General features: G+C 37.0%; 1 pseudogene; it reads left to right on the top strand.

Moving 5' to 3' along the window:
* Window positions 1-28,426: 28,426 nt before the first annotated feature.
* On the top strand, window positions 28,427-51,658 carry LOC139741321 (prelamin-A/C-like; annotated as a pseudogene).
* Window positions 51,659-72,002: the final 20,344 nt, after the last annotated feature.

Here is a 72,002-nt window from a genome sequence, read left to right as displayed (position 1 = left end):
CCCTCGAAGTTTGATTGCAATTGAAGCCCAGAGTAACGAGTTATATTGAAGTTTTTGTAGCGTTACGGACAGACGACGGACAGACAGATGCTACAGGCGATCCCTTAGTCTCCCCTCACCTCCGGTGGGCTCGACAAAAATGTACAATATACGATGTAACCCCTGACATTTTTCTCCGAGACATTTTGCGATATTTTTCTGTGACATTTTTACCACAGACATTATTACTCAGTACAGCTCTAACAGCTAGCAGTAGGGCCCACTGTAAGCAAGAGAACAAAATATAGCCTGACTCATTATACGAGGAATTCCATGTGGGGTGCCATGGACTTCCATCTCTTACGATCAAGGTCTAGTCTTTACCAGTGGCGTTTAGCTTTGTTATCGAATAAACAAAAGAAAGTAAAGAAACTACTACAGTATTGCAGTATTAAAGGGCGTTTTATGGAGCTGAAACAGATGTTTACAGCCAAAAAATTATCTTAATTTTTTTTTTTCCATACTGCGCACTAAAGCCTTGCGCACTGTACATAGCATTCAGTAATACACAGTCTTGCAGCGTAAACAATAGAATGGAGTTGGGCCATTACACTTACCATTTGTGCTGTGAAAGCAGGTTCTTCACCCAAAGCAAAATACTTCAGAAGATGTATGGTGATAGTAGGCCTACAGATGCCTGTAATTCTGCAAGATAAAAGTCAGATTGACTAATTGATTTAAATCTATTTTCACATTGTGTTCACAAGCATAATTGAGTTACAGTGATTATTACAATTATTACTCTACAATAATATTTTGTCAATTTTTATGTACTGCACAAAAATAATCAAAACAATACTAATAACATCACTTGAAATAAATGGCAGAAGTCATAAGAACCAAAGTGGAGGATCCTAAATCAAATCCACAGTGTGTATTAGTCAGTTCCCCGAAAAACAGGTAAGAAATCAAATCACATCATCATTAGACACATTATAGGGCCTACAAATAAACGGAGTATGATTATACTCACAGTCTGGAATGATATTTTAAAAAATCCACAACAATGATTAAAAATGAAGCTCCTCATAGAGCTGAAACATAATTACAGCCAAAAACTCCTAAACCTTTGATTTGTGTTTGTTTTTGTGTTTGTTTTTTTTTTTCACACTGCACTCCAAAGCCTTGCACACAATTTAATACCGTCTGGCAACCGAAAGGCCGTGTCACACCTTTCTGGGCAAGCTACGCGGGCTTGTTGCGAGTAGGGATATTCCAGCATGCACGAGAATTTTCTGCCAGGTGGACAAGAATGTTTGCGAGTTCCGCACGTGTGTCTTACCTGCTAGTCGCGTACTACTTACCTTCTACTTGCGTGTATTCCGTTTGACTTGTGTGAGTGCTTTGAAACTGATCCGTTTTCTGCAATGAGTGACTTACGGGTCCTGCAAAGTACTTGCGTTGGAGTTGCCTTGTGGAGGGTAAGCACTATTTGGGCACCCGTCCCGCTTCATCAAGGATATTCATCAGGCAGTAAGATACTGTAACGCTGGATACGTGCCATAGAATGTAAAAACGTATCGCCGGGAAATATAAAAATCTCGAAAAATTCCATCAACGGGGAATGTTAAAACATCTCGCCGGGAGATGGAAAAATGTTCAGTTTTGACGGGAAATGTAAAAACGCTGCCGGGAAATGTAAAAATCACGTATTTCCACGATATTACGGATACATGTAGATGATGAATATTCAAGATGAAGCGGGACGGGTGCCCAAATAGTGCTTATAGTCTGGGTGCCAGAGGCTGAACCTTGTTTTACCGTCCACCCAATGTTTTTTTTTTTTTTTTTTTTTTTTTTTTTTTTTTTTTTTTTTTTTTTTTTTTTATGATTTTACACTATTTCGGGGGTGCTGAATCCGAATCTGAATGATGCAACTCTTGCATCCTTGAGGATTTTGAGATATTCAAGATGGCCGCCAAAATGGCCGCCCGAACTGGAAATTCCCACATATTTCCTTCTAAATGGTGAGATATTGAAAACAATTCATGGTTTTACCCTATTTCGAGGGTGCTGAATCCGAATCTGTATGATGCAACTCTTGCATCCTTGAGGGTTTTGAGATATTCAAGATGGCCGCCAAAATGGCCGCCAAAACCGAAAATTCCCACGTATTTCCTTCTAAATGGTGTGAAATTGAAACAGTTGATAATTCTATCCTATTTGGAAGGTGCTGATAATATGGATGATGCTATGCATCCATGAAGTTTTTGAGATATTCAAGATGGCCGCCAGAATGGCTGGAATCCCATGTATTTCCTTCTAAATGGTGTGAAATTGAAAACAGTTGATAATTCTATCGTATTTGGAAGGTGCTGAATCTCATCATGCATCCATGAAGTTTTTGAGATATTCAAGATGGCCGCCAGAATGGCCGTGCCAATTAAAACCGGAAATTCCCATGTATTTCCTTCTAAATGGTGAGAAATTGAAAACAATTGATGGTTTTACCCTATTTCGAGGGTGCTGAATCCGAAACTGGATGATGCAACTCTTGCATCCATGAAGTTTTTGAGATATTCAAGATGGCCGCCAAAATGGCCGCCAATTAAAACCGGAAATTCCCACGTATTTCCTTCTAAATGGTGAGATATGGAAAACAATTGATGGTTTTGCCCTATTTCGAGGGTGCTGAATCCGAATCTGGATGATGCCGCTTGCATCCATGAAGTTTTCGAGATATTCAAGATGGCCGCCAAAATGGCTGCCAATCAAAACCGAATCTATTTCCTTCTAAATGGTGATGGAAAACAATTGATGGTTTTACCCTATTTCGAGGGTGCTGAATCCGAATCTGGATGATGCAACTCTTGCTTCCTTGAGGATTTTGAGATATTCAGTATGGCCGCCAAAATGGCCGCCAAAACCGAAAATTCCCTCGTATTTCCCTCTAAATGGTGAGAAATTGAAAACAATTGATGGTTTTGCCCTATTTCGAGGGTGCTGAATGAGAATCTGGATGATGCAACTCCTGCATTGTTGAAGATTATGAGATATTCAATATGGCCGCCAGAATGGCCACCCAAAACGGAAGTTCCCATATATCGAAAGCCATTGGCGGTTTTTATCTTATTTTGAGTGTGCTGAATCCGAAGCTCAGGATACAACTCTTGCATCCTTAAGGGTTTTGAGATGATAAAGATGGTCGCCAAAAATGACCGCCAAAAACGGAAATTCATATGTAGACCCCCTATTTCCTTCTAAATGGTGTAAAATATAAAACAGTTGGTGGTTTTACACTATTTTGAGTTTGCTGAATTTGAAGCTCCAGGATACAGCTCTTGCTTCCTTGAGGGTTTTGAGATAATAAAGATGGCCGCCAGAATGGCCCCTAAATGGCCGTTAAAAACGAAATTTTCCATGTAAGCCCTCTGTTACCTCTAAATGGTGTAAAATTGAAAACAATTGGCGATTTTACTCTATTTCGAGGGTGCTGAGTCCGAACCTGGTTGATGCAACTTTCGTATTCTTTTTAAGGGTTTTTGAGATGTCCAAGATGACCGCCAATATAACTGTCAAAAATTGGAAACTTTTAGACCCTATTCAGCACCCTCGAAACTTGGTTGTTGAAATTCATCCATTCTTTAGGGTTTTTAGACGACCAAGATGACAGCCAAAGTAAGTGGCAGAATTCCAATGTTAATATATTTTTTCTAAATGGTAAAAGTTTTAAAATAAATTGATGGTCTTACCCTATTACGAGGGTGCTGAAGGTCTTTGAAGGTTTTGGGACATCTAAAATGTCCTGTATGAACGGAGACTCCTTAACATTTTCTTATACTTAAATTATTACCTTCCATGTTGTCGTTTGTTTTTTTACTCAATTTTTTTTTTTGCGTTACCTGTGATATGACCGTCCCCTCGTGTGTGTTTGTAATATATTATATATACGTATACATATTATACATATACACATATATAATGTTACATCATAATTGAAAAAAAAATTGAAGCATAACTATAAAAATGTCCCACTCGTGTCTTCAACAATGTCATCAAGACCATCAATATAAACCAAATAACCAATTTGAGTGTTCATGGATGAAGAGATTAAAACTGCTCATGGATTAAGACAGGTAATATTGGGTAATTTCAGTACACTTCTCTACATCACTATCACAATATGATATGTTTTCCATATCTCACCATTAAGAAGGAAATACGTGGGAAATTCCGGTTTTATTTGGCGGCCATTTTGGCGGCCATCTTGAATATCTCAAAAACTTAATGGATGCAAGAGTTGCATCATCCAGATTCGGATTCAGCACCCTCGAAATAGGGCAAAACCATCAATTGTTTTCCATATCTCACCATTTAGAAGGAAATACGTGGGAATTCCCGTTTTTAATTGGCGGCCATTTTGGCGGCCATCTTGAATATCTCAAAAACTTAATGGATGCAAGAGTTGCATCATCCAGATTCGGATTCAGCACCCTCGAAATAGGGCAAAACCATCAATTGTTTTCCATATCTCACCATTTAGAAGGAAATACGTGGGAATTCCCGTTTTTAATTGGCGGCCATTTTGGCGGCCATCTTGAATATCTCAAAAACTTCATGGATGCAAGAGTTGCATCATCCAGTTTCGGATTCAGCACCCTCGAAATAGGGTAAAACCATCAATTATTTTCGATTTCTCACCATTTAGAAGGAAATACATGGGAATTTCTGGTTTTAATTGGTGCGGCCATTTTGGCGGCCATCTTGAATATCTCAAAAACTTCATGGATGCATGAGTTGCATCATCCATATTCGGATTCAGCACCTTCCAAATAGGATAGAATTATCAATTGTTTTCAATTTCACACCATTTAGAAGGAAATACGTGGGAATTTTCGGTTTTGGCGGCCATTTTGGCGGCCATCTTGAATATCTCAAAACCCTCAAGGATGCAAGAGTTGCATCATCCAGATTCGGATTCAGCACCCTCGAAATAGGGTAAAACTGTTAATTGTTTTCAATCTATCACCATTTAGAAGGAAATACGTGGGAATTTCCAGTTCGGGCGGCCATTTTGGCGGCCATCTTGAATATCTTAAAACCGTCAAGGATGCAAGCGTTGCATCATCCAGATTCGGATTCAGCACCCCCGAAATAGGTTAAAACCATCAAAAAACAATGGGTGGACGGTAAAACAAGGTTAGGCCCAAAAAGTCGCTTTGGCACCCAGACTATTACCGTGAGGTGCTGCCTGTAAGGGCCTCCTACTGGACTAGCCTTAGGCAAGGCCTCGTAGCTGAAAACAGAGACTAACTGCGAGAGAACGGGTGAACGCGAGGCCTATTGAATCCAGGCCCGTAGCCAGGGGGGGGGGGGGGGGGGGGGGGGGTGCGTCGGGTGCGTACGCACCCCCCCCCCCCCCCCCCAATTCTGAAAGGTCCACTTTTTCATAATAACGGTTTTTAGCAATTCTCAAGATAACAATCCAAATAAATATAAAGACACATTATATGCTACGTAAATGTGGAAGAGTACGTTTAACAATGTTAAAAATAATTGTACGAAACCCTTTTGTTGTATGAACCATCGGATCGTCCCCACGCACACAAATACAAATGTTATGTATCAATTTGTGCGAGCTATTACTATATTGGCACTGCATGCCATGGCCCTTGGCGCGTGTGACCGGTGTTTTTTTTTTTTTTTTTTTTCCACTGGCCGCCCGAGTACGTGCGATTCGTGGATGACATTGAGGTTGACACTTGCATTTTTTCACAGGAACAGAGGTAAGTGGATGAAAATCTAATAGCCTCAAGTTTACATATACGATAAAAATTAAAGAAATTTCCTCGAAATTACTATAATCGAAAACCTGAGACATTTTATATCTACGTCTCACAAAGATATAGTAGGAAAAGCCTGAATATTGCAAGAGCTCCGGAGTAAAAACAGTCAGTGAAAAACCTTATGTATGATAGCATTGTGAGAGCGTTAGACTGCATTGTGACGCATCGTTATTTAATTTACATTCTTTATTGATATATTTTCATAAATATCTCAGGTAATGAGTCGGATTGGATTACAATTCTCACTTACAGCTTTGTAGAAGTCTGAGTCAACAGTATCACACAGTACTTCAAGACGTATCATAGTACAAACGATTTCTTGAGCCTGCACCGTTTCAGGCTCTGTTCTCGATACGGCGGTAGAAACTCATTCTTTTTTGTTGTTTATTTTATCATTATTTACTAATCTCTTTTCTAACTTACAGGTAGCGGATTTCTTCGCAGGCCAAATTCGGAAATGTAGTGTTGATTATTACTTATACATTTTCTCATGTTGTGACAGTTCTATTGGTTCTCATTTTAAAGTGAGCCAAAACCTAAGAACATTTTCACTATAATTTCCAAAGAGTATTATGCAGGCACGCAAACTCATTTTAGTTGTATTTCATTTAAATGTAATGGGTAAGAGGGTATGAGAGAGAATGGAAAGTGCTGAGCTATGAAGTAAAATGGTAAAGTAAAAAGTTTTTCAGATAGTATTACAAAAGAAACTCATTCTTTTTTGTTTGTTTATTTTATCATTATTTACTTATCTCTCTTCTAACTTAAAGGTAGGGGATCTCTTTGCAGCCCAAATTCGAAAATGCCTAGAGACAGCTAGTAACTAAATATGCTACTATAATTTAATAAATAAGAAATAACCATTCCAGTATGTATCTTAGTGTGCACAGTAAGACAGATCAAATCAAATAGGAAAACATCTGAGCACTAAGCCTGAGGTCTGAATTTGCACTCAACTTCTTCCGATGGCTAACGGATGTTTAATTTTTGAATTTCACTGACCTCCAAATTTCACAAAGAAAACCTTCTTAGCATGATGGTTAATATGACATTTGACTGATATTGGAGATGTTTGCGAATCGGATCTACTACCTTTAATATTATTAAATCTAAAATGATTATTTGAAAGTTCGGAAATGCTGGAAATATCCTACCAGAAGGAGGCAAAATATAAATGGTTCACATTTACAATTCATTTTGTTTTAAAAATTTTCTTATTTATTTTCGTTTTTGACAAACTCGCATACCAACGGCTGATATACTGTATAGTCATTTTGTTTTAAAAATTTTCTTATTTATTTTCGTTTTTGACAAACTCGCATACCAACGGCTGATATACTGTATAGTAAAGTGAATGTTTCATCTTTCAAACAGCATCCAATGGGATGGAAAACTCCAACTGAAAGGTGGACACCGTGACCATACTCGCTAAAGAAAACGCGTAATAGGGGTCGTTTTTTCTCACGGATTAGATGGAAAGTGTGATGTACGAGCGTATATAATCAAAGGGTATCAAAAAGGCCGAAATTTGGGAAAATGGTATATTGTTCAATCATGATGAAGTACTTCTTTAGGGTGCAGGAAACATTTAAGGAATTCTTGTTTTTAAGGCCCGAAAAAATCATATGATCATTACTCGTTTAGGGGCCATTTTGAAAGTCCATGTATGAGCATGGTGTCCACCTTTTAATTGTCGCTACCCCTCCCGGGACAGTATCAAAGGACCGTTTTGTTAATTAACGCAATCCCCCTTCCTTTAAAAATCCTGGCTTCAGGCCTGCTAACGGGGGTATACAATAGAAAAAAAAGTTAAAACAACACCAGGAAAATCACTATTCTCAATAATTATGCGGCGCGCTACGCGCGCAGAGTCTCGAACACAATTAAACTTTGCAACTTTCTGGCAAAATGAGCTTTTACTATTTCCTAGATGAAATACCGTAACGCGATTGCATGCAACAGACAAAAATACAAATTTCCTCGAGACTTTAAAACGTCATTAAAACAGTCAAAATTCACAATTTGCGGCGTTTCGCGCGCAAATTCTTATACAACTTTTGTAGTTCGGTCGTCCAAAGAATATATATATATATATATAATTGTGTGTGTGTGTGTGTGTGTCATCATTGGTATTGGTACCGAAGGTCCGTTTTTTTAGTGACCGCACCCCCCCCCCCCCCCCCTTGAAAAATCCTGGCTACGGGCCTGGAATCCTGACATAAATTTCTTAACTTGAGCCTTGTTTCTCGCCGATTCTCCGACCAAAAAGGGTAGCAGCCAATCAGCGACCGCATTGCTCACCACGCCGTCGCATCTAATGAATACACATCAGTATGCATGTCGGCGGCTCGCTCATCCGTAGCTGCCTGCATTGCCAGCGCACAGCGTTGACACGTCCTCATTAGCATACTGTAACAGTTGTGATCTGACTCATGAATAAATGAATAATTCATATTCGCCTTCATCGGGAGGCTGTAGGGAACAGTCAGTCCGCAGCACGTATGCTAATGAGCCGATCCGGCAAGATTTATTCAGCACTCTCGTTGACGATCTTTGCGTTCGAAAGGTGTCTCGTCGTGCGAGATTTTGCGAGACTTTTATAGGGCTATGGTTTTCACAGTGTAGCGACTTGTACATACATTCGTCATGGCTACAAGTCACGGTAAATTGTTCTCCAGACTTTGATCTTTATTTTGATACTAAATTTGCGTATAAAATCGGATCTTATCATGACTATATAATCAGTTGAATTTGCGTAAATTTTACCTGCTTTTCACGGAAGATTTTGTCGTCTAAAGTTCTTTTTTGGTTCCTGACCGGATTAAGAAACTGTTGTTTCTGATTTTGGCTTTTTTGTAGAGAGGAAACTTAGATGCTCATCATATATTGGAGTCAATGAGACGCAAGCATGATTTATACTAGTTTTTCCGTTTTGAAATGTCTGTAAAATTCACTCCTAAGCCGGAAGTATGCTCCACACAAAGTGTACAGTGGCGCGAAAGAGCTCTCTCATTGGACAGTGCTTGCATTCAGCGCTTGAACTACACGCGTGCCAAGAAACCGCAAGTGGCATGAAACCGTTATGTAGCAGCGTAATGACGTAATGCAAGCGCTGAATGCAAGCGCTGTCCAATGAGAGAGCTTACTCTTGAGATTGCACGGTTTCAAGCTGATCAGCACTGACATCGATGTATATTTTACTGGTTCCTGACTGGATTAAGCAACAAATTGTCAAGATATTTACATGGATACAAAGATTAGGAGATGGACTACCAAATTAAGCATTTTCATTGAGACGCAAGGTGAATTTGGTATTTTTTTGACGTCTTGAACGTGTACTCCGCGAATTACTTTTTTCATCATTTTTCAAGCTCAAATTACACTATGATATTTTTCATTTACAATAATTTGAGTAACATGTGACGATAGTTTACATATTTTCCTTGAATTTGATACCAAATTTGTGAACATAAGGTGTATTTTTGTTGCCGAAAGCCCAATGACAAAATCCCCTTACGCAGCTCATTACGTATGCAAGCCTAGAGCGGGCTTGCATACGAGTTGAATAAATACGAGCGAATTATCGGGTGCTGCGGACTGACTGGGAGACCAAAAGGCCTCGTGGCTGCGTCACTCGGTCTCGCGTTCACCCGTTTCTCGCTCTATGTGGTGAGTTAGTCTCAATCTACAGCCACGAGGCCTTGTCAAAAGGCTACTACTGGACAGGTGTTCTGCGTGTACCTCAGCCGGCAAACCCCCGCGACTCATTCGGAACAAGCTTTAACCCTATAAAGCCCGGGGGGGGGGGGGGGACACAATGTGCCCCCTACCAGATTTTCATTTGCCACTCCTTCGCCCTTAATCCGATTTCAACCAAATTTGGTGACTTTTCCTAAAATCTTATTGCAAATATTTTGATATATGATTTAGCTATATTTGATGTTGTTTGTTGCCATGGCAACCATAAACTGACAACCATGTCAGTCAGATTTTGCATCTTTTTTCTGTTCCCATTTTATTTAACAGCATTACAGTGTATGAAATGGGTGTTTCTCGGCTGAAGTTTTTTGAAGGAGACAAATTTGAAGTGATTATGGTCCTGGATAGTTTTTCTTATTATTTCCCTTGTTTTTGTATGACAAAGGCATAAAAGAATAGATATAATAGAGATAATTGAAAATAATTATATTTTCTAAAGATTGCCCTTCTATTTTGAGTTATTTTGATCCTTCACCCAAGTTATGCCTCAAATATCATAAGTTTATCATATTATCAATTTGCTATCTCAAAATTCAACTATTATGCAAATATGAAATGTCTTAACTATACATGTACCCATCCCAAACATTTCATCGCAGGTCTCATAATGTATCACTATGTTCATAATAATGGCGCCACCACGTGGTGACCTTGAGAAATTTCAACCATAACAAATAATAAGATTCCACTTGCTTATCATTTGTGGCAAATATGAAAATGATTGGTCTATAATAAGACATATGTAATGGGGATAAAGAAATTATACAGAAAAATCATGTTTTTGGCATATTTCCTATGTATTCCTTTATATTTTGGTAAATAGCGCCCTCCATGGGTGACCTTGAGAAAATTCAAATGTACGGTCATGTAGAGTACGAGTTACTCTACCTATGTGCCAAATATGACGATGATACATCAAATGATTAAAAAAAAAAAAGTTATATAGGGGCACAATGTGGAGGGACATATTGTGAGGATGAAAAGGAGAACATTGGGAAGGGTAAATATGCATTTGATTTTATTACGATCTGTAATAAGCTACATTTAAACAAAATATAGAAATCGCAATCGTGTGTCTTTCTTGTAAAAGATGTTGATCGAGTGAATTACTTATTTTTTGCAGACCTCTAAAGGACAAGTAGCATCCCAACCAAGAGAAGACGAATTAAATACTCTTCCCCCGACCAGGATACTGAGACTGATGGGCATGATGACAGCAGTAAGAATGACCAGACCACCCAAGAAGCTGATGACCCCCAGCAGAGCATGAAGCTGGTTCCTCTTACACCAACTTATCAATTGTTGGCAAGGGCAAGGGCAAAATGAAAGGGAGGTGTACAACCCCCAAGGTGGCCTCTGAAGAAGCCAAGGACAGAGAACTGCTGGAAAAGGTGAATGTGGGGTGAATTGTAGTAAAGGAAAGAGAGTACGGATCGAGTAATACTTGTATTTTATGAACATTTATTTTTTAATACAAGTACATGTACGAATAACAAAAATGACTAATCCACCATATTGTTAGAGGGTAAAACTCCGTTCGTGTGTTTATCATGATAACGCCATGATATAAAACCGGTGAAAAGGATACTCAACACGTATATCCATTAAGGCCACTGCAACATTGTGGTTGGTCGATTTTTAAAAATATTCTTAAAATGAGCTGCATGGCCTGTCTAATTATGTTCAGATTGATTAAAACAACCAAGAATATGAAAATAACGAACGACACACATTCACTACCAAGATGTTTATAATCTTTTTTATTATTATCTGCTACAGTAATAAATCCAGAACAGTGGGGTGAAGTTTTAGGTTTTCACCTTTTGAAGCACTAAATGATTCCTGTGAAGCATAATTTTTTCAAAGGTTAACTTTTACATCCCAACATATATTCTGAAAACATGTAAGGACATGCAGCCCAGATTTTTTTTAATGAAAATTGTAATTATCATCTGCTAGAATAATAATTCCAGTACAGTTGTCCATGAGGTGAAGTTGTAGGTTTTCACTCTGGAAGGACAGAATGCTTACTGTGAAGCATAATTATGTTTAATGTAACTTTTACATCCAAACATATATTCTGAAAGCACTTTGACATGCAGCTCATTTTTTTAACTGAACATAATGTTAAATACATGTATTACCTCTAACATTAAAACAAGAGATTAAACACGTAAATTGCGATTGACCACACAGAAACCTTATTTGTTTGAGTTAACTCCGTCAAAGTAAAATTATATGCATGCTTTCACGATAGGCATTTCTTTAAATTTACATTTTCGTCAACCAGTTGTATCCGAGTAAATGGAAATATTTAATCTCAATGTTATAAAGGAGTTACTTACTTTTAACATGTGAATTTCAAACTGTTCTCAATTTCGCTGATATTGTAGTTTTGTATAAATTCACCTATACGTACGTGCTAGGTACTGTCATGTGTGGGCTATTTGCGGGGACCTCCAGGGGGTAAAAATTATTCTTCGCAAATTGCACGCAGGGCTTGCCCGGAAAGGTGTGACACGGGGCCATCACTCTTACCGTTTAAGCAGTGAAAACTGCAGTGCTTCTGTATATTCAAATCACTTCAGAAGATAGGTTGTGTCAGTGTAGATGGCTGTAATTTTGTAAGATGAAAATAAGATAAGATTTATTGATTGATTTTAATCTATTTCCACTTTGTGGTCACCAAAATATATGACAGCATAAGTTCCAATGAATTTTACAATAGGGTGTATTATTATCCCATAATTTTCTGTCCATTTTAATGTACAAAAATAATCAAAACATACTAACATCACTTCAAACAAATGGTATTAGTTGTAAGAACTAAAGTGGGAGGAGGGGACTAAAGCAAAAGCATAGCTTGTATTACTTGAATACCTCCCCCCCCCCCGAAAAATAAAAAAGAAAAAAAAATCAAATTACATCATAATTAGACATATACATTATTACACTAAACAGAGTATAATCCTGCATGGTATAAAGAACCACTACAACGACTAAAACTGAAGCTCTGCATTAACAACGATTAAGAGAGAGAAAGAAGGATAATAGGAGAGAATTTGAAATAAAGGGAATAGATGAGATGGTTGAGATAAGAGAAGTGTAAGATGAAAAGTAAGGAAGAGAGGATATTAAAGGGTGTGTACAGTTCTGGTCGAGGTGAAGATTTAGCTTTTAACGTTTTGCGAGATATTCAGAAACCACTCTATGAGATATGTCAAAGAGCATGCAGTTCTAAGGGGTATCAAAAGTTTATTCAATGAAAATCGGTTTTGAAATGGCTGAGATAACCAAAAACAAGGTGAAACAAAGAGATCCTAATAAAGTTGTGGCATGTCGCCTTTTATTATTAGCACTTTTTTGGATATCTCAGCCATTTGAAAACCAATTTTCATCAAATAAACGTTGAATCCTTCTTAAATTACATGCTCTTTCATATTTCATAAGAGGCTTTTCATTATCTCACTTTGGAATGTTCAAAACATGAATCCCTACCTTATGTACAGGAGGAGGAATAGTTTTACACAGAACGTCTTTGTGATAATTTATTCTTAGATTGCCTCTTAAAATTACTCAACATAGATGACATATTATTTCTTTCAAACTTGTGTCCAAAGATTTCCAGAATTTAGGCTTGATGAATATAAAACTTTTGTCAACAAATGATGTTCTATTCAAAGGTAAATGCAGTGAAACCATACTGTCTTGGTGTGTAATTATGAACCAAACTATATTTTATAAACATTTTTGATGTTATCTGAGGTTCATTCATAATTAAATTTATGCATAATTAAACTGTCTTGGTAAAATGAAAATCATATCATGAATATATAATCTTATGTTCGTGAAACACAGAATTGCTGTGTAAATAAAATTTGGTATCACCAATAAAACAGAGAACCTTCTTTTGTAATAAATTAATTCAATGAGTCAGACATTTACCTTACTAACCCCAGGCCAAATGTTCATAATATGAATGGGGAAGGATGAAGATTTTATATAAACAGGGAACGAGGGGAAAATAAATATATTACTCCCAAATTTTTAGATGTAATTTCATTGATATGATAAATATCATAAGTTTCTATCAAATCGAAAAATTTAGTAGAGTTCTCTTGAGAAAGCAAATACTTTCATCTCAGTTCAGTTTTATTTACCATTATTTCAGCAGCATACAATAAAAAGACCTCAAAGATACATAATTATATACAGAGTAAAATAAACAATACCAAAACAATTTAACCTGATGGTGGAAACCCATACTGCTGGAGAAGTGGTGCTTATAGATAGGGGCCCCAATAATATACACGTAAATCAAAAAAAAAAAGAAAAAAAAAGAAGAAGAAGAAGAATATGCACTTTGAGTTTGCCTGTATATATAGTTTGGTTGAAAAAAAAAAACATCATACATAATACTCTCTAGAGTAAAAATGTTCACTCTTGAAGGAGTGAATAACAGAAAAGCGTGAGTTTCGACTGAAATTGGAGAGAATTTTTAGTGAAAAATTTTCATTTTCACTAATTTGGGAGTGACTTCAGGGATCACTCCAAAATCTTCGAGTGACCATAGATCATGAAATCAAATTGAAATTAATAAAAATAGCATTTTCTACAATCTCAAGCAGTGATTTAAAAATGTTTCAGTTACCATAATTGATGCATAAGGACCACTGTGATCTTTCTTGTATTTTTGATATCCTATTCCTTTTCCCCCTATTCACAACGATGAGACTGTGTATAGAACCATGTCAAATAACAGCTTCAGTCATGATCTGGTAAAACAGATTGGCTGAGGGTTTGACTAATTCTAACATGAACAGTGTATTAAGATGGAGCATAACAATATGCTGGTTCCCTGTACACTGAATTGTAGTACAGTAGTATGGTAAGGGTACCACCTATCGGCAGGGTACCTTGACATCGGCACCCTGCGTATCATGGCTGTTTGCGTAAAGAACGAAATGTATGCGTGGGATTAAGTGCCATTTGCTATGAAAACAATAAAAACGAAAGAAACGAAAATCAAACTCACAAACAAACTAACAAACCATACTAAACACGTTTCAATTACACATCCGCTCAGTAACGACGCATGGCTGTGAAATTCACGTGTATTACCTATGGAGGAGGTTATGTTTTCGTTACCATTGGTTTGTTCGTTTGTTCGTTTGTTTGTCCATGCGCATAACTCAAAAAGTAGCTAGCGGATTGGGCTGAAACTTGCGGGAGAGGTTTAGAATGATACAAGTAACAGATGATTAAATTTGGGTTGTGATCCGAGAATTTTTGGGGAATTTATGAATGATTTTTGATATTTTGACAGGTAAGGTCAAAGAATGAACTTGGGAGTTCAGGCTGCGCGTATTTGAGGTTTGCATGCGCGCACTAAAGTGCGTGCTCTACTGGTAACTTTCTGCATATTAGCAAAACGACTCTTTCTAGTTCACAGCCATGGTTTGATAAAGAGTGCAAAGAATATAGGAAAAAATTCATGCAAATTAAAAACAAATGTCGAGAAAATAGATCAGATTATATGGATGAAAAGAGAGCAATTGGCAAGACTTATAAAAACTTTGTACGATCAAAGAGAAGAAAATACTTTGCCGACTTACATACTAACATAAGGAGTTTGAAAAGTAAAAATCCCAAAGATTACTGGAATATTGTAAGTAGAAACAAAAAAAGGGACTACAGCGCCTTCGAACATTTCAATAGAAGATTTCTTTGAACACTTTAAAAGCTTAAACAATCAAGCTTCGAATACTGATGTCGTAGAACTTGATTATGGCATTGGTATGAATTATGAATTGAATCGAAGAATTGATGAGTCTGAAGTGATACAGCAGCTTAAACGTCTTAAAAATGACAAGGCTCCTGGGGATGATATGATTCTAAACGAATTGTTAAAGAATAGTTCTAAATATCTTTTGAAACTTGTTACCAAACTGTTTAATGTAGTGCTCGACACAGGTATTATACCCTCAAGCTGGGTGGTAGGCTTGATTAAACCTTTGTTTAAAGGTAAAGGCTCACCTGATGCTGCTGATAACTACAGGGGTATCACCCTCTTAGGTTGTGTTGGTAAGCTATTCACTGCTATTCTAAATGAACGCATTACTTTGTTCATTGACTCTTATGATCTACTTGGTGAAGTTCAAGCCGGTTTCCGGTCAGGTTATTCTACGATGGATCATATTTTTTCATTGCACGCAATTGTTGATTGGCATTTACAAAAAAAAAGAAAAAAATTGTATTGTGCTTTTGTGGATTATAAAAAAGCTTTTGATTTAGTTGATCGAAGTTCGCTTTGGATTAAATTATTGAAGGACTGGATTGATGGAAAATTATTGCGTGTAATAGTCAAAATATACGACAACGCTAAATCTTGCATTTCATATAGTGGTAAGAAATCAGACTTTTTTAAGAGTAACGTAGGAGTAAGGCAAGGTGAAAATTTGTCTCCAATCTTATTTGCACTGTATCTGAATGATTTTGAATCTTTTTTACAAGAGAGATACAATGGTCTGAGCTCTCTATCTACATCAATTCACGATTGCTTTTATGAGAATGAAATGGATGTTTATATAAATTTATCCACTCTTTTGTACGCTGACGATACTATTGTACTTGCTGAAAGTGCGAATGATTTACAAGATGCTCTTAACGCTCTTTCTGATCATTGCCAATTGTGGCATCTTACTGTTAATACCACAAAGACGAAGGTTGTTATTTTTTCTAGAGGAAAAGTTAGAAATATTCCGAAGTTTTATTTTGCCAATGAACCTCTAAGTGTAATTGATGATTATGTGTATTTAGGAACAATTTTCAACTATAACAATAGCTTCAAAAAAGCTATAAATAAACAAGTAACTCAAGCACAAAGGGCTATGTACTCCATGAAGAGTAGAATCGCATCTCTTTGTCTACCTGTTGATATTCAACTTGAGCTGTTTAATCAATTGATATTACCAATTCTGTTATATGGATGTGAGGTTTGGGGTTTTGAAAATGTAATTCAAATTGAAACGTTTTATTTGAAGTTCTGTAAAGAATTGCTTGGTCTGAACAAGAGAACTCCCAATTGTATGACTTACGGTGAACTTGGGCACTACAAATTAGAAAAAAAAACTGTCACTAGTCGAATGCTATTTCTATGTTCTGGTATCGTCTCGTAAATGGGAAATCAGCTAAATTATCAAGCATCATTTATAGCTTTGGATTTTTCTCCTTTTTGAAGGGGAAAAATCAGATGGGTTGGATTCTACTCTTGATATCTTAGGCCTTTCTGACGTGTGGAAGAGTCAAGCAAGTAATCTATCTTTATCTTCATTCAAAAGAATAATAGATACAAAAATTAAAGATACGAGTCAACAGCAGTGGCACAGTGATGTTGAGTTAAACAATCAATGCACTGTTTATAGAATTTTTAAGCAGCAATTATGCTTTGAAAAGTATCTGATTCGTCTTAATGAAAATGATAGGAAATCTTTAACACGTTTTCGTTGCCTTAATCATATGCTTCCAATATTGTCTGGGCGTTACAAAGACATTCCAAGAATTGAACGTTTGTGTACCTATTGTTCTAAAAAAAAAATATTGGTGATGAATTCCATCATTAATTTTGTTTGTATGTCCCTTCTTTAAGACAGAACGTAAAAGATTTCTCGAAAAGTATTATAGGAAGTATCCTAACACATTTGAATATGATCAATTGTTCAACTCCACTAAGAAAAAGACTTTGTCAAACATTTCGAGGTTTTGTAAGGTAATAATGTCCTTTTTTAGTTAGTTACTGCACTTTATTATTTCGTTTGATTCAGTTTATTTTATATACCCTTTTCGTGATTATTTGCATCAGGCAGTGCCTGCATTGTTCGTAATCCATGTGATAGATTTACATTTGTATAGTATATTATTTATAACATACTTTTATGCAAATTTTATTTGAAAAGTATGTTGATATCTTGTATATATTTGTATTATACATGTATATACGTTAATTCTTATTTGAAATTTTTCTATTTTGCGTATTTTCAATTGACATTGTACTCCCTTACCCCAAGAGGGTCGTTGAGTAATAAATCAAACTTCAAACTTCAAAGCTAGGGCGAGGCGCGCCGTGCAGCTGAGGGTTTATGACGTAATAAAGGCTTCTATATTGGGAAATCGGGCGGCTTTCATCACACAATGCTATAAGTACGTATGGGTGGAAATCACTGATATCCCTATGGAAGAACAAGATCAGTGGTGGAAATGAGCTGCATGCTTGGCGGAGGTGTGCGCGCTCTCGGAGTGTTTCTCTAGTTATTTTAGTTACTTAATTATTCTGACATAAGGGTTTACAGAGTGATGGCGATTTTAAAAATTAGACTCAATATTTAAAGAGAGTGTGTGTGTGTGTGTGTGTGTGTGTGTGTGTGGGTATGTATGTATGCCCATGAAGCTCTGACAGAAACATTGTTCAATTGTGACATTTCCAGCTCGTTTTTTATAATTTTCTTTCACACATCAGTGGGAACTGCTCTTTAATTTTCCCTCCTTTGAGCCAAATCATCCATATTTGTCAGAAAGATGAGGGGATCTGTATACATGATTGCATTAAATCGTCTTACTCCTTTGTGAGTGCCTGCCTAAACTTGCAACCACACAATGACCACTGTGTGTTTGTGAGTGTGTTTGTGTCTTTGGATAGGGAAAACCCCTCTTCCATGCTTCTTTGTGTGTGTGAGCAGAGAGTCACATGCATGCCCTTGCACGAGACCCAAATCACAGCCCGCAGTCATTTCTAAAGAATTCTTCTGCAGATATGGAATTCAAAGAATTTCGGTAACGCCTAAATGAACAATAGAGTTCATGGATGTAATGTCATAACACCCTTGGGACTCGTGTGATTGCTTTGATATTTCACAAGTTTTAGAAATCTGCACTGGCTTAATGTGTTGAGATCCATTTTGTTAGTGTGTTCACCTGTGAACCTACTTTTGAAACTGGTTATATCTTATCATGTTTGCCATTGTCAGGACTGTCATCATTACATGTTATTCTGTACCTAGGTTTCAGGTGTCAGTATTTTAGTTTGTGCCATGTTTATATGTGAGAACTGTGGACATAAAGTGCGTTGCAATGAATATACAAATGTGATGCGTGTCAATAAAGCTCCTCATGTGAAAGTTGCATGCATTCTGTAATTATGATTGTTACTGTAAGTTATAATTGGTTGTTTTAAATTCTGGGTGTGCACTTCTCTCGCACAGGGGTTGAAAAAAAAAAGTTTGTTCCTATGTGCACTGTATGATAGTTGGATTTTAAAAATCTGAAAAAAAATGGAGCTTAAAGTCATCAACTTTTCTTTTTATTGCATGAAACATGTCGGTAGTAATAGAAATACATGTATAGCCCTATGACCTCTGATAACATCCTACCACACCCTAACTAAAAATTATAACTTTAGATTTAAAAAAAAAATGAACATACCTTTTGATAATCGAAGGATGCTAAAGTATGAAAAAAGTCATATTTTAAGTTTCAAACACGTTTATTCTAGCAAATGCATGATTTTCATACAAAAATCCCCAAGGCAGTCCCCATGACAGTGAAGAGTTAATGACCCTAAACTCCACCATCAGTTATATCTTATTTGTTGTATTATGTCCCTAACAGGCATATCTAGGGTGCCTTTACAGGCAAAGTTTGAATGTCATTTGATTAATGGTTGCCAAAAAAATTAGTGTTTTAAAAAAAGTCATTTTGAGAGGACATGCAATTTTTCGGAGGATTTATTTTTTGACGTATAAATAACATCATAAAGATCATTATTATTGATTTCAAAAAGAAAATTTTCATTGAAATGTTTCATCGAAATGTAGAGCAATCATGTGTGAACAAGCCATACCAACGCCAAAAAAAGTTACATGACCAAAAAAGAAAAAGAGGGGGGAGATTTGTGCAACCCATAATTTAGACAAGCAGAGACATATTCAAGTTGTTTCATTTTAAAATTTCATTTAATACTGTAAAACTGTAGATAAATACAATGAATAGTCTCCCAACTTTAGAAGTGTGTGTTCAACAAAAATGAGCAAATCTTAAATGCACTATGGCAAATGTGTACTAAAAGCGTAAGAAATGTCATTTTGGAGAGGATACCTTTTCTCAAAGAGGACGTATTATCTTTGCATGAATTCACAAAAATAGCACTCCAGAATCATGTAAATAGAGAATGAGTGCAAGTGAGACATTCGTTGTGATCTACAGTGTAGAAAGTGTCAGTTTAAAAAAGGATACAAGCGACTTTCTTGATCTATATGATATTGTATCACAATACAAATTTAACCCTATCATAATTGTATCAAACATTTTTGACTTCTCTTATACTTTCTGAAATCCAATCAATGTTTGACGTAAACATGCAACCGTTGAAACTCTTAATAAAGTATATTATATATATATATATGCTGAAATGATGGTAAATAAAACTGAACTGAGATGAAAGTATTTGCTTTCTTAAGAGAACTCTACTAAATTTTTGGATTTGATAGTAACTTTATGATATCAATCATATCAATGAAATTACATCTGAAACTTCTGTAGTAACATTTCTATTTTTCCCTTGTTCCCGGCCTGTTTATTAAATATTGAACCTTCCTCATTTATAATATGGACTTTTCACCTGGGGTAACTAATGTAAATGTCTAACTCATTGAAATAATTTATTACAAAAGAAGGTTCTCTGTTTTATTGGTGACACCAAATTTGAGATGCCTTCATGAACAAGAAAAATGTGAAGGTAGATTTTCTTCAGTATCTGTGCATAGCTTTTTGTGATTGAAGATTTTTTTTTTAGATTCTCTGCGTAATCAAACAGGTCCAAAATCAGAAATGTTTTGACCAGTTTCCACAGAAGTAGTAACATTTTCCTTCTTATTGTTTTATGGTTGTAAAGGCAGTTAACTCATTATAGAAACTTTTTATCAGATTTTAGTAGGATTGTAAATTGTATTTAATAAATCATTACAATCTTTTTAGTAGCATTGTGTAAGTTTGTTATCTTTAATTCTCATGTTAATTGATATGTAACTAGACCATTCGGAGTGGACATTTTCTGTTTGTCTGACATCAGTAAAATAGATGAAGAAAAGCATGCTCTCTTGAGATGATATGCATATAATTATGTAAATGATATTTGTTTAGACAACTATAGGATTTCCCATTCATTTTAAAACTTTTTTTTTCATTCGATGTAATAAATTTGTAGTTCAATTTCGTCGTGAGAAATACGGAATTTGCCAATCCTATAGTTTCAAATTTGTCTTTTGTTGATCACTTTCGTCAATTTAGTCATTTGTCACACATTTTCGTCATTTAAAATTCAAACTCGTCCTTCACAATCGCTGCTCTCGCACAACAACAGCAAAGTCAATTCGTCTTTTACCGATCATTTTCGTCAAATTTTCATTCAAAATCATCTCATATCTTTTCTGTTGTAATATCTTAGTTATTTCACTTTTCTTGCAACTGTTTTTCCACAATATGAGTAACCTTCACACACGTGTAACCCATCATCCCCCCACAAAAAAGCACAGAGACACACACACACACACACACACACACATACACACACACTCACACATGCAAACACAGCCTAATCAGAGCACACGGAGACAAACATAATGTACTGCCATGCAAACGAAAACAGTGATCCACCAATTTCAGTGACTGTTCGTCATTCTGATCATGATTACAGTATTAATGGTTATTAAACTTTCAACAACAACAACAAAAAATCAGGTGGGACTGCAAACATCGCCCAAAATGATGCATTTTGACAAATCTTAAAAAATAAGATGGATTCGTCTAAAATTCGTTCATTAATTTAGGTGAGGTGACTGGGCCTAGTAATATGCCACACCAGATTTTGTGTAAATGTTTATGGTTATTTTCTTTATCATTTTTGTCAGGATCGATGTTGATAATTCATGATAGCGTGCAATTTTGAAGTTCGTATGTACCCTGATTGTAAAACAACCCTTTTAGAGATAGACCTTTTTCTAATTCTGCCTCACTACAGGTATTTAACGTTACATGCAAGGATATGAAATTGGCAAATAATTAGCTGATATTAGTCATATAGAGCATTATCATTTGACACATATTGATTAAGGAGAGTAGACGCCAACAATAGATAACTGATCGTGAATATCAACTAATCTATATGTGTTATACAGACTAGATTACTAAAATCATGTTCAAGATCCGGTTTCTCTGAATCAAAAAATCCCAATGCAAATGCCATAACCACATTAACCATCACACAAGCACCTCATAAGAAAAATCGTAGAAAATGAAGAGAAGAAAAAGTGCAATATACATTCGTTGTATATACAGAGAAAGACAAGTCGCATAAAACATAATATACAGCAACCTCAAAAGAAAGCGACATTAAAATTTTGATATACCGAAGTGAGACTGTCGGAACAAATTTCTACCTTATAGCCACGATCAATTGCGGTTCCAAAAATGGTGTAGTCTCTGATCACACAATCAGGATCTTGAAAGAGGCTGGCGTTTCGATGTTTGCGTCTGTACACAATATGGCAAACTGGTCGGTCTCTGATCCACCGTGGTCGCAACTGACGCAGTCTTCCCGAGAAACTTCCGGAAGCCACCATACTACGCATCACGTGAGGGGGAGAATTTTTCACCATTGAAAGGACTTGGTATAATACAGTTATGTACTATTGCTTGCAAACGCGCGCGAGAGAAACTTCATGAAACCACCGCAAATTTGTTCCATTTTTTATATAGGGAGCTTAGCAGATTTGCGTCGCGGAGGTTTGAGACGGAAAGTAGCTTTAGTGCTCACACCTTTGAATGTAATGGAATATCCCGGACGTCGTCACAAAATTGTGCCAAAGATACTGAAATGAACGAAGAAAAAAATAATTAGAAATGAGGAAAAAAAGGCAGTTTGGCAAAAAAAAAAAAAAGAAATAAGAACTGGAATTTGGATTTTGACTGTGTGCCAGTACGGAAAATATGTGAATTTTTTTTTTTTTTTTTTAGTAAAAAGAACTCGTAGTTACACTTTGGGAACCCTTGGACAGAATTTGAGCTGAAGTACCACCTGAGGTGGCAAAACCTTTTTGGTGTCATTTTGTTTGTCGGGCATAGATATACTTAACAAGCTATGATAGCATTTCCAAATGAGTAGCTTAGAGATAATCAATGAATTTTTAACCAATTTGGTCTCGTTGTTATATCCCTATACTTCTGAATCGAAACTAACCGCTATACAAAGAAGAGCACTGTCTTCTGTATGTTCACAGGTGTTCTGTTGTAGTGGTGCGCTTAGTCTTTATTCAAGGCAGCGAAGGGAATATCCAAAGGTTATGATGTCCACAGCGCTTAGTCTAATATTCAAGACGGCGAAGGGAATATCCAAAGCTTATAATACAGTGTATATCCCTTTTTCTGATAACAACAACAATAACAAAGCAATTCCTCGTGAATTTTACCGTATTTTTCAATTATTTATCATTTTCCGGTGAAAACGCTACGGTAAAAATGCTAATACCACGCCAATGTCGCTTTATTTCCATCCAACAATGAAAGATAATGCAAAAACAATGTACCGGTACACTACAATACATTATAATATATAATGTTGTAAATGAACAGAGTGATTTTCGTTTAAAACTGATGTATTTGTTGAGAGGGTAGTATAAAAACAGTATAGATAATCCCTTTTATTAGGAACTTTAGATAACATTATGATAACGGTACATTGCTCTAGATAAGACTAAGCGCACCGCGTGACAGCTGTTGACATCAGTAACCCTTTGGATATTCCCTTCGCTGCCTTGAATAAAGACTAAGCGCACCGCGTTTACAACAGAACACCTGTGGACATACAGAAGACAGTGCTCTTCTTTGTATAGCGGTTAGTTTCGATTCAGAAGTATAGGGATATAAAAACGAGATCAAATTGGTTAAAAATGCATTTATTATGACTAAGCCACTCATTTGGAAATGCTATCATAGCTTAATAAGCATATCTATGTCCGACAAACAAAATGACGCCAAAAAGGTTTTGCCACCTCAGGTGGTACCAATAACCCATTTTTCTGGTCTTGGCCCATGGACTAATACCTCACTTTTTCAGATTACCGCAGATGAAACACCTCATTTCTCTCAGCTATTATTTACAGAAATGTTTGAATTTGGAATTTCAACACACGTCTCTATGATTATGGGGAAATATTTATGCATGTACACGCAAGTCAATGGAAAATACTTGAACAAGCTCTGCTGGTTTATGTTGATCTACCAGTATTCTGTCAACTCCCTCCCTCAGAGTCCCCCCCCCCCCCCCCCATTCTCTCTCTCTCTCTCTCTCTCTCACTCTGCTTGACTACACTGTATTTTCTTTTTATATTCTTGTGGTACTAGATCTTAGTAGTTAAATTCAGAAATCATAAAGTAGTCATTATCACACAAGTTTGAACCATTGTGATATTTTAATGTATTTCTTTGTTTTACCTACCACTGAAAGATACAAATAAAGTTAATCTGTTTGATAAATCAAAGTCTTTTGATAGGGCTCACAGGTCATATATTACTGGAATATCCCTGACCGCGTCACAAAATCGTGCCAAAGATACTGAAATAAATTAAGGAAAATGAATCAAGAATTAGGCCTGTAAACGACAGTTGGCCCAAAGAAAAAAAAAAACGTATAACTGCGGGTGTTGAGTATGAATTTCTCTATACAAAATGAAATTTGAATGAAAGATGGAAGCTTTCTCATGGAATTTGAATTTCACGAGGGAATATGTTTGATTGGGTGCAGTTACGGAAAATATGTGATTTCTTGGGTGCACGTCACGAGACCGACACCCTTTGGTCATTCAGCCCATGAGTCATACAGCTCACAAGTCATAGGGGAGACCGGGTCTAGTTGTTACACGGGCAAGTTGTTACACTGTCATTTTCTCTAGGTATGATCAAAAAGAGGGCGTTACAAGTAATATCAAATCAAAACGTATAGCCAACGATCTCTGCATGCGAAATCTGGCGTTGCCTGGACGTCACATGTAGAAGATAGGTCCAAAAAACACTTTTTTACCTCTCCGAGTAAAATTTTGAAAAATTCGATTTTTCTTTATTACACCAAATCCATTCTTCTCCAGTAAGTGATGAGTATGTGCTTGAAAGAAGCGTGTTTTGGCTGTCTTTTGGTGAAAGTAGCAACACGTGATGTTTGATTGTTTATTGGCCACACGTGTGAAAAGTTTTTGCAAACGCACTGGGTCAAGTTGTTACAACAACTTGACCCGTCTGGAGAATCGAGTGGTGTAACAATTTACCCCAATGCACTTTCAATTGAATTTATGGTTATACACACACACACACACACACAAACAAACAAACAAACAAACAAACACACACACACACACACAGTCAGACACACACACACACACCCACACACACCCAACACACTCATACACCCCAGCATAGGCTAACATGCACACCCAGACAGGTTATTATTAAGAATTATTTAACACGTCAGATCTGCATTACCCGATTTGAGTTGACTTTCTACGGTGTAACAAAGTACCCCATGTGCTGTAACAACTTACCCCAACATCGGGGAAAGTTGTTACAAAATTTTGTGTTTATTGATTACGTGTTATCTTGTTTATATTATCTGGACTTCCAAAGTTTGTACTGTTTTTGATTAAAGGAGGAAATAAGGTATCCTCAAAGCAAAAATGAAGCCGATTCCTCTATTCGTTTTTTGTACAGACCTAAAAATGTGAAAATTGTAACAACTAGACCCGGTCTCCCCTACAGCCCACGAGTCATAATCATTAAAGCCCACTTTGAGTTCGACACTAAAGCTAATAAGGCCCACGAGACCGACACGTTTAAACCCCGTGTTGTATATATCTGTCGAACTCGTGGCCTGTTTTTACGTAGTGTCGGTCTATCTCATGGGCTTAATTTGCCTGGTGTCGAACTCGTGGGCTGTATGACTTATGGGTGTCGGTCTTGTGGGATGACCCCGATCGTTTTAGTACAAAGAACTCGTAATCTGGCTTAGCAGACCCTTGAACAGAGTTTGAGCTGAAGAACCTGCCTTGAAAATTTGATGGATGAAAGGGTTCATCTCTTTTCCAGGTTACCGATAAAATGAAACAATTCATTTCTCCAAGCTACTTTACAGATTTTTTTAAATTATTTTAACACACGTCTCTATGGGGAAATATTGATAACAGCTGGTAGAATTAAGGTTTTTCATCTTTGGTAATCTGAAAGAGTGAAGTATACCCTTTCAACTAAATTTCCAAGGAGGGTTATTAATCCAGCTCAAACTCTATCCAAAAACTCAAACTTATTTAGTCGGCATGTCTATACCTGCGGCAGATCTGAGGCGATTGTTTTTGTTTTGTTTCGGGTTTTTTATCCTTTTCCTTCTTGTTATAATGGAGTTGCAATATTGAAAAAAAAAAAAATTAAACTGTTATAAAGGATATTGTCGGGGCGTTCAAGACACGCTACCAGGCTTTATTTGTTTGTTTGGTTATTTGTTTGTTACCAACATTTCCACCTGAGAAGATGGCTTGACATGCTTAATGAAGTTCCAGAATTACCGATTAATGGAGGGAATTCAGTGTACATGTCGACAAGAACGGACATAATTATGCACTATAAGAAAAAGAAAAGTCTCGCTAATCCCTTTTTTAAGAATATGATATCTTCAACAAGTACATCTGTATTTCGAAATTGTCATACTAACCATCTTACTGTATGAAACGCCTTTATTTATTTATTTATTTATTTATTTATTTATTTATTTATCTATCTATCTATCTATTTATTTAATTATTCATGTTTTCTCCAAAAGCAGGCTTGTCCCGTTCAGAGCCCCAATGGCCTGCTTTGCAAGGGAGCCCTGCTTCACATACAAAGGTTACAAAATCAAATACGAATTACATATAATATCGGGTAACATATATACAAATAGAAAATAACAATGAAAACATAATGCGACATAATACAAGTGGTGGTCATAATAACTAAATCAAAAGATAGACTGGTGAAGCCGGAGGCGTTTTTTTGAAAACTGATGGTAATGAAGGGGGTGATTGAACGGAAATTGGTAGTGAGTTGAACATTATACAAGCGGAGTATGAGAAGGAACGTTTCTTATTGTCTGTTTTTGGCTTAGGTAGATATAACTGATTTGTTAGGACATGTCTGGTAGGATATATAACGTTACCTCGGGATAGAAGTCTACAAAGATAAGATGGGGCTGCGTCATTTACTATTTTATAGGCCAATATACAATACTGATATTCTAGTCTCTTTTCAATGGATTGCAATTTAAGTGTATCTAGTAAGCTAACTGTTGGTGTTTGATGGTCTGCATTTAATACCATACGAGAATATTTATTTTGACATATTTTAAGTCTATGGATGTTCTTCTTAGTTAAGGATCCCCATACAGTGCAACAATGATCAATGTGAGGGAGAATCAAAGAATAATATAATTGAATTAACATATCATTTGTTAAGAAATGCTTGATTCTACGTATACACATAGTAACATACGATACTTTTCTTAAAATCTCATTTACCTGAGGAGACCAGTCGAGGTTTTGGTTAACCGTCACACCGAGGTATTTAAACTTTGTAACATTCTCAAGTCTTGTCTCGTTCATGGTAATTTCTAACTCAGAGAAACTCTTTTTCTTTCGGGATTTAAATAACATTACTTTTGTTTTGTTTGTATTAACCACCATTCTATTTTCCATAAACCATTGACTTAACACATGTATATCTGTTTGAAGCTGTTTTTGCACTGATTTCACGCCAAACCCTGAGGAAAAGACGGCAGTATCATCTGCATAAAGGGATATATTTGTATTTTATAAAGAGCCGCAGCCAATGCAACAACCACCTTATACCTTCACCGTCTTGTCCCTTGAAGTATCGTGACTCCTGGCAATCCTAACTTCTTCGGCGGTGTCAATTTGAAACAGCTCCACCATCGTTGGGATTCTTTAATGCCTTGCATCGACATTTCCCTATAGCCTGTTCCCATGCAGTGGACGGAGTGGAAGCTGAATACTGTCTTTTGGCATTCATTTTTGTAGATTTGAATGCAATCGCTCTTTCTAGTTAGTTCCAATTTGAAAAAAAAAATCAATGCAGGAGGTTTAATTGTTCATAATGTCAATAATGTCAAATGTGCTGCAGGTTAATAAGTAATGAATGTATTGTTTCATTTTCTTTAACAGGTCGCGAGAAGTTATCAGAAAGTATTTTACTTTTTATCAGGACAAATTTATTTCTCCTCTAAGATGTAATATCTATTTGTTTGTTTTTTGTGTGTGTGTGTTTGTTTGGTTGGTTGGTTTGTTTGTTTGTTTTGTTTTGTTTTTGTTTGTTTTGTTTTGTTTTTGTTTGTTTGTTGTTGTTTTTTTTAAGGGGAGTGGGTGCTGATCAATCGTGTTCTTGGTAAACTTTGAATGAAGTAATATGAATGATTCCCGAGCGAGCGGGGAGGGGGAGCGCTGCTCAGCGAGCGCAGGGAGGTGAGAGGAAATTTTGTCTCACCTCCCTGGCGAGCGCCAGCCGCTCCATTCATGATGTACAGTTTCCTCGCGAGTTGTACTTCCGGGTCATGCACCTGCTTGCCTGACGAGAGGTCAATCAATTATGTTTACGTTCGCCGATCGCCTTCCTTGGAAACCCGACAATAGGAGCCTTAGCTACGGGACACGATCCGTCTAATCCAGCGTGCGGTGCAGCCGAGAGTGAAATACACACGGACTACGGACTGTGTATGGAGCGATAAGTCGACTGAATGGTAAGAAGGGATTTACTCGATTATTTGCAATATTTCACGTTGAGACAGACTCTTATTTTACTGATACTGCTGGATTTCTGTGCTTATTATGCAGCGGAACCAATCTAAAATCTAAATAGCTTGAAAGTGAGATACACTCGGTACGTATAGTTTCTATCGTTGTTAACAATTATGTGTGAATGTGTAGCTAGTGTTTGTGTTCAGTCGCTAGTCGCCGACTCGAAGAATATGCTTATAGTATACTCACAGCATACGCATAAACGTATTACCGTCAATATAGGCTCTTGATATATATACCAATATCCTCAGCTTTAGTCCCAATAAATGCCAATAAATGTGTCGACCCCACATGGACAACCATACAAGTGTTTGTGTTCATTTCCAAATTTTGATAATTTAGACTGAGCTGACTGCGACTGCCTATACTATTACTACACGTAGCTACTGCGTACAAGCCCTTGCATTACATGTGTACATGTAGACAATCTGACAATAAGCGGTCATATCAAGTAGACCTGAATAACATACAATACATTGGTAGTTCTGCTGAGTATTGTAAACTGCTGAAGGCACCCAAACTTTATGTGTTTAAGTCGCTTTAATTATAAAAGAGTTAGGCTTAAACATCACAGACACATCATGTCATGACACATGTCTGGTATTCTGAATATACACGTAAGGGTATATAATCCAATTGATATGTTGTATATATTGGGTATATATGGACATGTATACACTTGTATGTCATGTAATATCAATAAATACCGATCCATAATGGTATACAGTGTAAGAGTTGTATTCTTTTTACTCTAGATTTTCATAATGAATGTAAATTATTTTTCTTTCTCATACAATGTATAATTTTTTTAAAACCTTTTCAGTTGCATGTGTGTATGCCTTCATCTATTTAAATGTACAAAAATAAGCATTCCGCTGTATTCTCTTAGAATCTGTATTTTTCTTTCTTTTAAAGAGGGGCGGGGTTAAATGGGCAATAGCAGACTGATCTTTATTTGGAGAGTTTGTTTGCAAAAACCTATAAGTCCATATTTGTCAAATGGAGATATTTGCGATTAAAGGACAAGAAAAATAAGAGAATAATAAGAAAATTTTTGCTTCTTTTGAACATAACTTCAAAAATGTGCCTTTATATGTCGTGACCAATATATCATTTAAAAGGTATTATTTTGTGCTTTCTGACAGAGACGTCCCGTACTTCAAAATCTTCAAAAATGGACTTATCGGTCTTTGCAAACAAGCTCTTCATTTGTACGTGATCTGTTGAATATATCATTATGTACTGTACGTGTAAAAAGTGGTAAGGTATGCACTTGAGAGTGTGATAACCAGCAATGCTTTCTTTCATTGAAATATTTTGACAGGAAACAAGATTTTCAAAGAGAGACAGTGGGAGTTTGGAACAATCAACATGAGTGCAGTTATATACCCTCCTGTGCCGATGTCTCGGCAACAGGAGAAGGCGGAGCTAGCGGAGCTCAACGACCGGATGCAGAACTACCTCGGAAAAGTTAAGAAGATCAGAGAACAGGCAAATAAGGTAACTCTCTCTAAAACTTTTGCACAGAAAAAAAGGGGTCTACCGGAGGGCAATAATTACCCCGTACCCTTCCCCTGGCCCTAATCCTAATCCTAATCCTAAACATAATCCTAACCCTAACCCAAACTCCTAACCCTAAACCTAACCCTAACCCTAATCTTTACTCAAACCTACCACTAACCAGTAATTAGCCGGGGGGTAATTGCCCTCTGGGGGTAATTGCCCGGATACGAGAAAAAAGATAATGTGGTAGTACCATTTGCTCTATTGTATACACACATTCAGAAACTTAAAAACAAAGCTTGTTCTTTTGGTTTACAAATATATTTGTAGATTGACTATTTGTGAGCTGACTTGAAATCTTAGACTTGTGATGTACAATGATGTATTTCATTCTAAATTGCTGAACTTTCTACACATATTATATAAGAAATCATGGGCAATATTCATTTGCATTTGTTTTGTTTAAATAAATGTGAAGTTCACAACTCATGCACTGACAAGAAGAGTAAAAAAAAAAATCGCTTAGAGTGAAATAAAACCTTTTCCATAATTCACATAACAAGGAATATTCTTGAAGTAATCACAAAAATTATCCATACTCAGTATTTTCTTATAAATCATCTTAGTCATTTCTAGCAGCTGTATCACAATCATCTTACCGTACAAAAATAGAGTTAGCACATTTTGTGGTGAAATTTTAAGTCATGATCATGAAATTCATGATATGGAATTTGCAGTCTTTTGAGAAACTGTATCATTGATTATAGTGCGTAGGAGGGTAGACAGGAATATGTCTTCTCATACTGTGATAGTTTGATATAATGAGCATCTTACATTGACTATTTTTCCGTGACCAGGTGGATTCGTCAGCCTTATTCAACTCCATCCGATGTTTGGAAGATGAGGTGGCCTCTCTCAAGAGCCTTTATGACATGGAACTAAACAGCCTACGCAGACAGCTGGAAGACACTACCACACTTAAAAATAATTCGGAGACGCTGTCACAGCGCAACGCTCTCCTGGCATCAGATCTGCAAGACAGGTATGCGTGTCTGCCTTTGAATTCTGTCTGGCCTCTTGTTTCTACAGGTGACTTGGTTATGATAAAATCCTCAGGGCTGGCAGTTTTCTGTTGGTGTTTTGACATTTCATTTTGATCAAACGGAATACTTACCCCAACAGACTTTTTTGGGACCTTGATTTTTACTTTATTGTATATATATGAATATACATGTATGTGTGTATATAACCATGTTTCCTATGACCCGAGTGCCCTGTGCATTCCAAAATGCTTTTACATGCATTTATATTTATGAATAATCTGTTTAAAATTTTGCATTTATTTGTGTTTGACTGCAAACAATTTTGTTATGTTAGTTTCAAATATGCAAAACCCACCTATGTGTCCCCTCTCTCCACCCCACCACCCCCCCCCCAGAAAAAAAAGAACAATAGAATCAATATCTTATGCCTAGTGTACTGTTTTCTTCTGTGTCTCATGTGGAAATTTAACTTCGGAGTAGGTAAATACAATGTAATTGTTAGAAGAAAAAACAGGTGAAGACCTGGATTTTGACTATGTCTATAATTGACATGAATACATTAGGGAGTGCCGTTATTTTCCCACATTTGTATGTGAAGTTGCACATGTATATTATATCATGTACAGTATTGCCAACTAATTCCACATCGGACATGTGTGTTGTTTTGATACATCTTTTTTTTTCACTTTTTTAAGCATTGAACATTCCATAATGGGGGAAAATTTGCAGGTTTAAACAGACACTTGAATCTACTTGTGTTACCAACATGGTATCAGAAACTTTTATGATGAATCTCACACCACACGATGTAGCATACCAAGGGTGTGTACATGTAGGCTGGAGTGGGTTGTTGAGAGCTGTGTATAAGCAGAACTTAAAAGTAGTGTTAACACACAGGACAGAATATAGATATTTCATTTATTAAATACATCCTGTTTTTCTAAAGACACATTAACAGAGATCCTAAAGATGAACATTATTTTTAACAGACCCCATCATACAAGTCTCAGATTATAATATAATCATATTTGCAAAATATGCAACATAGACAGTATTTTAGCAAACTCTGTTGGCACTAAAATTTTACATGTTGTCCCGTTTAGGCCATTGGAAATTGTAAATCTGACATTTTGGTGGCCCAAATCAGATGTGTAGTGGCCAGAAAACGTTAACATATTTTTGAATCTTTGAATGGACCACCAATAGATATCGTTCGGGAAGTTTCGTGGCGCGACATCAATTTTTAGTTGCCCTGGGCCACCTCTAATTTTGAGCCCTGAGTTTACACAGAAGGTAGGAGACTGAACTATGAGTTCTCATGCTGCTTTGTACCCGATCAGGTTGAGCATCAAGAATCATCGAAACAAAGCTTTGGAAGGCGAGATGGATACCCTGCAGAGGTTGTGTGCCCAGAAGGACATGGACTTCCAGCAGGCCAAGGCGAAGGGGGAAGAGCTCGCCCGCAGGGTCAGGGACTTGGAGGATGATGTCGGAGTGCTGCAGCGGAAATGCGATGACTCGCAGAGGGGGTGAGTTTCGATCTCCTACCAAATGGAACACATTTTTGCTCATAATACTGGGGCACTGAGGCATAGTCGATAAGATGCTTTACCTTCAACTGGAAGTTGAGTCCCATGGGAAATTCATGTTTTAGCAATATCAGCTCATCCTCAATGGGTTAAAATCTACAGATTCACAGCACGATTTGCTGTTAATCCACTTGAAAGCTCTATTGTACTAGTTGTACTTCACATATATTATTTTGATTACTATTGGCAGCTTCCAACAGCTCAGCATTCTTAATTTGCATAATAACTGAACACTGAAGAAGTGGAAAAAATTGATAAATGGTTATTTTATATCATTCAATATGTGAGTTGAAATATTCTGTACCCTCACTGTAGAGGGATATGAGATGCTGATTGCTCTCGCCTATCCTTGAATTTTTTTTTTTTTTTTGGTCTGGGCTCATGCAATGTTTTTTGTTGTTGTTGTTGTTGTTGTTTTGTTTTTCATTCATTGGAGTCCAATATGACATACACTTGTAAAAGATGTAATTATTATGGATGGTTTATACATTCATAACTCAGCAGAAACTGGTGAAACTTTGTACATGATATCAATCAAACAAATCTTCTGGTAGACCCATCTAGCAGTTATACTACCAGATGGATTTTTCTGCCAATGATATACCTGTACTGTAGTTCAGCTTTAAAGGGTGTGTACAGTTCTGGTCGAGGTGAGGATTTAGCTTTTAACGTTTTGCGAGATATTCAGAAACCACTCTATGGGATGGCAAAGAGCATGCAATTCTAAGGGGTATCAAAAGTTTATTTGATGAAAATCGGTTTTGAAATGGCTGAGATATCCAAAAACAATGTGAAACAAAGAGATGCTAATAAAGTTGTGGCCTGTCGCCTTTTATTATTATCACTTTTTTGATATTTCAGCCATTTGAAAACCATTTTCATCACATAAACGTTGAATCCTTCTTAAAATTACATGCTCTTTCATATTTCATAAGAGGTTTCTCATTATCTCACTTAAGAATGTTCAAAACATGAATCCCCACCTCATCCAGTACTGTACAGTCCCTTTAACTTTTTTGACTCTTTGTGTATGACTATGACCTTGCTTACCTCAAAGTAATGGGCTAGCCAAAGTGTAGTCTGCAAACTTATGTCAAAGATACCAGAATCTTATTATAGTGATTTCTGACATTTTTTCCTCAGGCTTGACCGAGAAATGGTGGCAAGGCAAGAAGCACAGGATGCTCGTAATGGAATGCAGAAGAAATTGGACTTTCAGGAGCAAATGCACAGAGAGGTATGTAAATCCAATTGCTCGAAACTATTTTTGTCCCCCTTCATCACAAGATTATAGGCCTACTGTTTCTATATGTAATCAACCTGAAACAGCACAGAGCATATGTTTAAAAGTTGTGAGTCATGGCTTTATTTACACTTTGCGGCAAATTCGCCTTTAAAGGAAAATTGTGAAGTTTTGCTAATTTTCACAAAGCAGTTCTTGAACAGTCAATGTGAGTTTGGAAATAAGTGTGCTGATGATGTTCTTGTACACAAAATCTTTAAATTCATAATGTTTGTTTGCTGTTTGTTTGTTTGATTGATTGTTTGAAAGACAGACATGTCCAGTCTTCAAAAATTTATATATATCTGATTTATCATTATTTTGAAGATATTCAGCCAGTAATAGCATTATGCTTAACACTTTTATACCGTGGCAGAAGTATTAAAGGTTTGTATGCTTTTGTCTTTTCTAAAAACAAATGCATTGGATGTTTTCTTATCATATTTGGGTTTCTTTCCTTCCATGTCTGCATTCGCTGTTGTCTTATCAGCAAACCATTGAATGGAGGAACAGGCTGGAGGACGAGGCTAATCGAATCCTCCAACTGGAGTCAAAGGTCAGGGAACTAAGCAAGCCTGACAACACACTGCAAGAAGTCTTGGCCAATGTCCGGGCGGCTGCTGCGGCGGAACTTCAGCGATTCAAGGAGGAGTCTGAAGCTACATACCATCAGAATGTAAGTTCTTGTAGAGTATAATGGATAGACTCAGTTTTTCATTAACCCACTGAGAACGGACTGATTTTGCCACAACAAGCATTTCCCATAGACACCTGCCTGAGTATACCCGGGACTCGTCCTCAATAGGTTAATATAAAACCTGTTATCTTCACTTACAGATATTTTCATGAATGTTTTTGCTACTTGACACAGAGGCTAACATAAGTGCACTGAGGCCTGTCCATCTGTAAACTTAATGTGATCAAGGTCAGGCGGCAGTATTTTTACTCATTATTGAACTTGCATCTTAACAGTTATTTGCATGAAAATATCAGCTTTATGGTAGAGCCATGTTTTTGTGTTGTGGTGTGTTACTTTTGGGGAAATATGATTATGATGTAAATAGAACAAAAAAATTTCCTTTCCCACACCATATGTCAAACAGACCAAAGCAAAATATTGATAATATCAGTGAGGATTACAGACATAATTAACTTCGTTGTGTTTTATTTAAAAAAAAATTATATCCAAATAGTCCTGCGATATCAAAGCCTTCTGAAACCATCCTACTAAAGTAGATACAATAAGAAGAGACAATCTTTCATATAAATCATTACAATCTGTTTTGCCCTTTTTCATAGAAAATGGGAAGGTTTGAAACTTGGCATGTCACTTTTATGATATTTTAGGTTTGCACCACTCCTTATAGCGTCGCGCCGATTTTTTTTTTTTTTTTTTTTTTTAGCTGTTTGAACCCCGTAAGTGATGTTTTCCTGGCATCTACTAACGTAATGGAGAACATAAAAAGCAGTCCATGATATTACGTCTTATTAGAATAAGATCAAATAACAGTTTAAAACAGGCGCGCCGGAAGCAGTTTTGGATTGGGGGGGGGGGCAAACATTGGAGGGGGCTCAAGATTAGACCATGCATATGTTACACAATATACACATACACACACACACACACGCACACGCACACACATCTATTATATATATATATATATATATATATATATATATATATATATATATATATATGTAAAGTGGCGTACGGTGGGTCGAAACATGGGGGGAACCATAAAGTAATTTTGACGGTCTGTATGCTTGGGCGTGTGTGCGTGAGCAATAATGGGACTACAATACATTACGGAATGTGATACATTCAACAACGCAGTCATTGAGGAACATTGTAAGTTTTCCTTACATGGATTATGGAATGACGGTGTGAAACGATCGACAAATTATATACTGTCAGCAACGTGAATGGCATAACAATAAAATGCGAGCGAGTGAAGCGAGCGAGCTTGAAATTTTTGATATTCTGCAGTTCCAAAACTGGAGTTTTGTAGCTATATATTTTGTTTTGGAAATAAATGGGAGCGCATCGGGCGCAACTGCTGGCAATTATTGGCAGCAACATTAGGAGAATGGCATAACGATTCAATGCGAGCGAGCGAAGCGAGCAAGCTTGAAAATTTTGACATTCTACAGTCCCAAAAAGGGGTTTGTAGCTACAGTATATCTTTCACTTTGGAAATTAATGGGGCGGCGCATCGGGCGCAAATGCTGGCAATTACTGGCAGGAACATTAGGAGAATGGCATAACGATTCAATGCGAGCGAGCAAAGCGAGCGAGCTTGAGAATTTTGACATTTTACAGTCCAAAAACTCCCGTTTGTAGCTATATCTTTCGCTTTGGAAATTAAGGGGGGGGGGCATCGGGCGTAACTGCTGGCAATTACTGGCAGTAATGTTAGGAGAGTGGCATAACGATTCAATGCGAGCGAGCGAAGCGAGCGAGCTTGAAAATTTTGACATGTTACAGTCCAAAAACTCCCGTTTGCAGCTATATTTATCTTTCGCTTTGGAAATTAAGGGGTGGGGGCATCGGGCGCAACTACTGGCAATTACTGTCAGCAACATTAGGAGAATGGCATAACGATTCAATGCGAGCGAGCTTGAAAATTTTGACATTCTAGAGTCCAACAACTGCCGTCGTAGCTATGTTTTTCGCTTTAGAAATTAAGGGGGAGGCGCATCGGGCTCAACTGCTGGATGCGAGCGAGCGAAGCGAGCGAGCTTGAAAATTTTGACATTTTACAGTCCAAAAGCTGCCGTTTGTAGCTATATTTTTTCCCTTTTATTCATATATATACATATTTATTTTATTTTCTTTGTTTATTCATTTATTTTTGGCAGCCCAAGGTAAGGTAAACATAAAAGAGTTAAAACCATTCCAGGCATCAACAATATGAAACCAACTTCAAGTTGGCTGAGGTTGTGGGAGAGAAAAATGAAAAAGAAAATGTTTGCGTTAGGCAACTTTTCTGGAGTCCTCATGTCAAATATGAAGTAACACATAACATCCCATCTCTAGTAATGCATCTGTTGTTTGATGTTGTATGTGTTATCATAACTTATTGTATTCTTTATATTCATAAGGTAGATTTAAAATAATATTTCTTAACTGGGTAATTTGCTATTCATATGTAACTGATGTATCTTTGCTAGATTAAAAAAAACCCAAAAAATATGTAATTGCTAGATTTATAATGGAGCCTTCAATTGCCACCATATTTTAGAAGAATAAAGGTTATGTTCCTCTTTCAACTTGGCAAGTATTTATATTTTCTTGTTTAATTTGTCCAGATTCAATGAATATAACTCTCCATCTATCTTGTATTTTCAATGTCAGCTACACGTGTATGCAGTGAAATTCAGAGTTGCCAATTTGATGGTGACAGATGATCAATTCTGCAGCAAAACTCTTCTTGGACTTGATGGGTCAAACCATAGAAGTTAAAGAAATGAAATTTGACGTGAAAAATGCAATGGTTGAAAGCAATGGAAATGAGCAAATTAATATATTAAGCTGTTGATGTTTTAAAGGCAGAGAGGAAAGATATTGTCTTTGCGACTATCAAACACAGTTCAGCCTGAATTATAGAAATAATGAGTCCTTCATTTTTATACAATAGGACGTTCATGGTCTGATTTGACTAGACTTATTCCCATTTTTATCTCGCTCATAATTCACATAACCAGACTCGCAAAAAGAAGGTAAAATTTTGTATGTTGCTCTTCCATAGACTTTCAAATAAAAACTAACACTCTGCCAGTGGTTTGTGAAGCTCATAAAGTGTCCACCAGTAACTCAGCCTGTGATTGTAGATGAATTTATTGACAACAATAACAAAGTCTATATTAATGAGATGATGATAATAATAATAGTGAGTATTTGTAATGCCTTTTGTAACCACTCTGAGTGCTCAAAAGGCATGAAAGTGCAGATAGTGAGAGGGTATTCGATTTTCTCTGAAATCATGTTTCAATCATCTTTTTCAGAAATGTTGTTCAATGAATTTTGCAAATGATAAGTTGTTTAACATTTTCACATAGATATAACAATACTGTTTGTTCAATATATGTGAAGACATATGAAATTGATAATAGTAAATCAAAACTTTGATGAAGTATAACACTCTGATAACAGTATTAGCAAGACTGCTACCACTAATAATAATGATAATGATAAGAATTTAGGTGCAAGGGTGTTATGAAAAATAAGATATAGAAAAAAAACCCTCTAATAATGTCTGTCATGCATGTATTTCAATATAACAATGATAACAAAATAACAGCATGAGCATCCATAACTTTGATGTTCTTTTGTGACTTAATTTGAGTGTCCCTGACATTTCTTAAATCAAACCATCAAGCCCTTGAGAAATATGCTGCAGAAGCCTCAGTCTACTTCATCTTACTTTTAGTTTAGCAATTCTTTGTAAATATCTGTAAATAAATTATATTATAATGTGAATAATGCAGCCTGCAAGAATCTTCAGCTTATTGAAGGAAGCAGGCTTAACCAGAAGAAGCAGGAGAAGAAGAAGAATTTAATTAATTTGACAAGAGGAGAAGGATTGGTTGTATGTGCAATAAATCTGAAAGAAATTTGCAAACATTACAGGGATTGTACAGTTTTGGTTGAGACCTAACTTCAGCTTTCTAAAATTTTTGGGTGAGATAATGAGAAATTTTTTATGAAATATGAAAGAGCATGTAATTTTAAGATTAATTCAGCATTTATTTGATGAAAATTGGTTTTGAAATGGCTGAGATATCAAAAAAAGAGTGATCCTAATAAAAGGTGAGACCCAGCTATTACGATTGCTTTGTTTACTTTGTTTTTGAGTGCCTTAGCCATACTAAAACCGATTTTCACCAAATAAACTTTGAATTCCTCCAAGCGTGGTATCCTCTGTACTATTTCATAAGTGGTTTCGTGGTATTTAAAAAAGGTTAAATGCCAAATTCTCATCTCCACCAATACTAACTATCCCTTTAAACAATTTGAGACAGAAAGAGAACCATATTAAAGTCGTTCAAATTCTGTACCCAAGGCAAGGATCAGCATAGGCCCACTTTGTGATTGAATGGTGCAATCTCTACACCACCCCCCCCCCCCAAAAAAAAAAAAAAAAAGAGGAAAAATATCAATAAGGCTCCAATGAAAATTAGATTATTTCTGGTGCTCTTCCTTATGAATCACTTGCATTAAATGGTAATATTCATGATTGGAAGACACAACAATTAAACGAGGGATATACCATATCTATGTGAATTGTCTCTTAAACTTGTGTCAGATTCTTTTTTTTAATACAAAATGTATGATTGATCTTAAATTTTATAAATCAAGCCAAAATATGAGAAATTTATGATTATCACATGAAGAGAAACTGCTAAACAATAGATTATGGGACAGAAAGTGAGAAGAAAGTGTAGGGATGTCTGAAACCGAGTAATGTTGCAATCAAGAATTCGATTTGATCCTTCTTGCCTTAAATATGGACATTAAAAATGCATTGTCACTCAGGTATCAAAATTGCGGTGTTTTATCCTTTTTGTATTCATTGCAAGTCAAGGAAACTTTTTTGTAACCCTTTCAATGTGCTCTTACCCATTTTCTTCCTATAGATCCAGCAGCTAAAGAACAAAATTGACGCTGATGGCTCAGAGATGGAGCGTATGAATAATGAGAACAAGAGACTCTGTGCTCGTGTGGAAGAACTACAACACGATGTGGACAGTCTGAATAATAAGGTATGCTTCATTCATTGTCTGCCTGAAGGAGTGAATTTGTTGTTTTTGTGTTTGTTTGCTTGTTTGTTGATTGGTTGATTGGTTGGTTCAGGGCCGGTGGAGCATTTTCAAAAGTGGGGTGCCCACTTCCCGGTTTCATGAGCACAGAAAAAGGTCTTCAGCTCATCTCTCCCCTTCCACTTCCAGGTTTCTTCAGCTGACAAGCATAAAAATAAGGTCTTCAGTGCAAAAACATAACCACGCTCATATTTCAAGATGTTTATCTACTTCATTTTAGTGCCTCTTACGTACTTCTGGGTTAAAAAAAGTTGGGGGGCCCAAAGTGATGACACCTGATGTATTCCTTTGTATGTTCCACAAAAAGTGTGTGTCTGTGTGTGTGTGTGTGGGGGGGGGGGGGGGGGGGGAGAGCTCTGCCGGCCATGTGGTCGCTTGGCTGGTTTGTGCATCTTGAGCCCCTATTCTCACACCTATCCTCTCACTGGGGCATAATTTCCCTGGTTCTGGGAAAAGCTGGCAAGGAATGCAGATGTAAAGTTGGTGAATGTCGCCACCTCACATCACATTCCACCCTGCTTTCTTTTTCCACCGCAGCTCACAGCAGCTGACCAGGCCAACCGAAACCTGCGGGACACGCTTGGCGCGGAGCGCGACCGCACGGGAGCGCACATCCGCAACCTGGAGGACAAGCTGCGTGACATGCAGGACTGCCTGGTGGAGAAGATGCGGGAGATCACCAAGGCAACGGATGCCAAGCAACCAGTGAGGGCAGAGCTAGAGGCATTGAAGGGCATGCTGCTAGAAGAGGAGAGAAAGTGAGTGATGCGAGTCATTCATTTGTCATTTTTATTATTCTGTATTTCTTGTTAAGATAGCTGGATATTTTGAAAGAGAGATAAGGTAGATAGAGAGATGCATGTATAGATATAGATAGATGAAAAAATAGATTAGATAGAAAGATAATAAGATAGATATATGAATATATAGACAGATAGAGAGATAGAAAGAGATGTAAGATAGGAAGATAGGATGCTTGAATAGATTGCTTACTTGACTGATCAATGCATTAATGTATATGGGTAAATACATGTAGAGGGATAGAAGGGCTATGGATAGGGCAATGTAGCTGTACAAACTGTCTATGGTAACTACAGTTAGCCATTTTCAAGCATCGCTCTATGAAATCTTCACAAAATGAGAGTTGCAGGTAATCCTCGTATCCACCATAAAGATGTGTACGCAGCACTCTTTCTTCATTACCTGATGACGGCTAGCAGTTGCAGTGAAATACTTTTCGTTTGCTACATTGTATGACAATAGAGCAAGTGTACTCTCTTCAAACAATTTCTTTATGTGTGTGTGTCTGTACTTTTACCTTTGAATGTCAGAGTATTGGACATCCCAGGCCCTGTGCTTCTCCCATCAAGAACAATCCGGCTTCCGAGTCCTCCTCACATCACACGCCCGGCGACGGTCATCCCCTCCCCGTACTACGGCAGAAACACCAGTCCAAGAAGTGAGTTGCTCTCACACATAACTAGATCAACTGCCTCTAGTTTTGTTTGTAGGGTTTAGAAATTAACTCATGTTCATTTTATCAGTTGTATTGGTCATGCATTAAGCTATCCAGGAAGAAGTGAGTTTCTTTCGTACCTGGCCAGATCAAATGACTCCAGTTTTGCTGTTAGGATAAAAAATCCTTCTTTTTCTTTATTGTATCAGACTTGAAATTAAGGCTATTTGTGCAAAGTGATTACAGGTGTAGAGTACACATACTATGATGGGGCTGTTCTTTTCATAATGCTGACATATTGCAGTATTTTGAATTTGGAAGATATGAAAGTGGAAGGGGTAGAAAAAGGTGGTAAAAAAGTGATTAACCCTAACTTACCTGGGGGGGGGGCCATAATGGCCCCCCCCCCCTCGACGAATTCCGCGACCATTCTGCCGCGCAAAATTTTTTGACCGCGCCGCTCGCTGACTTTTTACTTTCAAGTCTCGCGCAACTTTTGAGACCAAATTTGTCGCGCCCGGGCATACCGTTCCGAAGCCACGCCCCTTCAAAAAATTTTTGTCAACCCCAAAATTGCTCAAAAACGTGATTTTGTGTACAAAGTCAATACAAATTGTGTTTTTTCAATTAATTCATATAAAAATTCATATTTTTAATTTTAATGGCTGAAATAAATTTATTTTAGTATAATTATGCTTCTAAAGATGTGTATGACAAATTCTGCTGAAAAAAACAACAAAAACAAAAGTTCGAAAAAACAGAAATAAATTAAAAAATGATAAAACAATAAAAAACGTAAGAAATTAATTTTGATACTGAATTTCTTTTTATGCACAAATGTTCGGAATGTCACTAGGAATATTTACACCAAAAATCAGCATTCCATAAGCTTTTATAAGCCAATTACAGACGAAAATGAGGTTTTTTGCATATATTTGCATAATTGATTAATTTAAAATAGAAAATGCAAATTTTTTGAAAATTTAACTGAACAGTCTTGTAGATTACATCCGGCTTTATGTTCATGCAAAATTTTGCGGCGATCGCGCGATCAACGGCCGAGATCTGAAGGGGGGGCCATAATGCCCCCCAGGAATTCAAGCTTGCTAAATAGTCCAGGTAAGTTAGGGTTAAAAGATGAAAGGAAGAATTACTTGATGATGAAAAATTGAACAATGGAGTCATGAATAGATACAAACATAGAAAGGTAGATATGATAAAGGGATAGATAGATCAGACAGATAGATAGGTAGATAGATAGATCGGTAGATAGATTGACAAATAAAAGAGATATACGCATGCACATGTGCATGCATTTGTACATTAAAATATACTTGCATACAAATATGCCAGTAATCTGACAGGATGATAAAGATGAATGTGTAGATTTAAAAAAATGAATAGATACAATTGTCTTTGACAAGTGAAAGCTGATGAAAAGAAACATAAATACATAGGCAAAGAGAGAGATGGACTGAAAGATAGATAGATAGATAGATACATACATACATACATACATACATACATACATACATAGCCTATTATAGATAGATAGATACATACATTCATAGATACGTACATACATACATACATACATACATACTGTAGATACATACATACATACATACATACCTACATACATACATACATGCAAAGCTGGGTCGAAATAGAAAGATTTCAAGCTGTGTAGATTGTCAGTGACTTATCACCTTCTTTTTTTTCTCTGTAGACACAAGACCCGCCTCTGTCCCTGCTCCATCCACCATGGGCCAAGGAAGGGATTACTTTGATGCCATGTTTGGGGACCTGACTCACAGGAAGACCATTGGGCCCATTCTGCGGGCCCGCACAGGTCCACCCAGCCCAACCCCAATCTCCCATGACTACACCACAGCAACATCCAGGTAACCCAACCTTTTGGGGTTTTTTTTTTTTTTTCTAACTTTGTCTGTTATCACCAACTTTGCTTTGGTCTCCAAGCAGCAAATATGCTGTATTCCTTTCTTTGCTTATGAGCACAAATGTCCTGAAACTTCTTGTTGGTAAATTAAAATTTTGTAAACCTCCACTGTACATCTTTGTGGAAATGGCTTTCAAGTAGGTTTGTTGCATTGTAATTTTTCAGTTTCGGGTGTAACTTACTTTATGGTAAAGTTTTGAGAGTCTTTGATATAATGGTCTTGAAATAATCATAGCATGTTAGAGCTCTGTTTATGGGCAAAGAGAGGGTAATATGAAAACAGCGTGGACTGCTGTGTTAAATGATAATTATAAGTCCAAACTGTTATAAATTTAATATAAAAGGCAGAAGCATTCTAACATTTGCTAGGTTGTGGTTTTCAGACAATAGAAGAAAGTAGATCCAACTTAGTCTTATTTCATTTTGTTGTACTCTACTGCATTTTTCCCTTTCAAAGTCAAAGTTATAGATTTTTTTTTTTTTTTAAAGAAAGGTAGAGTTGAATGTATGCTCTATTCATTGTTTTGTGCTTCTCCCAGCGCCACAAGTGCCCTGAAGATCTTGGAGCTCGGGGAATGAGGACATCGAGGTCGGGGGATTCCTCATCCAGCAGAACGTAGGAGGTCACCCTGTGGCAGTTTTCCGCTTCCCGCCCCGTACTAGATTCCGCGCTGGCTCCGTCATCACGGTGAGAACAATCTCATCCTGTCATAGTTCAATGTTTTGTTTCTCTGCACTGTTTGTTTCAAGATTTTTCGACAGCATGTTGTCACCTTTGAACTCATATATATTGAATGTATCATGCTTTGTAAACTTTTTTTTAGTCCATCTTCTTTTGAGGAGTAATATAAATTGACCATTAACTGCAAATTGAGATATTTTGATTTGTTGATGAATTGAGAATATGAGAATTTTGAAATGTCAAAGTATGCATGCCATATTAAAATGATGTCATATTTCCTGAAGGAATATTTGATTTTCTTATTGCATGCACTTACAGTTATTTCTTTTGCTGTGTTTTTTTTTCTTCTCTGCATATGGTCCTCTATATGTTCATGGTTGATACTGGTTTGTGGACTGTTCTTAAAGTCTCAAGGCAGACAGAAAGGGTTGCTATAGAAACAGAGGGGACAGCAAGATAAAATGCAACATAAATCAGTTTACTCTCGAGTCTTGAACCCTAGACCTCCTGAGTACAGGGCAGACACATGGCCAAATGAGCCAGCTTAATTGTCATGTACTGCACAATGCTATGCCATTCCAGATATTTCTTCAATGTGAGTGTTTGTACTGATCCTATCCCTCCGCAGGTCTGGTCCGCGTCCAGTCTGGCCCACCACAACCCTCCAACGGACTTCCTGTGGAAGGAGCAGCACAAGTGGGGGACGGGACCGGAGTGTACCACCATCCTCTGTAAACCAAATGGGCAGGTGAGCAGTGGTAGTATTAGTAGTTTCAGTAGTATTAGTAGTGATGATGAGGATGAGGACAATGATGTTGATGGTCGGCATCTGTTGTTGATGATGATGATGATGATGATGATGATGATGATGGTGATGATGATGATGATGATGATGATGATGGTGATGGTGATGATGATGGTGATGATGAATATGATGGTGATGATGATGATATCAGCAATGTTGATAATGTTGATGATTACGATGATGATGATGATGATGATAGTGATGATGGTAGTGACGTTAACAATGGTGATGATGATGGTAATGATGAATATGATGGTAATAATGATTACATCGACAACATTACTTGATAATGGTGATGATGATGATAGTGATGATGGTAGTGATGATGGTAGTGATGATGATAATGGTGATGTTGATGGTAATTATGATTATAATGATGATCAAGATGGCAGGGATGATGATGATGCTGTTAGTGATGATGGATGATCATGATCATGATGATCTTGACAATAATAGTAATGAGGATAATAAAAGTAACATTAATCGCAATAAAATTGTCCCTTTGAGCAGTACATCATGGTTAAGTTGATGTGACTAAGCATTAGATATTGCTATCATTTCTTCAGGCAATAGCCTGGACCACTGCAGCCCACCGCTTCACAAAGACGGCTCGCTCCTATGACGGCGACACTGACAGCTCCGCTGGCCACGAGATCCTAGATCAGGAGTACGAGGGTGGAGCCTCCAACCCCCATCCCGACTTCGAGGTGGAGATCGATGGAAGGCCAGCCACAGTCTTGAAGAGGTGAGAGTGGCAGAACAAAAACTTATCCTGATTTTTAGGTTACATCTGCTGCAGCGATGTCTCTAGAGGGTCAAAATGTCCCAATGTATATGTAGTCAGATAGAAACAATTCTTTGAATATTCATGAATATAATATCGTCTGTTGAGAATGAGAAGGGCTTTAAGTCTTCTCGAACACTATGGGTTTTGTGGTCACTTAACGCCCTTATCATTCTCAACCGACGATATGTTTACTTATAATTGTTGTTGTTATTTTTTTTAGGGGGGTTGGTAAATAGATAAGTAGATAGATAGATAGATAGATAAATACAGCAATGTAGAATTATTGATAGCCTGATAGATAGAGAGAGAAATGACATAAATTTTTATCCATACTACATTGGACTCCCATTATAATGGAAGTCCTCGGGATCGGCAGTTTTCTTTCATATAGAATTTTGTTTTAGCCGAACAAATAAACAATAAAAAAAATAGAACCGATAATTTTGCGACCAGGATTCTTATTTCATTGTCAGAATGTTGTTATAACTGTGTTCGTTAAAGCGGGAGTGCACTGTATCTACATAGTGTAACTCTTGAATAGTGGCATCACAAGGAACTTCTATGTGGTTGGAAAAATCAATGCATACCTAGCGAATGATGCTTTCATCAATATTTTGCAGTTTCATGAGTAAAAGATCAAATACAGCATCATCCAGTCAGGATGCATCAGCGTACTCTATATAAAATAAGCTCCTACGTTCATATTCATTCATCTCTTATATTTTTCGATTTTTGTCATTCTCGCAACAGAGAGAAGCAAGATCCACCCAGCTTGTCTCCGCCCAAACATCCCCATGGCAACACCACGGGGACAGGGACACACCCAGCGGTGGGCCAGCCCAGGGTCCTGGCCACCGGCAACGACAACAGCAGCACCTGCCGCCAGACCAGGTCCCAGAACTCTAAGCCAGTACCAGACCCAGTCCCTGGTAGGTCCACTCTCTAACCATGTCTGTCTGTCTGTCTGTCCGTCCGTCTGTCCGTCCGTCCCTCCATCTTTCCCTTTCCTGTTATTGTCCTGTACATTGCAGACCCTAGCAGCTATCTCTAAGTTCTATGTACAGACAATGAATATCTGATAAGAATGACCAAAAGGATAGTGTCCCAAATTGAGAGTAATCAACTTACCTTTTTGTAGTTCATGTCTGATGGACAATTTAACTGTACTTTTATAGACTACGCCCCTAACATTTTGACAGTGTGATTACTGACATAGGTATTTTCAGGGGAGTTGGAAAAATAGAATGTTGTACATAAGAGTTCATAAATGTTCATCTTTTGTACCAAAATCGCAGTAGTTCACATTGACTTCTGTTACATTTGGAAATTACTATTGATTGTCTTTTCTTGTCTGCATACTCATTTATTTTGCCCACAATTTTGATTTGACAGGAATATTAAAAGAAGTTAGAAGTGAATTTTTGCTTATAAAATCTGACATGAAGTATTGGAGGACTTATAAATTAAATTTCTTGCTTGTGTAAGGTGTAGGTAAAGTGAGTTCTGTGAATTTAATTTCTTTGTTTGTGAAAGTGATGTGATTTGAACGTCAGTGATTAAGGAATTAGCAGTCAAATAGGAAGACTATATTCTCTTCTATTATTTCAGGTGAGCTCTATGCAGGTTCAGGGGCACCAGGCAGCAGAATGGGATCAGCCCCGTTAAGGAAGGCAGCCCCATCCTCAGCAGGGAGCTCGAGGGTAAGTGATCCGCACATACATGCACTGTATGTATAGAGAGATATGGCATGTTTTGTAGTGATGTTTTCGTTGCTGGGAGACCTTTGGCCATTCTGTGTTATCTTGAGAGTGATTTCAAAGGAGACTGGTATCACCTTTCATAGATAAGGTAGTGTTTTTGTAGGTGTCATGCATATATAGCCAAAAGAATGAGAAAACATTACATTCTCCATTCATTTCATGCTCGTAGGATGCATTCATTGCAGTTGTAAATATAGGTCAACGAGTATGTGTGTGTGTGTGTAGATGTACGTATGATAAAGTACTTTTCAATATATTCATGTATTCATTTATGTATACTTTAATAAAAAGATGATGCAACAAACATTTGTTGGGTAAAGTTTTTAAACCCTAATTTTTCATCGTACCTTTTTCCATGTTTTGCCATGCCACAAATGTCTGCAATTTTTATTTGGGCAGCTCTTGATCTCTCTTTCTTCCCTTTGTTTTTCTGCAATATGTTCTTTTCGTGCGGATTTTATTCTTGGTTTGTTGTTGCAGCTGTGGAATTGGATCATCAAAGAGTGAAGCAAATGGTTATAACATTCATCTCTTTCTCGGTAATTGGGGAAAAGAGTGATTTGTTTTGGTTTGTTTTTTGCTCTGGTGGAAGTTTGCTGGAAAACTGATCAGCCAGCCTGCTTTGAAGTGCTCTATGTATGGCTGTAAATTTCCCCCCAAATGCAATACTATTTAGTTCCTGTAATTATATACTTGTTTGTTTGTTTATTTTTGCATTGATATGGGCAACAATGATTTGTCCAGGGTGTGCAGAGGTGTGGTGTGATGGTATGTGGTTATGACTTCTCTATCCAAGCAATTTTCATTCTTAAGGTTGGAAAGAAATCGCCAGCTGCATGTTGCTTGGTCTTGATTTTTTTTTTCCTTTTTGCAATATGTGGTGAAAAAAAACCCAGCCCAAAGATTTTCTGCTTCATTAACCTATCAAGTCCAAGACACCACACTTCTGTGTTTTAATGTGGTGTCTCTTTATCACAGTTTTGTTTTTCTTTCATTTAAGCCCAGTTTTTTTGTCAAACAGTAGGCCTTACTTTTTGTTTCATTTGCAGAATTATCAAAATCCTATGCATAATAATGATAGTGATAACAATGACAACAACAATCATAATAATGATATTGATGATAATAATAATGAGAATGATGATGATGATGATAATTATAATAATAATAATGATGATAACAATAATAATATGAAGAATCTATATAGCGCCTATTGCAACCCCCCCCCCCCCCCAAAAAAAAAAAAAAAAAAAAAATCCAAGTGCTCAAATTTTTGCATGGCTAACATCATTACTTTTTATAGGCCTACTTATATTGCCAAACATTATAGAGAATTAAAGTTGATATTATGTCTGCCTAAGGTTGGGCAATTTTTTTGTGAAAATGCTTCTCTGATTTAGGGCAGAATCAAGGAATCCTATCAGTTCATCTAATCTTTCTCCAATGTATTTATGCAGTAAACTTTAGAGTTGCCAATTTGACGAGGACATAAAGATTATCTGTCTTGCAAACCTTCCCAAATGACATGATAGATTAACTCTGTGTTTATGCCTTCCCACAAACCTTGGGAATTTGGCAAAAGTTGTCTAAATGCAAGTAGCGCTTTCCGACTGATTTTTGGCAACAGTGTTGCCATGGACTTCTTTTTTTCAAATGAAATAAAAGTGTGTTGTTTGGAATCTTTATCTGTGGTTTGCCTTTTAAAATCATTTTCCCTTTCTTTTAAAAAGAAAAAGGAAAGAGGATGAGAGCCAATTGTATTTGCTTGAAACTATTATTTAGCCAATGCAATGATGCATGACCAGCAAATGATTACATAATCTTAACCCGTTGCGGACAAGTCCCGAGTACACTCGGGCAGGTGTTTATGGGAAATGCTTGTTGTAGCAAAATCGGCCTATCCTCAATGGGTTAATTTGTGGAGACCTGCTTCACTGTCTGTGGTTAACATGTGGAAATTCAAAATTCTGTCATTTCTTTAATTTGTTTCTGATTTATCATTAATATTGGAAACATTACTTGTTTTGCTTGTTTGATTTTAATCTATTCATCAAGTGGAATGAGGATATTTTCACTTGAAATTCTCCTTTAAAGAATAATTGAATTTCAAAAGGCAATAATATGCTGGTGTCAATTACATAATAAGTGTGATGAGTATACAACCTTGGATTATGTGTGCCTGTGGAAAATATCTGTTTTCATGTATTAACATATTTACATTTGGAAGAACCCATTCACTAATGAATGTATTTTCCTTAGCATGTGTGTTACATTATAATTATCCAAATGGAATTATAGTGTTTCAAAAAGATTCATTTGATAATGAGTGTGATATTATCAGTAAAAGAATAATAAAAATTAGATGACTTTATTGATGATAATAATTCTAACAATGGTAGTTGGAATACTAATAATGGCGATGACAGTTATAATGATTACAAAAATAAAAGTAACAGTAATGAAAATAAAATGACTTCAGGTAATAACTACATTTGTAGCGATATCTATAACCACCAAAATAGTGTTCTTAAATATTATTGATAAGTTATGAAGTGCACAAAATACTGACAGAATAACAAGACTGATGAAAATGCTAGCCATATTATAGTGATTTTATTAAAGTAATGACCATCACATTAAATTGCCCATAAGCATTAGGCCTCCAGATTGTGCCAGCATTCATTTTCCATGCATTTCCAAATTTCTGTTTTATAAAAGTGCAAGTACTTCAATAAGGACATTCACTGTACTTATGAAATTAAATCAACTTGGTTACTGACATTCTTTTATCAGAATCAACTTTGTTTCAATAAATGGTTATGCTATTTGATGAAAAGTCATATTTTTTGGGAGGATTGTTACCAGTATTCTTCCTTTAGGCTCTAGGATTGTACATTCATAACTTTATTAAACTGATCTCTTTTGTTAGATACTGTAAAACATGATATATTCGCGGCATGAAATTTTCGCGAATTGGAGCCGACAGCCTTTTTCGTGGCATGAAATTTTCGCGAATTGCTTCTGGCATTCAATGTATGTAGTGTAGACAAAAGCTTTCGCGTGCATTTTAATTTCGCGAATTTTGGCGCTCGCGAAATTCGCGAAATTAAAATGCACGCAAAAATTCCTCGTTTTACAGTACGTTATTGTAAGTGGAAACCTACACACAAACACGCAAAGCCTTTGAGTTAATGATATTCTTTATTTCAATTTTGTTAGATATCAGCACCTTATTCACAATGAAGCAAATAAAATAAAGAAATTAGCAGCTTGTATTCCATTCTTTTATGCTGCTTAATCACATGAATTCTTACTTGCAGATTCATAAAAAAGAAAACTTATAAAAACCTACAACCCTGTATACTATATTAGTCTTACAATACAGAATTCACACAAACGCACTCATGTACAAAGTTGCCACCTATAGACCCCTTACAACTAATGTAATCTGTACACAGCCTTCGTGACAATAATCAAATGGCTTCATGAAGATGATATGATGAAATAGAGCTTTTCTTTTCTTTTCTTTTCTGAATGGCTTCGTAGATATGGTCACAGACACTAAATCGCCAAGTTCCTCAGTTCAAGCCCTTTAGCAATAGCAGTACTGACCACAGGCAGGGGACATAACAATTACAGTAATGCCCAGTTTTTGAAGGACTTGAAACCATGTGCTTGTTTGCCTGCAAGCATTTTGATTTTTCCTTACAGACTAGGAAAAATGAATCCAAATTCAAACTCATGATATTTGTGTTGAATACGTGAATTGTATTTTATGTGAGTTGTGTTGATTTTGTTATCAAAGATTTTGTTATCGAATATATGATTATATTTTTCAAATTTATCTACAACAGGGAGGAGGGGGAAGCATCCGTTACAGCCCCCAGCCCAGCCCCTTCATGTCCCCGCACCAACGGCACCAAGCCGAGATGAACATGCTGGACAACGGCCAGAAGGTCGGCTTCAAACCCCCCATGCCACGCCCACCTGTCATATCGTCATGGTGATGAGTTAGACCCCGCCCTCCCTCCTTTGTTACTTTCATGATCATTCCCACCCATCTGGCTGAGAAGTAATACAGACAGGCATTGAGCATCATTCTGCAAAGTGTTTTTGGCACTCTGTGAGCCGACAGTACATTTTTAGCAATTACCTTTCAAAGTCAATCCACTTTTGTAGTTACATGTAGTTCTGTGACTTACTGTATACACCATATTTTGCGAGTCTAAATTTTTTGCGAATCGGGACTTCCCGACGATTTCGTGAGTGGTTAAATTCGCGATCATGGAGTATAGCTGTACTGAACGTAGAAAGTATACGTGTGCATCACATTCATATCGGGATCAGAGTCATTATTTTCGCGTTTCTTTAATTTCGCGAATGGCACCTGACTCGCGAAATTCGCGAAAATAAAAACCTCGCGAAATATTCGGCCTATACAGTATATGTATAACGTACCCAAGCTGTAGTTTAATTGAACTCTTAACACAAACCCATATTCCTTCTGTGCTACCATCCCCCTTTTTTTTACCATTGCCCTGACAGCAAAAGAGGGAGAGAAAATGCCCCTGTCCACTTTCCCCCATTGGTTCCTGAGCAGTAAGTTAATCCAGCTCTGTTTGCTTTGAGTGTTGCTAGGCACTGAAAACCCCATAGTGTTGTATATGCTGCCTGAAGTCACTGGCACAGAAATGGTTAAGGTTGCACCTTGGCGTTTGTTAGAGAGAAGCCCGCATTGATTGCATGTGCTTCATCATATTTACCAAACTTTTCTGCAACTGGAGTCAAATTACGTACATGTGGCATTTTACTCCATCTTTTCTTATCACAACATACTGGCTGGAAAGTTTGCACAAATGTAAAGAAATATGAAGTCCCTATTTGAAAGCCTTTTTTTAGCTTATTTACAATGTAGGAGCTGTAACAAACAAATCTCATGCTGTCAGTGTTTTTCTTGATTTTTTTTTATTCTTGTTGGACTGTCCAGTATTCAGGAATTATTGAAGTAGTGTTATTAAATTGAGATTCATGCCTAACTCACTTTTTTATATCATACATGTGTGTACCTTTAACTATGCTACATGAAATATTTAATTGATATATATGCAGTATCCGTCCAATTCTTGTTACATATGATGCAATTATCTGAAAAATAGCTTAAAAGCTCTCTATGTACTTGTAGACTGAACACTATACAAATTATATTCCTTAGGCATTTACATTGAGACTGTCTTTCATGAAGTTTATGCAAGCAACACAGGTAATACTTTTCAGCAAAAGTGTGAGTAATATCCAGTTACCCAATTGATCATGGAATCTACCAGAAAAGGCTTGTTCCACCTGAGTTTTTCACTGCAAGTCAGACATGTGTTAAACTGATAGGACAGTATGTGCTTGTGAATATATTTCACTCATGTACAGCTTGATAACCTGCCTACAAAAGGAATAATGTCTGTAATATTGGATATTGTATTATATACTATCATATTATCCATTTAATCTCTTTTTTTTTTATGTGTGATCCATGAAAACTGCTCCATGATGTTCTTCTTGATTCTCTTTAAATGTATTTTTTATTCTTCAAGTCTATACTGCTTTTTTTATCAAGTATAAGTGATCTAACTTAATAGCTTATAACTGAATATCTAGCTTGTAACAGCATGTTACACCACACCCTAATTTAATGTTCAGTAAAGACCACTATTGAGTATTGACTCCCAAGTTTTATCATCAGTATTCTACTCTGACATGCCTTGAAATTGGATTTAGATATTATTGACCATATGGACAACTGTCTGAAGATCTTTTTGGATAGCCGTGTTTAGAAAGGATGTGTAGCATAGAAAATATGCTCTCAACTGTCACAAGCAATGGAACTACGATTCATAATTATCTTTTCAAGAATACTTGCTGATTCTCAGATGTAATGTTGGTCATATTTAGTTAATTTTCCGTATCAATTTCTATTGTTAACAATTATTGTGATGAAAGATTCATTGAATGAATAGAATAGGCTTGTTATTTGTTATAGAAACCAGATTTCAACACTTAGCTTTTTCTGTGGTGGCCGGTTTGGGCCACTAACAGATTTTAATTTGAAGTTTGGGTCACCCAATAAAGGAATTTATTGGCCTGAAATAAAAGGAGACATAGCAATCTATTTTGAATTTTATAGGTTGCCTGATCGGGCCACCCAAAACATTAAAAGATTGGCAATTTGATAGCTCTCGGGCAATTTTATTGGCTTGGGCCACTGCTAATTTTGACCCTTGTATAAACATTTTTTTTCTTTTCACTCCACGTGTAACTATTCTTGGTTCTCCAGGCAAACGGCCAAACAATGTCAACTGATATTCTCATGGAATGTTTTACACTAGAATGCCCATATAATAGTGCTAAACGAGACTATAGCTGAAAAGCACAATTTCCATTTCAAAGTATACACAATGTTTAGCTGTACAAGGTTCAGAGAAGTGAGTGACCATTACGTTTTTTGATTGCCATCTTCACAGCAAGAAACCATCTTGTACTTGTGAAAACGAAACTGAAGTTGGGACAACAAGGTGATTGATTTGACAGTTAAAGTGTTATCTTGTTTCTGTTTGTCATTTTCTCCTCTTTCTTTTTTTTTTTTATAATGCTGTTACTGATCCCGGATCCTACAACAGCATTAAACATGATCGTTATGAGCATGGACGAGGAAGGCCCACTTAAAGTTTTTTGTTTCAAAGTACTGTCGATTCTTCAGGTTTCAGGTACCATAGTGAATCAACCAAGAAGTGACTGAAATTTATAGTTTAAGTCTTCCTCTGTTCTTATCTATGACTGATCTGGAGCCATCAAATTGTTACATAGCTCACTTTTCTAATGGCAATTCTGAAAGGAAAATGAAGAGGCAGTTAGCAAGCAGGTTGAACGCAACTACGAAGCCAAATCTAACACTCTATACAGTAACCTAATTAGGGCCTACATGATTTTATTATGAGCCATAAATTGCCTTCTTTTTAATGTGAATATAAACAAGTACATTATGAGGTGATTATGTACGTACTTATGTTACCGACTTGATTACGTGTTGCAATATTTTATCCTCAGATCCTTTAGGGTGGGGGAGGGGACAACTTTTTGCGTATCGCTTTGGCTTACAGTAGATGCTGCAAGAGGCTTCTGAAGTAGGAATTGGTCCAAAGTGGACGGCCCATGTATCAACGATGGTTGTTCAAACCAAGAGCTGTGGTTGGCAAAGGTTAAGCTTAGAATCCATCTTTTATTCGTTTATTTGTTTATTCATGTATTTATCTTTTTGAGATAGAGAGAGAGAGAGAGAGAAATACACCTTACTATCGCAATTTACGATGCCACTCAATAGTAATTCCGTTTTATAAGCTCTGTAAATTGCAATGGTGAATTTTTATGGTTCCATGGGCAAATAAGGTTTACCAAGGATACCAGAGAGAGAGAGAGAGAAGCCGTAACTTTTCCTTGGATCATATTTGTCACTGTAGGTGGAAGTAAGCTAATATTAAAGAATTTAAAAAAAATGTCATAACGATTATAAATAATGTTTAAAGGTCTTTCAAAATCTTCTTCCTTATCATGCGAACAGCATTGTATTACATATCTTCTTTCTTTTTCTAGCAACCACGTTTAAATCTATACAAACACTTGAAAAGATTTTATCCATAGCGATTTTCAGTATTAGTGGACAGAATATTATGCAATTTTCCTTCAAATTCAAGGATTCTATGTAAGTGTTAATTACTTGGATCTGTCTTCACTCTCACATTGTACTTTAGCGTGTTGTTGTTGAAGTGAATTAAACTATGTCTTTCTTTTTTACCCTTCCGGTTCATCTTCCGAGAGCAAGACTTTCTGGGAAGATATCCATCAGTGGTCTTTATTATAGTACCTGTGTAGGTTTGATTGTATGTCCTGAAATACATTTTGTATATAATACTTTTTACCTGTATACGATGGATTTATCTGCATTGCTTACGCTCTCTGATTTCATTGTGTATACGCGAACATAGTTCATCTGGTCATGTTTTACAGGTGTGCTTTCCAGAAATATTTAGAAACTTGCAGTCTGAGAAAATATCAAGTGGTTCGAATGCGTTTGTAATGCATGGCAGAGTTAGTTGAATATTAGTGAATAATTCTTTATTACTTCTGACATTCGATTTAAGGTGGGGAGGTAAATTTATGAATGTAAAGCAAACCAAAACAAAATGTATGGTCAGCTCTGCATTAAAGATATGAAATGGCCTGTAGATAGGAAATTTATCTTGTGATGAAATCGTTATATTTTCAATTTGGCTGTACCACAAGTCAGTGTGATGTGTGTCATATCGTTTGTTGCAGTAAAAAAAAAGAATGTTTACTTGTGTTTAAAAAAATTATGTAACCAATTTTTTGACTTGTGTTGCACGAGTGTTCATAGGTGTACGTTAAAATTGTAAAACCACTTTGTCAAATTTTCTTTTTGTAATAGAAATTGTGCTTTTAAGTACATTCATATTTTCATGTACCTCTCGTGCTGAGATATTCATTTTCCTCGTTTGTGGTTTTAGCATATAAAAGCAGCTTTAGTCTCTCGTCTAAAATTTCAACAGCGACACATATACAGTAAATGTTACACTGTCTCGGAGGCTGCTGTGTGGAAGGTCAATTTCATGTATAATAATTATATTGCACATATAAATCAATTTAAGATTAGAAAGGCAGTCAGCTCCTGTCTAGATAATTCATAATATTACATTTCCTGAATGAAATTACTGAATATATTATATATAGTATTTTGTTTGGTGAATTTGCACACCAGTGCAGCCTTCAAAAATCCAGTGGTTATTCTGTTGGTAAGTTTCTTTTTTTTTTTCTTCGTTTTTTTTTTTTTTTTTTTACGTTTACCGTTTTTACCCCATGCTAATTGAGTAATGCTGCAAAGTTTATGTAAATTGATCAGTGTGCTTTTGTTTTGGCAACAATTTGATCGATTTGTCCACTATCATGGAATGTGCTAATATACTATAGGACAAACTTATTTGATACTATGGAAAAACTTTATCTATTTCTTACGATGGTATGTAAATATATGCACAGCCACGATTTATATGATTACAAGATTTCGTCAAGGAAAAAAGTGATGCCTGCAATTCATTATGAATAAGTTCATGTACTTGTCATCTCAAACTATGTCTTAGCATGGTGGTCTTCATGGAAAAATAAATCAAAACCCGTGGATGTATTCTTTAAAATCAACTATTGTACAATACCGAATGATTTAATCAGTGAATGTTTTGTTGTCACAATGATAGAAATGATATTAAGAGAGGTACTACGCAGTGTTTCAGATACTAACCTCCATTGTGTATTCTCGCTATTAAATAAATCTATTAAAATTCGCCACTGGCGTCACGAGAGTTAGAGTATAGTGAACGATTGTAAGGGAAATCCACTTTATGGCCAAGTGGAGAAATACATGTACAGTCAATTAATGTAACGTGGTAGAGACTTCAGTAAAGTTGGACCAAAACAAGAAATGTAATTTCAATATTTAGCGTGTATTCATGAAACAATTTTATTCGTCTCATGTACACCAGAATTGTATAGGGCGGTGAGGTGCATTTTACCTCACAACCGCGTGACAGAACATTCCCTGTTGCCTTATACGTAAACATGTATATATATTTTTTCTATTTCATTTCCATAATTTATTCAACAAAAAGACCCTCTTCTTTGCAAAGTAAACGATGAACACGTAAATTGTCACAACTCCAGATGGTTTTGATGGTAAAAATAGTAGTTTTAACTTATCTTCGTAACTCCATGTCAAGAGAGAACATAAGGGAATGGGAAACTTGGGATAGCCCGATATCTTCGCATCTCATGCGTGTGTGACAGTGAAAATTAGATGTTGAAAAGCGTACGTCCCACGCAAAGTAAACTTCCCCTGTTTAGAGTTTGAATTTATCATAACGTCGTTGAACATGAAATCGATTTCTCTTTCATGCATATCGAATCATACTTAATTGAATGAGCCAATACCTTACAATCATGTGTAATTCAGTTTTAACGACGTTCGCGCGCGTTTTATGCAAAATTATGCTATAAATTATTGGTAAGTCCGTATAGTGAATTTGTGCGCATGAAATTATGTTTGTGATAAAGTTTACAATAATATAATGTTGAGAAAACAGTGCAGGATGGTATAGTGTGGCCATCACTGAATTTGTATTTTGTTTTATTAATTGTATATTTCCTCTGATTTGTGATGGGCTCCCTGCAATGTCATTGTTTGAATGTAATGTAATTTGTAATCTTGCAAAGAGATTCCGTGATTCGAATATTCTATATAACACCCTTTTGTGCACATGTATTGTGTTTATGATTGATTAATAAATCCATTCAGTATAAACTCTTAAACGAGTCTGTGATTGCGTATTCAAATTAATGCTACGTATCCTTCCACCGCCATACAGCTTTCTGCAGGGGGAAAAAATCGCTTTGAGCAAAAAGCCACTTGAATGAGATCAGAATAAACAATTCAGATATAGGGCCTACGATGTACACTGTATTAGCTTATGTAACTTTTAAGACCAGGGCCCCGTCTTATAAAGACTTGTGATTGGTTCAAATCAATCACAACTTTACGATTGAATGCAAATCCACTTTATAAAAAAAAAGAGTCATGATTGAAATGAAGACGGAGAACTGCAATCAATCAATCACAGGTTGCGATTGACTGCAGCTTTCAAGAGATTTGTGATTGATTGATTTCTGTATCACAAGTTTTATAAGACAGGGCCCAGGCTTCGGATATCAGCTGCCCGAGAAAAGAATATAATCTAGCTGCTGACGCCAATGTGTTGAGCCACGTATCGGCGTGTTCGTTATGTATACAATGATCTTTCTATATTCTCAAAATATGTTAGAATAACGCCAGAGATGTATCGTTTCAAGTAATTACAACAGTTGCCATAGTTGTACGATGATAAAATTCGGGTTACTTATAATGCCAGAATGTATCATGCAATCAGTCTCGCTTTGAGTCGACCATGGCATCGCATAAGTCGAAAAGTCGGCTAAGTCAAAGAAAAGATCTACGTGATGGATATGTATATTTTGTGCGTCGAAATTCACGTTAGTTGAAGGGTCCTTTTGGGTCCGACTTATATGCGAGGTTAACTATGTATTAACATCTTACGATAATCTCTGAAATCTCTAGTAATCTCTGAAAGAGCAGGCTATCAATGAAGAATCATGTATTAAAGGACAAGTTCACCTTCATAGACATGTGGGTTGAGTGAATGCAGCAATATTAGTAGAGCACATCAATGAGAGTTTGAGTAAAATCGGACAATCCGTTCAAAAGTTATGAATTTTTGAAGTTTCTACTCAGTCACGGCTGGATGAAAAGACTACTATAGCTTGTGATGTCACATGAGTACAAAGATATAAAGAAAGAATAAAGAAATTTCAACATATTTCCATTTTTCTAGCATAACAAAAGAACACTCGACCTCTCTCTTTCAGAAGGCAGGGGGAATAATATTACCCTTAACATATGTCAATAGCAAGTCGAAGAACTGTGCACTTTATTCAAAAAGTAAAGTTATGTGAAATTCTCTTTTTATTTTCCTTATATAGTTGTACGCATGTGACATCATACACTGTAGTAGTCTTCTCTTCCAGCAGTGAATGCGCAGATACTTAAAATATTCGTAACTTTTGAACGGATTGTCCAATTTTCCTCAAACTTTCACTGATGTGTTCTACTGATATTGCTGCATTCTCTCAATCCTTATGTATGAAATGAAGGTGGACTTGTCCTTTAATGTTTCCTTATCATACATCTAAGGAATGCACTATTAGTCTGTCATTGTTTTCCAACCAAAAACTTCCTTTGTTATCAGTTATTAGGGTCTTGAAAAGCACACTGATGACGGAAAAAAACAACAATATAAACTAGCAGGCAGTCGTGTCAATTGCCATAAACTCACACACACACACACACACACACACACACACACACACACACCACAAAGCGGTTTACAATGTATTAAGCACAAGACAGTAATAAGTCAGCATAACAATCCATGACTTTTACACCACTGATGAAAGCGGTTTATAAGATTTAAAGCAGAAGATAGCATAACATGAATTTTTACACCACCAACCGATAAAATCGGAAGTGGAAAAAAGCGGGAAAATAGAGTTTCTGTCAGTAATGTCCGACGACAGGTGCTTCGTCCAAATCTGCCGAAGACAGTCGAGTTTTCCAGCGTCCGTGGCGACCTCACCGGTGCGTTCACAAGCCCCCCATCAGTCGCTGTCGCACGCACAAGAGTGGTGTGGTTGTTTGAATTCTCTTGTGCCGCGTGACAGCAACCCACGTGGGCAAAACTGGGCCGTCAAACAGCTCCGAGTTCGTCGTTAAAAATGTCTTGTTGCTGGTTCATCAACGAAGATAAGTCGGAAAGACATTACAATCGCATAAAAATGAACAACAGAGGGTTTCTTATTACAAAATGTATTCCACGGTACTGAGAATATTTTACACAATGTACACTGCACACTATAACCGTATATGACTCTATTATATTATATTTGCGAACACATCTCTGAAAAATTACAGACTGATATGGAAATAACACGTAAATGAAATAAATTGAGACATTTTGCTCAGAGGATCGCTGTCTGTGGAAGTTTGGGTGTTAAAAACGAGTTGATAAGATAAGATTTTCAAATAGGCATATGCTAAAAAAAAAAGTGCGTTGTCATTCCTTATACACAGAATAAAATTTCTGAGCAAAAAAAAAAATAGTTTAATCGATTGTCCCATTAAAAATAGAAAGAATACTGCATACCAAGCAGCGTACTCATTCCATTCTTTTCCTGTTTCTCATCGTACGTGCAAAATGTATGGTAATCTGAGCAGTGCTGTCGAAATTGTATAATTGATATAAAGTAATGTCATCATACGTTTTGTAATATTATTGAAGTTAAATGTTTTTTGAATAAAACTTTTTATTTCTACGATATAATCAGAAAATATCCGCAACTTCTTTGGTTGATCAACTGTGGGCACACAAAACCATCATGAGTGTAGAAGCGTCTTCTCAGCAAACGTGACAGACTAAAATTAATTGAGGCCAACATCTTGGGGGCATTTCATGAAGGAACTTGTCGGATAAAATATCTGACAAGTCAATTATATCTGACAAGTTCAGAGAAATTCTGTAGTCTGATTGGCTGATTTCTCTGAACTTGTCGGATATAATTGACTTGTCAGATATTTTATCCGACAAGTTCCTTCATGAAATGCCCCCCTGATCTCAAAGGAACGATCAATCATGTCAAATGCAATCGGTTCCAACAATCGAAGGGGGTCCCGTTATGTACTTCATGAATATTCATAACCGCGGCGGCACCGCCCTCCCCAAAATACCTACTTGGCCACTCCCACCCCTCATGGCGTAACGTTCATAGGCCTATTAAACCAGGGAGGTGGGATTAAACTCAACTGATGCTGAAGTGGAAGTTGAGGGTGGGAAGTGTTTGCTTTCCTGGCGGGACCTATGGCCCACTTTCGCCACACGTTGTACAAACATGAAAGTTTCAGACGATCTGGCCGTCTCTATCCCATGGGAGAGATCACTGCACGCCTTCTCATGTCTTGAATAACGAGAGATATCACACACACACACCTCCTTGGTTTGAACAAGAAATACCTCCTTTGGTTTGAATTACCTCATTGGTTCCACAGTCCCCATCATGACCTTTATTAACCTCTTTCGACATGGGCGCCATGTAGATCCTATGTTCTACAGCGAGGAAGTCCGACAAAGTTACAACGCATTTTATCAATCTTGTTAGAACGTAATTTATCCATCAATAGTTCAGTGTGTAATCATTGATAATGTCTTTTTTTTAATGAACGCATTTATATATATATATATATATATATATATATATATATTGTCATAAAGAGAGAGGAAACGTGTGTGTGTGTGAACACGCGCTTGAGTGTTTAATCCAATAACGGTAGACGCTATAGTCCTACTAATATACGTATACATTTTTGCAGGATTTACTGCTCAAGTACCAAAATTAGCGGCTTTAGCCGATTGTTGGCACCAAGTTGGCTAACTCTCGTGCGAACACAAATGCACAACTCTTTGTAAATAGATGTAGGATCTACATGTTGCGATATTTAACACAATTCTATGTGATTATCATCCCTTTTACCTTTCAATTCATCTGTTTTAATGCACAAAATCTTTTTTCCACGAAAATGAACCAACGTTTACAGACTGATTTAAACATAAGAAATGAAACGTAATTTCCGTTATCCATTATAAACTGTAAAAGTGGATATTTTTGCATGAGCAATTTTTCGCGCTCGGATGGGTAAGGACTGAGGGAAGAGTACAGTTTCGCATGCTTTTAACACTGCGGAATCAAAAATCTACTGGAGCATAATGGCAAGCAAAAATATTAGCGTGCTTTTAGTTTCGCGCTAGTTTCTGGTCGCGCGAAAATGAATGCGCGAAAATTTCAACACCGCGAAAATGTCCACTTTTACATCAATTATGATATTGTATTAACCTTCATTTTCTCATATCAGCTAGACATGACACACACTGATAGCAAAACGAACACACGTCAGCTAAATAGGGCGCACATTTACATTTTGTGAATGATCCCAAGGACATTTATAGCAGGTCTATTTGATTACAATGTGAAATGACATATTTATGACAGCGATCATAATAGATTATTGTATTGCTTTGTAAATCTATACTCGATAATTTCGGGCAAGAATGAACATGTCAGTCTTCCACTCTTCCCTTTTAATCTTCTTGAACTGTATCGTTTTATTCTTTCCATTCTCAACAATAAAATTATACATATTCAAAAGTACAACGTAATGTGAGCATAAGGTGTTTCAAATATTTACATCACTTTGTGAATTGCTACATGATTATGACCAAAACTTATTTCTTTTTCTTTAAAACACAGCATACATGTTTAAAATTTGAATAAACGGCAACCACTCCCCCCCCCCTCCCTACTAAAACAAATATAGTCCGTGGAGCAATTTCTCTTCTTTAATAAAAACATGGATCACATCAGCGTCTATATATATATTCACAGATGAGGATCCCATAAAATGGACTGATCAAAATAATGCTCCTTAGCGAAATTCTGACGGCGTTTGTTTTTAAAGCATCAAAATTTCCTGCATTGAACTTACAAGTTACGCATTAATTTCATAAGACCTCACCTTTGATGACCTAAGACTAAAGGAATGGGCGGTTATTTTTTTTCTCTCTCTCTCTCCGCAAACCACATTATACATCTACTACACAATCGCTGCCGACTAACCTCTTCGACATAAGTTGGTATAGGCCTACATATCACTCTCACCAATTCTTTGTCAGTGTTTGCATATACACACAAAGATGATGGTAAACTGTTCGGACCGAAATTCTAATTTTAAAAAAAAAAATAGTATCGTCGTGTCTTTCATTAATCAATGCACATAATATCGGAATGATTGCGATTACCAAGAAATATCATTTATAATCAGGCTTGATATAAGCGATGGCCCGGGGCCATTAAAACCTGATGTCAGGCCAAACTGTCAAAAAGGTTGTCTTTTGGTGGCTCGGCCAATCGGGCAACTATTGGCGGATTCAAAATGGATTTTAACATGAAAGTTCTTTCGGGCCACCAAAATTTCAGATTTAAAAATTTTGGTAGTCCGAACTGGACAACACAGAAAGAATTTGGCGTCGAGCCTTACGTGTAATATCTATTATAACTTAATGTAAGAATGATCGTTGACGTACCTAATACAGTCGTTATCACCGCAGTACCTTTACCTCAATAGATGGTGACCAGCTTCCCGGTGTCATGTCATGAACTTGGGGTCCATTTCGTGAAGTCATCGCATGCAAGTCTTCACATAAATCTCAGAATGGCCAAAGTCACTCATAATGTGCATAATTATGTGAGACTTTCAAAGAGAATTAAAATTCATTTTATGGAGTCTCTATTATAGCCGTGCCTTATAATAATCGATGAGCGAGAAGTCTCTCATCAGACTTTCATGAAACGGTCCCTGCAGCATGTGCATATCAATTCCCGAAAGTCATGAGCGACGTGATATCCATACGCTCTCTTGACGTTTCGACACCACCCGCTAGCGCACATCTTTACACACGCCACACACACACACACACACACACACACACACACACCCACTCGTGTGACCAACCATTGTGAGTGTGGCGATTTGACACGGAGATAGAGAGCCGTTGGAGCCGTTGAACTTGTAGCACGTAGATTCTTCACTCAGCGCTCCCGACAGTTTATTACGCCGAGAAGCGCACGTAATCCCATTTTTTCCCTTCCAATACTTCATTCACATGAAGAGAGTACACACCTTCGACTCATTGACAGTGCTGAGTGTTTAATAAGAGGGTATAAGTATAAACTTTGTCATTTTCTTTATCGCAGACTCACTACAGAAAATTGAACTTTATCACCTGCATTCAAGATAGCTTTAATTGAGTGAATACATTCCTACGAACCGAAGAGCCCCACCCCAAAATACGTGTACAATATAAATTAAACACAGCATATCTAGGGCTGGTATTGTCTACAATTTAAAAAAAAATATTGCAGATAAAACAAAATGATATACATTTCTCATGCGACTACATTCTAGTTAAATATGGCAACATGGCACATAGGCCATATCAAGTTTACTCAATCAAACATTCAAAAAAATATATATAGACCTATCCACGTCAAACCATTTTATTTTCGACAAGGGAAGAACACATGAAAACATAGTACATGTAGATAGCAACTCTTATACATTGCACACGCATGCTCAAATGAAATATTAATGTACATGTGCATAATGTAGACGTGTTGACGCCTTTCTTTGTTGCGTTTTGAAGATCACGAGGTTTTGGGAAGCTATAATCATAAAAATAAAGCTTTTTGTCATATTCAATATTCATTTACTTTATTCTTGTGCACAGCATTTAATATTATCATTGTACAGATGTGTGTTGATAGAAAAAGGAATTATATAGTAGGCAGTGGTTACAGCTTATTAAGTGCTACTGTTTTGTGTAACTGATTTGTTTTCCCACCGCGTCCAATTTCATTTGTTCTAAATATCGCCCTTATTCAAAACGCTGTTGATACAACGAGCTCTTTGATTCTAATCTTTTCGCGTGTGTGTGTGTGTGTGTGTGTGTGTGTGTGTTTCATTTCAAACATTAATCTGATTGGCTATAAAAGTTGCATAGTCATTACGAGTTTCGTCGAAATAGCTACGGGCGAATGGTGGCGTAGGCGAGGGCGGGGGAGGGGGGGGGGGGGTGCGCACACCTTTGCTTCCATAGTCTAATGATTGCTCTTAGAACTGTTAAGCACTGTGTACGTACGCTGAACGTGCCTCGATAAGGGTCGTATACAGAATGAGAGTTAATTCTTATCGTAATGGTATGATTAGTCATCAAAGTGGCGTACAATGGTTGAGCAAACATATGTACTCACGATTTATCGAATTCAAAGTTTAACATCACGGGGGGGGGGGGGATGGGGTGGGGTTGAGTTAGTTGATGGAAGATGATTAATATAGTTCGCACTACCACATCCTATACACCTATTCCTACTAATATGATTCTGCTTATTCTTGTGTTTTGTGTTGCCTTATTTGATTGTTTATTGACTATACATTGTACTTCTATTGACGACATGTATAAATTAAATACCCGCTAGAACTGCTTTGTTTATAGTGGTGGTGTTTTGGGGGTTTTTTGCTTTCTTTGTGTGTGTTTTTTATGTTTTCTTTTTTTTCTTTAGGGGGGGGGGGGGGCTTTATAAATTTCGGTCTATTGTCTATAAGCTGAGCTTGTCTATCGTTTTGTTGCATGAACAACCAAAATGAAGAAACAACGGTTGATAATGAAAGATTTTATGGCTCATTAATGGTTCGTTGACATGAATAATGACACTGGCATCCGCTTATTATTTATGATGTATTATAGTTTCACAGATCATTTGCACACACACCCACACACCCACACACACAGTATTCGGACAGACACAGGCATCATGCCTGAACACAAATTACTCGTCAAACCAAGGAGGTACTAGTACCTCCTTGGTCAAACCAATCACATTCACCATGCGCACGCACTCCTGCGAATACTCATTATCAGTGGCGGATCCAGAGGGGGCGCAACGGGCACGCGCCCCCTCTTTATTTTTGGTTAAAACCAAATGAATAAAAAGAAAAAAAATGGGGGCGCCCTTTAATTTTGCAAAGGCGCCTCCCCTTTGCGGAATTCCTGGATCCGCCCCTGATTATAGTCTTCTTTGTACGTCAATTAAAATGGCCGACTACTAAGTACCCGAGACAGCGATGAGAGCATGCATACACAAAACGGTAGCAAAGATTGGTTCCCACATTAGGAGCAGAAAGAAAAAAACAAAAACAAAACAAATCAAGCTCATCCAGAGAGCAAAGTTTTTAGCAAACTATATTCACTGCCAACCCTGCCTTTTTTTTTTGTAGTGATCTCAAAATCAACTGACAGACAGTTTGAATTTTGGAGATACGTGTATTATCATGGCAGTCTTATGATCAAGCAGAGCGGAATGTAAAATGCATGCAACGAACAGATACAACATGATGAAGCACATTAATTGTTTTTGTGGGTTTTTTTTGGGGGGGGGTTAAGTTTAGGTAAAGAGCAATACACAAGTACATATTTGAATTTAAAGCAAAACCACGAAAACAGAACAAATGTTTTAGTCTTCTGTAATATCACCTTGGCGACGGGAAAATGACATTATGGTAGAGCGGCTGCATGGTCATTGGACGTGTGTTATTGTCAGTCCTTGTTTTATAGTTTTGAGTCTCATTCGCTTACTCAATGCACTACGTTTGTTGAGTTTTCACATTGTTACTTGCTAATGTGCTCTCCCCTTTTCACCAGCAATAAATTTTCAACACAAAGATTAGAGATGCGTGAAAAAAAAACTTTTTAACTTTTTATGATGATAGTGATAATGATAATACATACAATTTCTATCGCGCCAGTGCAGTTGTGATCAAAATCTTCATTTCAATAGCAATGAAGTGAAATAGTTCTAGTTTAGGAAAGCTATGCGTGCTCGTGCATTTATATTTCTATTACGCGCTTAACTATTATCATTGGACAAGTGGGGGTGGGGGGTAGGTTCGATACGCTTGGATTCAATACTAGTACACCCTCTGCAACGATAACGCTATAGATATACCTCTGTGGGAACACGAACCTCGAAGGGAGCCTACAGGATGTTTGTCTTACCTGCGTGACGTCACATGCCTTAGATAGGTTCGCACCCTGGAGACTTAACACATTAACCAGGAGGAGAAGTTTAGTCTTCATTAACCTTTTCACTGCCAGGGACTTTGGACAGTGTACAACGTTATGGGTTTTTTTTAGTGTGCCAACTGGCTTCCAAAGCACGCGAAGGGTTAATATTCAAACAAGTTGCGTTTGGCCCGAAGCTCGATAAGGATTATTGCAGCCCTCTGTGGCTTACTCTTGCATCTAGACGTATATCAGACGAAGTGGAAGGGGGAGGGGGGCAAACTGTTTAACAAGACATATCTTGTGCATAGCGCACTTCAAGTTTTTTTTTTCCAGATAAGATGTTCTTGCACTATTTCCTCTCCGCTTTTCCCCCGCTCTTTATATATTTCGAACTTCCTTCTTTCGTCAATCAATACACATCTCGTGTTCTCCATTTAGTTACTAGTACACACTTGTTATCGTCAAATGTTTAAGCGTAAAATATGTTCTTCAATTAAACGAATAATGTTGTGTCAATATATAACTGACATGACTTGTATATAAATTAAAATGATATGACAAGACATTATTGTTAATCATTTCTGCATGCTATATATTTCGTTAATATCAATTCTATTATACATGTATCTGCATTTTCTTGTGGTATGAGTACGCACACGCCTTGCAATGTTTCGTCGACAATGAATATTGAATGATCGAGTTGAATTCCACGTGAATTTACCAATCGTGTCAAACTGCATGTATTATACTTAGTACGCCCTACAGTCACTGGAAATTCTGAGCAGCCTACCAAGTTATATGTTATAAATGCAGCTGTTGCAATGACTGACGTATTTTTTAATCTTATAACATATCGCTGGAATGATGAAGGGAATATGACTATATTCAAACAACTGTCTTCGCGAAGAGAGTTTAGAAACAGCACAGGACATGTTTTGCTGTAGCTGTCATGTTTCGATCTGTAAGCCCATATCCAATGTATTTCTTACATTGCCTAATTGAACAGAAAGTGACCAACTACAGAAACGCATGGTTGAGCAATGGGATGTATACACAAGGAAGACTATAATTACGAAAAGCAGAACATGCAAACCATGTGCTGGTAAGCGAAATCAGGGGGGAATTCTGAATTAGTTTACAATGATCTCGATGTATTTCCCCTCCCATCCCACCATAGTATATCAGAGACTCCAACTCTCCCGTTTTCGTCGGGAGATCTCCCGCCGAAAACCCATTTTTGCAAAATCTCCCGTTCTCCCGTTTGAGATTTAATTTCTCCCGCCCTGGCTCTTTGTCTCCCGTTGGAAAAGATTTCTTGCATATTTCTATCGTATGTTGAAAAAATAAGCCTTAGATAGCACCAGAGAGCATCTAGAACCCTAGGAATTTCGCGCTTCGCACACATCAACTTTGAGTCTCCCGTTTGCTTGGGGTTTCAGTCGGGAGAATCTCCAGATCAGAAGGTACTTTGGGTTGGAGTCTCTGGTATATAACACCTTTTTTTTCAACCAATTCCGACTGCTGAGGAAAGACGAATAAAAAAACGCGGAAACCTTCTCAAAGCCAGAGCACTTGGCAGCTTGGCGCACAGGGATACACTGACTGTATACGCCTTCGAATATTTCACGGTCATTTACCTTTCAATGCATCGAGGCCTCAATAAGTGTGTAATGTCAACACGGCTTACCTTGAACGATGTTACTGTATATAGGGAGATAGAACCGTGTCCTTGAATAAAATTTATTGGCGTTCTTAAGTTGGTATACTTGACTCTCAAATGTCAAAATATTGCGAGTAATGAGCCAGGCGTAGAGCAGATAAGGCAATAAAACAACCTTTCGTTATAGTGTGTTGAGTGACTGCCACTCATCACTGTGTAGTATTCAGGACGTGGCACATTGACATAAATTTTGTCTCGCCAACACGCATTCCGAAAACCACATAGTGAAAACTGGCGAATGATCCAAGCCAATCATAGACACCCGCTTTGACAATGTTTGATACTCAACTACAAGTATAACTCTCCCTACTTCTAGTACGACAGCGAATCAGCTTTTTGGATTCCTCATCTCGTTGCCATGGTATTCTTTATAACTATTATAGCTATATAAAAAATAACAAATGACGATCCGCTAAACACAGCTGTTTATAACTTCTGATTAGCTATATGTCTTTCATCATTTTGTGTGAAACCAAGGAGGTACTATAGGCGACCTCCTTGGTCAGAATTCACCCTTCATTCGGATGTTAGCCATATTGATACCTGAAGCTTGGACATCGGTACGCAACAGGCGAATGTTTTTCCAGGCAATTTCCACTCATCTATGCAAATTAGCATGGCCGACCGACGAAGGGGTTCCATGACATTTGCCCCGGCGATAATCGATATCTGAAGGGTTTGTTTGCAAAAACCGATAAGTAAAAAATAATACCTTTAAATGATATATTGGTCACTACATAAAAAGGTATATTTTTTAAGTTATGGTCAAAAGAAGCAAAAAATGTTCTTATTATTCTCTTTATTTTTCTTGAACTTTAATCGCAAATATCTCCATTTGTGTTTAGCAAACATGGACTTATCGGTTTTTGCAAACGAACTCTTCATCTGCACTCCAAGTCAAACACAAATTCTACCCACAAACATAACCCTAATCTTAATTGTAATCCCCATATCAAACTAAAACTAAAACCCTATCACAACCTTAATCTTAACATTAAGTCCTTGAAAAAAAATAAGATTGGGACAAAAATGTCGAAGGAGCAAATGTCGTGTCACTGACGAAGGAGGCTCTAACGCCAGGCTAAAAAAGCATGCATCTTCAAACCGAATGGAATATTGGAATCGGGGGGGGGGGGGGGGTGTGAGAGAGATAGATACGAACTACGTTTTTCTTCTTTTTTTTTTTCTTCTTCTCTGTCTTCTCGTTACTTTTACTTCTTTCTTTTTTTGCTCTGCTTGTGGGTCCCGCATCAGAGATCCTAAAATGGCCAAAAAGTCTATTTTACTTGCTTTTGCGGTCGCTTCTACATTTCAGAAAGGAGGGGGTTAAGGGGGACGTGGGCTAATTTTGTCAATCATTTTGCATAAAACAAACAAAATGTTTTTGTTTGGCTGTGTTGGAGGATATAGTTTACGAACCCGGACTGCAATAATGGTTTACCAATTTTACATTAAACTGCACGCTGCGTTTGAAGGCGAGACATCCAATGATGAATGGAGAAGTCTCTAAATTTATGAAACTGATCGCACTATGAGTCTAGATGTTTGGTCTTCTTGACAGGAATCAAGTTGCCCAACTTGCGACAAGTACCATACAGTGTTTGCCGAACAGGACACAAGTAAGTCAACCAGCTTATATTTTAAGCCGCTCCAGACGAGATTCTCTAATTTTGACAGCTTTGCATGAATGTAAGGATTCACCGGTTTTCCGAAGTTATCGAAGTAATTCGTCGCGCATAGGCGTATAGGAGGTCTCTAAAATTTTAGGTTCTCTATTCGAGTCTACTGGGCAGTGAGGAAACTGAGGGAAACAGAAAAGTCCCTTGAATGGTAATGGTATTGGTAACCAAATTTATCCACAGGTTGATCGTCTCACTATGCCAGACCTAAACTATGTTCGAGAGGGAGAAATATCATTATCACTATGAGTAGATCCTACGAAAATGATTAATCACGCACGGCGCAAACAATCCTAAATAGATTGACAATATTAAGTCAAGGGATTTATTTGCCCACAAAGATATTAGCTTACGAACGTTTGATCACCATGCAGACGTATGGTAAACACGAGACGTGTCAAAGTGTCCCGATGGCCAATGACGTCACTTCGTACTTTGCCATAGGTTTATCATGGTACGACAGTAATTCTGCACGTATACACTCGAACAGCAAGAGTCGTATTGTATACCTAAAGGGAAATCTCCCTGAGGAAAGCCTGACACTCTTTCGTCTGTGATGTGTGTAATAACCACCATAAATACATTCATAGACCTGATATTTGCCAAGGAGTACACCGGCAATAAATTCCTCCTTTTGACGTCTGACATATGAAAAGTGTGGCGCATTTGAGAAAGATCTTTCATGGAAATACAGGCGGTCATAATTTCCTTAAATCAATGAATTAATGAGTTGACAATTAGATTAAGAAATATTTTATATAAATTATATATGTATATATATATATATATCAAAAATACATTTTGATAAATAATCAGATACAGATAATTTCGATAGTTTTGGTGCCACTATGTTGATCTTATAATGCCTTAACGGCATTTTTTTTAACTTCCCCTTTAAGGTAGGACCCGGAGTCGGGCTGGTTCTTGCCGCTTCGGTGAAAGCACGTGACCTGGATTGCAACATGACATCCTCGGCACATCTCTGATTACCTGTGCGGAGATAATATCATTTCCGTGCAATAATATATTGTGTAGAAGACGGACATTAATATATGCGTATACTAATACCAAGGAGCTTCAAACACACTAAGCTCCTTGCCAATACATCTGCTGTAGAAGTAAGCAGCAATTGAAGGAACGCCTTGACACACGCACACACACACACACACACACACACACACATACACGTACAGGATCTATAAACACAAGCAGCGAAACATGCAAAAGGAAAAGAAAAGGCAAATATAGAATAAATTTTGCATTCCTACAATTATACAAACATTTTTAAAAAGAATATCGAGAAACGAAACACAGCGAGTTTATAAGGCAACAATTAACCATCAACTGGTCCTTTGCAACATAAAAAATTCAATCTCTTCCACGATTGTCATTATCTTATATGGTTTACCTAGATACCGGTCAGTGATTGGTCACAATAAAATCACGTAATTAATGCAGCGGGGATCGAAATCGGCATATTGTTTACGTCGGGTAATACAATTCCAGAATTGGACTGACTGCCCATGGGGCTATGGTATAGGAAAAGATATGTATTTGTGTAGATCATGATATTGCATATTAACATAACAAATAATGTCTTGGCTGTCGCTGCAATAAAACTTTTTTTAGGAGTTATATTCTCCCCTTCACTAAATATTTCCTCAGCGCTGCGTGCCCGTTGCGCGTTTCGGGAAAATTAAGATTTCTTGGGGAAAATAAAATTTCCGCTGATATGTCAAGCGTTGTTTTACACCTCTCAAAACACAATGAATTTTGAAACTGTATCATAGTAATCATGCAGAGAGCTTGAGCTCTAAGAAATGAGTTCTGGTGGGATTTCCTCGTGAAGTCTGGAGAAAATTGTTTCCCTCTCCACGTGGAGATTTTAAATGATATACGAGATTCAGTTATTTAATCATTGTTTTCTTCGTTTCAATAATATAGACAGTATAGCAAGCGAAGCAACGCTTGCATCACGTCATATACCGGTATAGTAATTGCTTTTC

Source organism: Diadema antillarum, unplaced genomic scaffold (assembly GCF_040938485.1).
Source record: "Diadema antillarum isolate AM-2024a unplaced genomic scaffold, OU_Dant_1.0 seq00000920_RagTag, whole genome shotgun sequence".
Classification (NCBI taxonomy): Eukaryota; Metazoa; Echinodermata; class Echinoidea; order Diadematoida; family Diadematidae; genus Diadema; species Diadema antillarum.
The sequence above is the reverse complement of the archived record's forward strand: the minus strand, read 5'-3'. Positions and strand labels throughout refer to the sequence as shown.